The 72,089-nt window shown below is 42.6% G+C and overlaps 1 protein-coding gene across 3 annotated transcripts; it reads left to right on the top strand.

Moving 5' to 3' along the window:
• Positions 1 to 27,163: 27,163 nt before the first annotated feature.
• ZNF654 (zinc finger protein 654) lies at positions 27,164 to 62,802 on the top strand. 3 transcript variants are annotated; one of them, XM_029578566.1, is made up of 9 exons: positions 27,164 to 27,329; positions 35,258 to 35,403; positions 36,279 to 36,360; positions 46,317 to 46,452; positions 47,039 to 47,238; positions 47,601 to 47,740; positions 53,314 to 53,455; positions 54,508 to 56,881; positions 58,338 to 62,802. In XM_029578566.1, the coding sequence occupies exons 1-9, from the start codon at positions 27,228 to 27,230 to the stop codon at positions 58,346 to 58,348; spliced, it is 3,333 nt and encodes a 1,110-aa protein (XP_029434426.1). In that variant the 5' UTR covers positions 27,164 to 27,227; the 3' UTR covers positions 58,349 to 62,802. The 3 variants fall into 3 exon arrangements, with proteins under 3 accessions (XP_029434426.1, XP_029434427.1, XP_029434429.1); XM_029578567.1 differs by having other exon boundaries at positions 27,312 to 27,329; positions 35,258 to 35,366; XM_029578569.1 differs by lacking the exons at positions 27,164 to 27,329; positions 35,258 to 35,403; positions 36,279 to 36,360 and adding an exon at positions 36,926 to 37,044.
• The last annotated feature ends 9,287 nt before the right edge of the window (positions 62,803 to 72,089 follow it).

Below are 72,089 nucleotides of genomic sequence, written 5' to 3'. Positions count from 1 at the left end.
AATGAAAGGCTACAAATTTTAACTAATAGATCAGAAATTTCATTTTTTAGTTCCTTTAGTACCCTAGTATGCATACCATCAGGCCAGGTGATTTTCTGTTCTATATTTTGTCAATCTGGCTTACTACATCTTCCAGGTTCACAGTGATTTGGTTCAGTTCATCTGACTCATCACCCTTGAAAACCATCTCTGGAACTGGTATTTCCCCAACATCCTCATTAGTAAACACAGAAGCAAAGAATTCATTTAGTCTTTCTACAATGGCCTTATCTTCCCTAAGAGCCCCCTTAACCCCAGGGTTATCTAACGGTCCAACTGACGCCCTCATGGGTTTCTTGTTTCGGATATATTTTTAAAAGTTTTTATGAGTTTTTGCCTCTACGGCCAACTTCTTTATTTATTTATTTATTTATTTATTTATTTATGGAGTTTGATATACCGTCATTCGGTTTTGCCATCATAACGGTTTACAAAAAATACGATGTTTACAAGGTTAAGGAGGTTAACAAGGTTTTCAAAAAGGTTCAAATGATTGTTAACATAGAGACATCATATACAAGTTATTTGTTGTTCAGTTTATATGTTTCAATTCTTTGTTATAATATATGCTTGTGTTGAGTTTCAGTTTTCTTAAGTTAGGCAGGAAGGGGTTGGCTTTGTTTTGTTCATTGGGTGAGTTGGTATGCTTTGGTGAACATCCATGTTTTTAGATTTTTTTGAAAGTTTTAAGTTTTCTTGAGTTCAGAGTTCCATTGGGAGGGAGTTCCAGAATTTCAGGCTTCCTAGAGAGATTGCTTTCTTTTGGGTTGAGGTGAGTTGTTTGGAATGAGTAGATGGTGTCTTTAGAATTCATTTATTTGCTGATCTGAGGTTTCTGTTTGGGGTATGTAGTTTTATGGAGGAACTTAGCCAGTTTTCTTGTTTTTCATATATGATTTTATGAAGTATGGATAGTATTTTGTATTCAATCCTGAATTTTATTGGTAGCCAGTGTAGTGAGATGTGTTGGAGTGATGTGGTCATGTTTTTTAGATACAGTGAGGATTCTTGTGGCTGCGTTTTGTAGGATTTGGAGTGGACGGATAGTGTTTAGAGGTAAGTTGAAAAGGAGTGAGTTACAGTAGTCCAGGTTAGAGAAAATGAGTAATTGAAGGACTGATCTGAAGTCGTTGGTGGAAAGGAAAGGTTTTAATTGACGGATTGTTAGTAGTTTATGATATCCGTTTTTGATTTTTGTTGAGATGTGGTTTTTGAAAGAAAGTTCCTTGTCAATTATTACTCCAAGATTACGGGCATGATTGATCGGAGATATAATCGTATTTTGGTTAATTAGGTTGAGTGGTGGAAGTTGAGGGAGTTGTCCTTTCTGTCTAATATGATTATTTCAGTCTTGTTGAAGTTAAGGATGAGTTTTAAGTTGGTTAGTAATTCCTTTATTCTGCTTAGGTAAGTGGCTGTTAATTTGTATGTTTCTTCTAGTGATTTTTGTATTGGGATTAATATTTGAATGTCATCAGCATAGATGAAGTTGGTCAGATTAAGATTTGATAGGAATTGGCATATTGGAAGCAGATAGATGTTGAAGAGCATTGCTGATATAGTGGATCCTTGGGGAATTCCAGTGTTTAGATTAATTTTCTTTGAGAGGGTATCATTGAGCAGTACTTGGTAGGTTCTTTGTGATAGGTATGAAGAGAACCATTGTAGGGTTGTTTCCTTTGCCCCAATTTCAGATAGACGGTCAATCATGATATAGTGGTTTACTGTATCAAAGGCTGCTGATAGGTCGAGTAGGACTAGAAGTAGCTGTGGCCATTTTGGAAACCTTTGAGTACGAAGTCATTCATTGCTGTTGTGCTTCCGCTCCTGAGGGAGGAGGAGTTAGCAATCTTGTTATGCTTTGGCTCCTGAAGGAGGAGGAGTTAGCAATCTGTTTGATCTACTCCTCAAGAAGGAAGGAGTTAGCAATCTGTAATGAATCTGCTCCTGTGGAAGGAGGAGTAGCAATCTGATATGCTCAGCTCCTGTAGAGGGAGTAGTAAACAATCTGATAGAATTTAGACTGCAGAGTAGCAATCTGTTATGAATCTGTTGCTGAAGACTCCTGATGGAGGAGTAGCAGCAATCTGTTACCAGCAGAGTGCTTGGAGAGGACACTCGGCTGTAGAGGAATGTAGATAGGTGGATCCTTGGGCCGATGGCAGATGACTGCGCCCCCAGGAGGATATCCTGAGAGGGACCACCGGCTAGGCTTGGTTACAGAGACAGACACAGATAATTTTTTATTAGACAGGTTAGTAGAACCACCAGAGGTGGCAGTAGTGAGCCCGGCAGGGCTGAAGTCCCTCAGGAACTAGTAGAGATGTGAATCGTGTCCTCGATCGTCTTAACGATCATTTCGGCTGGGAGGGGGAGGGAATCGTATTGTTGCCGTTTGGGTGTGTAAAGTATCGTGAAAATCGTTAAAATCGTGAGCCGGCACACTAAAACCCCCTAAAACCCACCCCCAACCCTTTAAATTAAATCCCCCACCCTCCCGAACCCCCACCAAATGCCTTAAATTACCCTGGGGTCCAGCGGCGGTCCGTAGCTAAATCGGGGGAAGGGGGAGGGCAGGAAAACCGGCACACTAAAACCCCCTAAAACCCACCCCCGACCCTTTAAATTAAATCCCCCCCCCCCCAAATGCCTTAAATTACCCTGGGGTAGAGCGGCGGTCCGAAACGGCCTCCTGCTATTGAATCGCGTCGTCTTCAGCCGGCGCCATTTTGCAAAATGGCCGCCGCAAAATGGCGGCAGCCATAGACCAACACGATTCGACTGCTGGAGGTCGTTCCGGACCCCCGCTGGACTTTTGGCAAGTCTTGTGGGGGTCAGGAGGCCCCCCCAAGCTGGCCAATAGTTCCTGGGGGTCCAGCGGGGGTCCGTGAGTGATTTCCTGCCGCGAATCATTTTCCGTACGGAAAATGGTGCCGGCAGGAGATAGACTGCAGGAGGTCGTTCAGCGGGGGTCAGGAACCCTCGCTGAACGACCTCCTGTATGGATAATGGCCGGCGCCATTATCCGTACGAAAAACGATTCGCGGCAGGAAATCGCTCACGGACCCCCGCTGGACCCCCAGGAACTTTTGGCCAGCTTGGGGGGGCCTCCTGACCCCCACAAGACTTGCCAAAAGTCCAGCGGGGGTCCGGAACGACCTCCAGCAGTCGAATCGTGTTGGTCTATGGCCGCCGCCATTTTGCGGCGGCCATTTTGCAAAATGGCGCCGGCTGAAGACGACGCGATTCAATAGCAGGAGGCCGTTTCGGACCGCCGCTCTACCCCAGGGTAATTTAAGGCATTTGGGGGGGTTCGGGAGGGTGGGGGATTTAATTTAAAGGGTCGGGGGTGGGTTTTAGGGGGTTTTACTGTGCTGGTTTTCCTGCCCTCCCGCTTCCCCCGATTTAGCTACGGACCGGCGCTGGACCCCAGGGTAATTTAAGGCATTTGGGGGGGGGGGGGTTCGGGAGGGTGGGGGATTTAATTTAAAGGGTCGGGGTGGGTTTTAGGGGGTTTTAATGTGCCAGTTTTGCTGCCCTCCCCCTTCCCCCGATTTACGATTTTTTGACGATAAATCGGGGGAATTGGTATTGTATCGTGGCCCTAATGGTTTTTGACGATTTAAAATATATCGAACGATATTTTAAATCGTCAAAAAATGATTCACATCCCTAGGAACTAGAACAGCGATCCCAGGGTTGCTGAGCTGTAGAGAAACTATAGATAGTGACTAGACAGGGTATGCTTTGTTCATAGCCAGAACTAGATGACAAAACTCACATAAGGTCTTTAGGAAGCTCAGTAGCTGGAAAGGGTTAGGCCCTCGAGGAGCGAATACCTGGTTCCAGGGAAAGCTCTGAGAGCGCGATGGTAACTCACAAATGTCTGTATCTGCGATAGCTTCCAGGCAGTAGAGAATCTCCAGAATGTTCAGGAACATGGGCCCTCGAGGAGCAAGTACCGGTTCCTATCAGCAATCTGAAATAAAGAAAAGAGAGCGAGGCCCCCGAGGAGTGGGTACCCCTGGTAAGTCCGAGGAGGCAGAGTTGCTTAGACGAATCCTTGCTAACTCAATGTGTTAGCAAATTCTGAGACCTTTTATATTGGAAGCAGATGACTTCATCTCAGGGGGACGCCCCCGAGGTTCGCACCCTTGCTGGTACATCAATCGGAGCGCACGCCCTACGTCATCAGGAACATGGCAGATCCGTAGCGTCGAGCCGGTCCGGGGATGCCGGACCGGCTCGGAGACGGATGCCGGAGGAATGCCGGATGCCGGAGGGAGACGGCAAGAAGACGCCGCAGCTGCTAACCGTCCATCAGACCCAGAGGGAGTCGCCACAGAGGTAAAGGCAGAGTGAGGGCGTCGAGCAGCGACGGACGCAACAATTGCTTCATTTCAAATTCTCTCTTCGCCTGTCTTATCAATGTTTTACACTTAACTTGCCAATGCTTATGCTTTATCTTCCTGCTTCTTTGGACTTCCAGCTCACTTGGATCCAACCTTTATTGGACTATAATGCTATGAGCTCTCATTTGCCACTACTAATGTTCCATGGAAGCTGCACAGGTGTCCATCGCCAAGTGTACTGCAGCCATCTTGAGGTTTGAAATGCTTGGGATAGACAGTTCCCACCGCAAGATGACTGGTCCACACCCAACAGTTAGAACATGCACAGCAGACTCCCTTGAAGCATCCAGGGATTGCTGGCTGCTACCCAGGATTTATTTCTTATTTTTAACACTATTCACTCCTGTCTAAGCCCAGCCCTTGTGGTGATAGTCTTCAACCTGGTACATGTGCATCTTGAGTCTAGCCACTAAATATTGTGTTATGTGATGGTGGGCATTCCTTTTTTACTCAGGACTGTGTCTCTGTGCTGCCTCTGCAGCACCCACGAAAGTGTTCTTATTCTTATAACCCAGATTTTTTAGAAGAGGGACAATTGTATTTACACAAATCATGCTCCTTCCTCCCGTTCTTTCTATATATAGTTTCCCCATAGCTTCCCTTTGCTGACTGTTTTCTCATCTGTTACACAAATAATTCAGAAACAAATATTTGTTCTGTCATCACTTTTCCCATGTCTGTGCTTATTTTTTCTTTCTTGTACAAGGTAATCTTGTAATTTTTCTCTGTGCCTTTAATACTGAGCCAAAAATTAAAGCTGGCTCTCTGTGTAGCAAATGATACATCTGTCACAAATGATATGTATGCATTCGGTTAGCCAAAATAAATACAAAGCATAATTCACAAACAGAAAAGGAATGAAGAAATACTGCCCATATTTTACTACATTTCTATACTGTGTTAAATATATTTTGGAAGTTATTTCCTCCAGTATCTATGTATCTTGTTAAAACTGTTTAGCAAAATGGTGAACAAGAAATATTAAAAGGGAATGGTATACTGATTATCCTCTGAACTGTCCCATAAAATGGCTGTGAAATAAGTGGGAAGAATAAGTGGAATTTACGTAATGAAAATGATTTCTTACCCAACAATATAAATGTAAAACAACAAGCTCCTACAGCAGGACTTGCTGTTTTGTCTATCAGTGGTTTTTATGTGCTTTGGAGGTTTGTTCCTAGGAAAGTTACATAAGCAAACTGTATTTTTAAGCAGCTGATATTACTAACATCTAAGATGCTATGTGTGGTTTCTCTATGTTATGCAGATCCATTGTAGCATCTCTGAGGCTGTGCGTCTTTTTCACCAGCTCAGTGGAAACCCTGCACTAAACACAGCCCATAGCACTATCGCATTTTTCACTTCATTTCAGCTCAGCAGTCTTACAGCATAGAGATGGCACGGTTTTCTTCTATAACTTAGGAAACCACTGTCTCCATAAGCTCCATCAGAATTGTTAACTGCAAATAAAAAAAGAAGAAAATGAACTGATTCACTTTGGACACTTGTAAAGACCAATATGAACTTTTCCCTCATGGACAATGGTTATGATCCAACTGTTTCTCCCCTCCACCATGAAAAAGGAGGAAATACACAATGAAAGTGTGTTGGAGGTTTTCCTTAAAGATATAAGTTTTTATTAAAATGCCTTGGAGTAAAAGATAGGCTCCTAGCAGCAATAATGGCCTGACATTCAAGGTAAGCCTTTGTCCAACCAGATAAGCACATTCACCAGGAGGACAGCAAACCTTTTCTTCAATCTGCCATTTATTTATTTATTTATTTGAAAACTTTTATATACCGGTATTAGTAAGCATACATCATACCGGTTCACATTGTAACTAATAGGCTGAAATTACAATCAACAGGGAGGGGAAACCGGGGGGAATATACAAAGAGCAGAAGGCATAGAAATTAAAGCATTAAAACTGAAACGGGCTATTTTTTTTGGCTTTTAAATCTCTTGCACATTTCTATCACAGAAACTAATCAATGAAAAACCCCATATGTATTCTGAAGATGTACTAAAAGAAGATGGGCCCTAAGCATATAGTTGTACTCATGACAGGATCAGAGGACAAAAGTTAATTTTGTGTCTTCCATGTTTGATGGTTGTTACTGAATAGCACCCCTGGGATATTTGTCTGAACTCAGTCTGTTCTGGCATACCAATGTTTACTTCTAATGCCCCCTTTTAGGTTGATTTTCCATGGAACTTCTGGTGGGATCAATATACTCTATTTATTTAATTACATTTGATTTTTCACCTTTCTATTAATCAGCACAAAGCAGAAGCAGATTACAATAATACACAATACATCCTTAATATGTGCCCTCTTCTTTCTGGACAACATCATTGTGTTATTAAAAATGCTGAATTCCAACTGGGCAGTATGAGGCAAAAAGATCATTTATGAAAACCATTTGTACTCCATGCGTAGAAGAGTGGCATTTTGTAATCGAAAACTGCTGTGCTCTTTCCTGCTGTGTGACCACTCGATCAGTTTCCACATAATCCACTGCAAGTAATGAAATGAATTACTGTGGAGGATGTTGGTTTGTCTCGGCAGGCAAGGGCCTGTCATAATTCTATGGTGTTGAACTGCGGTAGATAAAAACTCTCAAAATAAGAAAAAATAGCCTTACATTTTCTTAAAGTCGGGAATACAGGAACATTATTAACCCCATTTGCCCACATCTGTCCATGTTTTTCAGAATGCCCTGTCACTGACAGATGGATTTCTCTAGATGAGGGACATCTCATCATAGACTCTGTCAAAACGCAGTATGTGTGAAGAGAAATAATATCAGTTAGAAAGAAAAAGAAACCATGATGGGGTTTATTTTACTAGTGTTGCTGGCTGCTCAGAAAGCAGCATTAACGACAGCAGGGGTGTTAGCCATGGTACAAGCTAAAGGCTCTTTGTATTTTGTATGCCAAGGAATTGAACATATTGTGCTACTTGGGAATGGCAGAGCCAGGCTGCATTTGCTAGAAACAGTCCTGGAACTAGTAAATGAGAAGGTTTCCCCACACAGCCTAGGCCAATTCACATCAAGCACCATGCCACTGCATTACAAAAAGTGTCTCTCCAGAAGCTGCCAGCTGCAGAGCATTATTGGGCAAGGATGTCATCTGGTGGACAAAGCAGAGTAAGTGTTCAATTCCTACTCTCCAGCTGACTTTTTATTGAATGTTCACTTGAGAACACTTTGTAAGCTGCTGCACAGTGCACAATGTAATTATGGGATTTCATGGCCACAAATATGTCTCCATTGTACTGTTTGCTTATTAAGCAGTAAAGATGGTATGCAACTCACAAAATTTAGCTGTGAGAACACAATTACCATTTTATTACTGATTATTTTAACTGCCTACAGATCTTACACTTAAACTCCAGAAATGTTTCACAGTTCAGTAGCACATTCTCATTTCTAGAAATGAATGCCTTTAATAACAATATTAATGGAAGTACCAGACAAGATTTGGGGAATCACTGTGTAATTTAGTAGTGGAATACATGAATAATGTATCTTAGAGTCAATCACAGAAACTAATGTACTTTCCCTCATCCAGGACTGTGCAACTGTTTCAATCATCCAATAGCCACGTTCCACAGTTAATATAAGATTACAGAACAATTCTTTGGGTTTTGCATATCCAATATTTCTTAGATCAAAATGTTTATTTTTTTCTGCTTGTCAAGATAGAGTAGTTTGCTGCCTCCATGTGATAATTCACAAGAAGGGTAAAATCATATCTGAGATTAGCAGGACTTTTCTCTTTAACAAACTAAATATCTGAGTATGCAAATTTTTCCAGAAGCAATGAGAATTCCAACATTGTACCATGAAGAAGTGTGGGAGGCTCTTCTTGATACCTCATAATTGTTTGTTTTTTTTAAACTTTTTAATAAACATAGTAACATAGTAAAGACAGCAGATGAAGACCAAATGATGCATCCAGTCTGCCAAGCAAATTGGTTATAGTTGTAGCTGCCGTGCAAGGCAAGTTACCCCCATGCATTATATTAAGGGTAGTAACTGCCACTCTGTGCAGGTTATCCAGAAACCTTCAGTTAAGGATAGTAACTACTGCTCCATGCAGGTTACCCTCATGCTAGAGCAGGGTACCCTCATGATCCATGCAGATTACCCTCATGCCAGAGCTTTCAGAGGCCCCGCACCCTTTGCAGTAGAGGAGGACCGGAAGGCTCATCTGCATACTTCTCCCAGCATCCCCCGGGAGAGGAGTCCAGAAGTAACCGCAAGCGATCCAGGGATTGAAGTCCACAACCCCAGCTTCCAGAGGCCCCACACACTTTGCAGTAGAGGAGGACCAGAAGCGTGCGGAAGATTAATCTATAGGTAGTTAAAGAGGATTGGTAAGTATAGTTTTCATAAATTGGTAAGTATAGTTTTCAGAAATTTTTGAGCTTATAAAGGTTTGGTGAAAGGTGGGAACACTGAGAGGAGAGGCTCACCTTGCTGGTGGCTGAAAGGAATCAGTAAGTTTTTGCTTGGGACATTGTCTTTTTTAAAAGTATTGGGGCAAAGTTAACTATTTGGGAATATTATTTAGTGTGTTTGTGCCTTTGATAGTCAGAAAGGCAGTGAATAAACAAGTTAGACTGTTTGTATTTTTAGTCAGTCAATAAGGTAGCAGTAGGTAGTGTGTTTATTTTTAAACGTCTGCAGAACTGAGTGTTTGCTATTATCAAAACCTCTTAAGATGTTGTCAGTTAGTGAGAGAAGTAATGTCTCAGTGCTGTAGTGTTTACGGAAGCCGTGTTGTGAAGGGTACAGTATGTTATTATTGTCTAGGTATTCGGTTAGCTGTTTCTGTACTGTTTTCTCTATTAATTTGGCTATTAATGGCTTCCTTGATCCCCACACAATCACCTTCTTTTCTGCTATTTGGGGAGTTAAAGAACTAACCCCATACTGTTGAGAGGCATTTTTGGAATTTATCGTTTTGATGTAATCCCACAAAGCTCTCCAGCTCTAACATCCACCCTTACATCCCATGGATAATGGTTAGTCCTCCAATCAGGATAAGAATTGCAAGTTCAATTCTGTAGATTCTTAGTGATATCATGTTCAGTTTGAATAAGCTACATTTACATGGGTAATTGAAAGCAAATACAAGGATATCACAATAAGGTTTGTTAGCAATAACACTCATTTACAAATAAAATTGAAATTTGGGGGGAATTAATCATTGCACAATACTGGACTGCAGTGCTACACAGCAGAAAGAGTGAAACATTTGAGATTAATTACTGGGTTCTACAATAAGACACATGGATGTGATGGAGGTGTCCGAGTACTTGTTCACTGAAAGTTTGTATTCAGCCCTTAAAATTGGATAAAATAAGAGATACCTAGAGCCTTAAGCATCTGCTGTTGAATTTTGTTAGAATTTTGTTAGAAGGGCCTAAAAATAAGAAGGGCTTTCCTATTTTTCTGACTTCTGAGAAACTAGTAGCTTTTCTGATATTCACAAAGTATATGCATTCCCTAAAGGTGAAGTCCAAAGACTACATAAAGTATATATACAAAAACAGAAACTATCCTGGCCCTGACAGTGGTCAATACAAGTCACTTGGAAGTACCCACATAAAGCTCCCTGGTGTTCATTCCCAGATGTAGAAGGTGGAGATCCCTGTATTAATGGACTTATCCTCTAGCAACTTTTCCAGACTTTTTTCTATGCTATAAACTTTGACTACATTCTCCAGCAACAAATTCCACAGCTTGATTATGCAGTGATTGAAAAAATACTTTCTCATAAAGTGTCTACGATTCATAGTACTATCTGAAAAGGTATATAACTGATCCACACCACTGATTTAAAAACCTCTGCAATATCCCTTTCAGTTGAAGAGCTCTAATCTGTTTAGCCTTGCCTCACTGGGGAGCCATTCCGTCCCCTTTATCATTTCAGTTGCCCTTTTATATACCTTTTCTTGTTCTTGTATATCTTTTTTAAGATGGGGACAAGGAGAACCAGACACAATCCTAGGTGCCGTAATACCATTATCTATAGAGGCATTATTATATCCTGTTTTATTTTCCACTCATTTCCAAATCATGCCTAACATTCTGTTTTCTTTTTTGACTGCTGCCACACACTGAGCTGAGGATATTTTTTTTTTAGGGGCATAACCTTGCACTTGTCTGCATTAAATTTCATTTGCCTTTCTCGTCAATTCTCTAGTCTGCCATGATGCTTCTTTCTGCAGTTTCTCACAGTCTGCTTGTTTTAACTATGATGAACATTTTTGTGTTATCTGCAAATTTGACCCCTTCTGCAGAATTTAATCTATATAAATAAAAATGTTAAATAGTTTGGACAAAATCGCTAATCTCAGAAACCATTGAACCGATTGCTTTCAAATTTGGACACAACCTTCATATCGCATACAGGAAGGTTCTTCTGTACTTACATTACAGATATGTCACACCCGTGACAGGTAAAATAGGTTTAAAGATTTTTTCGAGAAAACAGCGACATCTGCTGGATGTAAGCGCCATCTGCTACACCTTACACTAACACACGCTACACTAATCATTTTGCCAGTCCAGGTCCACGTTTCACTTCCATTTTAACACATTCACGCACTTTTTTTGCCGTAAGATAACTATTTCCTTTACAGATAAAATACACCTACCACCCTCCTCACACATGCCAAATTTATTTACCTCCCACAGCCTCCCAACACACACAAAACCACCCTCCTCACACCCCACACACACACATGCCAAATTGATTTACTTCCCAGGCCCTCAACACACACAAAACCTGACAGAAGTCCAGGAGGCTCCAGCGGGGGGCTAGGACCGATCCGGGACACATCTCCTGCACTACGGCCGTCGGCTGCCAGCAATCAACATGGCGCCGATGGCCCTTTCCCTTACTATGCCACTCGGGGACACCAATGGCGGCAGTAGTGTTTGCTATTATCAAAACCTCTTAAGATGTTGTCAGTTAGTGAGAGAAGTAATGTCTCAGTGCTGTAGTATTTACGGAAGCCGTGTTGTGAAGGGTACAGTATGTTATTATTGTCTAGGTATTCGGTTAGCTGTTTCTGTACTGTTTTCTCTATTAATTTGGCTATTAATGGGAGGTTTGAGACTGGGCGGTAGTTAGTGAGAATTAGAGGGTCACTGTTTTTCTTTTTGATTATTGGTTTTATGATTGCCCCTTTCAGAATATCTGGCATTATTCCTTCTGTTAGGGATAGATTTATGATATTAGTTAATGTTGGGGCTACTACTTTGGTGGTCTTTTTTATCTCTGATGTAGGTATAGTATCGATTATGTGGGGGGCGGGGTTTGTATTTTTTATCATTGACTCTACTTCTAGTTCTGATATTTCTGTAAATGCAGACCATGGGTTAACATCTCTTTTTTGCATTACGATTGCTTGTTTGGTGTTTTTTGGGAGTTTGTTTCTTAAGTTTAATATTTTGTCTCTAAAAAATTGGGCTATTTCATTACATTTTGTTTCAGGTATGCTTTAAGGTGATTCTTGCTTGTCGGTTATGAGATTTGTTACTATAGAGAATAGGGTTCTTGGGTTATTGGCAAACTTTTCTATTTTGTTACTATAGTATTCTTTTTTAGTATTTAGGATTAGTTGTTTGTAGTGAGCTAGGTGTTTCCTGAATTTAGTTAGATTTTCAATTGTTTTATGTTTTCTCCAGGTTTTTTCGAATTTTCTGAGTTTTCTTTTTGCATCTTATTTTTATGTTATGCCAGTGGTTATTTTGTTTTGTTTCTTTGGTATGTACTGTTTTAATGGGGTTTATCTCATTGGCTATTTTTTTTGTTGAGTCTAACGACCGTTCTGTAGCTAGGCAACAGTCTGCAAGTGTTATGTCAGTTAATTCTTCTTCTAGTTTGTCTTTTAGTTCATCATAATTGTAGGGTGGGCGATATTTAAATTCTATGGGATTCTGATATGGTATGGTCTGAGGATGGAGGATTTTAATGTTAGATTGAATGAGGAGGTGGTCAGACCAAGGAATTTGTGTGTAGCTAGTTGCTCTAAGTATTTATTGTTTATAAATACTTAGAACACCTAGCAACTAGCTACACACAAATTCCTTGAGTATCGCAGTTGGAGGAGTTGGAGGAGAGAGGCAACGAGTCTATGTGTAGTTTGAGATCTCCCAGAATGATAGCTAGGGTTTCCGAGTCCATATGTTTAGCAATGAGCTCAGTGAGTTGCGAAGGATCTGACTCAAGTAGACCCGGGGGGGCATAAATTAGGCAGATTTGAAGGTGTTTTGATTTAAAAAAGGCGATTTCGAGTCTAGAGACAAGTTTGGTATTCAGGATAGCTAATCTTAGCTCTTTTTTGCTGCTAAGAGTAGGCCACCACCTCTTTTTTAGGTCTGGGGACAGAAAAAATGTCATAAATCTGAATCGGTAGTTGGTTGATTAAAGGTAATTGCGCATATGTCCGGTTGCGAATCCAGAAGGTAGTCGTTGAGTATATGAGTTTTTTTTCAGAGGGATTGGGCATTGAGAAGTGTTAAAGAGAAGACAGAGAGCCCTAAGAATTGAGTAATGGGAGAAGTCATTATAGGTAGCAGCCTGTTGTGTTGGGAGGGGGGGAGGTGATATGTTTTCTCCGGTTATTGTAAAGGTTCTTAATAGTGGGGATGGGAAAGGAAAGCATATTGGACGCTGGAGAGCAGCCGAGATTGAATACTGAGGGAGGAGACCTGGGATGACGTCCAGAGGTAGAGGCTTCTGTGGGGGTCTAAAGGATGAGTGTCACCCTAAGGGGCACACCAAGGGGCAGGCCCCTTAGGTCACGCTCCTTCAGTGGGGGATTAGGGGCTATGCTACAAATAGTGCAAGAAAAACCAATCTAATTTCAAATTTTAAGAATGCAGTAATAGACACATTTTAGGATTTCTTGGTGGACACTGGTCCACTCACATTTTCACTTACTAAACGAAATGTAAATAATGAAGTGACTGCTGAATGTGGTGCAGACATGTGGAAAACAATAGTCTGTGATAAAGATGATAAAGCAGATGGTAAACCTCTGTTCAAAATATAGAATGCCATTATAAGAGGATAGCACATCTGTAATACACTACAAGTTAGCCTGAGAACAAGTAAATTTGATAGTGATGTATGGGTTTTAGGAAAAAGTGTGAACCTGCAGATGTCCCAGAATATTTCACACAGTCTTGGAATCTGAGGTTCCACATCAACAATTAATTACATATTCCAAAAGCCATTACTATATATACAGTTTTACTATTAAACAGAACTTTCCACTGTTGTGGAGGTGGACCCTTGGCCTGAGGTGGAGTTGGCGCTACCCGTGGGGAAACCCCCATGGGTCCCCACTGTCGGGAGGTGGGGCCAAGTGGGAAGCAGAAGCCGACTGTAGCTTCATCAATACCAGCCCTCGTTCCCCACAGGTTGAGCCCTTGGGTACCGGGGCCGGCTGGTCTTAGGTGGGCCTCCGCCTGGTTGATCCCGGAGAGAGTGTCCAAGGCAGGGTGTCAGGAAACAGTGGAGACACAGAGTCCGAAGGAGCAAGGTCGAAGACAAGGCCAGGTTCCAGAAGCCCGGACAGACAGAGGTAGGCGAGCAATTAGGAACAAGTTAAGTCCGGGCTTGTGAGTAGGCAGATACCTAAGAAAGGCCAAGTCCTAAGACTATCGGCTGGAAGTGGAATCAGGTTCAAACTGGAGTCGGAACAGGTGGCTGAAGACAAGGTCAGGTCTGAGCAAGGGTCAAGAGCCGAGGAATCTGTCCAGAGAGTTGTCAGGTGCAAGCAAGGGTCAAGCCAGGGAATCCATCCAAAGCATAGTCAGGAACAAGTGAGGGTCAAAGCCAAGGAATCTGTACAAAGGGTAGCAAGAACAGGAAGCTGGAAATGGAACAGGATCAGGTACTGGATCAGGATCAGGTACTGGAATAGGAACACGAACGCTGGAACAGGAACAAGGCAGCAACTAAGCACACGACAGGAAGTGTGGAGACCTGTTGCCAAGGCGAAGATACGCGCATTTGAAAAAGACTCTAATGAGAGGCTTCTAAGAAAACTAAAAAGTCATGGGCTAGGAGGCGATGTCCTTTCGTAGATTACAAACTAGTTAAAAGACAGGATTAAATGGTCAATTTTCTCAGTGGAAAAGGGTAAACAGTGGAGTGCCTCAGGGATCTGTACTTGGACCGGTGCTTTTCAATATATTTATGAATGATCTGGAAAGGAATACAACAAGTGAGGCTATAAAATTTGCAGATGATACAAAATAATTCAGAGTAGTTAAATCACAAGCGGATTTGATACATTGCAGGAGGACTTTGCAAGACTGAAAGACTGGGCATCCAAATGGCAGATGAAATTTAATGTGGACAAGTGCAAGGTGTTGCATATAGGGAAAAATAACCCTTGCTGTAGTCACACAATGTTAGGTTCCATATTAGGAGCTACCACCCAAGAAAAAGATCTAGGCATCATAGTGGACAATACTTTGAAATTGTCGGCTCAGTGTGCTACAGCAGTCAAAAAAGCAAACAGAATGTTAGGAATTATTAGGAAGGGAATGGTTAACAAAACGGAAAATGTCATAATGCCTCTGTATCGCTCCATGGGGAGACCGCACCTTGAATACTGTGTGCAATTCTGGTCGCCGCATCTCAAAAAAGATATATTTGCGATGGAGAAGGTACAGAGAAGGGCAACCAAAATGATAAAGGGGATGGAACAGCTACCCTATGAGGAAAGGCTGAAGAGGTTAGGGCTGATCAGCTTGGAGGGGAGATATGATAGAGATCTTTAAGATCAAGAAAAGTCTTGAACGAGCAGATGTGAGTTTTTGCCTCTATGGCTAACTTCATTTCAAATTCTCTCTTCGCCTGTCTTATCAATGTTTTACACTTAACGACAATGCTTATGTTTTATCCTGTTTTCTTCAGATGGATCCTATTTTTGAAGGAAGTTTTTTTTTTACTAAAATAGCCTCTTTCACCTCACCTTTTAACCATGACGGTAATCGTTTTGCCTTCCTTCCACCTTTCTTAGTGTGGAATACATATGGACTGCACCTCTAGGATTGTATTTTTAAACAATGTCCCTGCCTGTTGAACATTTTTAACCTATGCAGCTGCACCTTTCGGTTGTTTCCTAACTATTTTCCTCATTTTATCAATGTTTCCCTTTTGAAGGTTTAGTGTTAGAGCTGCAGATTTACTTATTGTCCTCCTTCCAGTTATTAGTTTAAATTTGATCATGTTATGATCACAGTTGCCAAGTGGCCCCACAACTATTACCTCCTCACCAAATCCTGTGTTCCACTAAGAATTTAATCTAAAATAGCTCCCTCTCTTGTTGGTTCCTGAACCAATTGCTCCATGAAGCAGTCATTTATTACATCCAGGAACTTTGTCTCTAGCAAGTCCTGATGTTACATTTACCCAGTCAATATTGGGGTAATTGAAATCTCCCAATATTATTGCACTGCCAGATTGGTTAGCTTCCCTGATTTCTCTTAGCATTTCATCGTCTGTCTGACCATTTTGTCCAGGAGGACGGTAGTATATTCCTAACACTATACTCTTACCCAACACACATGGGATTTCTACCCATATAGATTCTACTGAGATTTAGTCTCTTGTATGATCTTTATCCTGTTGGACTCTATACCCTCCCGGATATAAAGTGCCACACCCCCACCAAGTTGATCCTCCCTATCATTGCGATATAATTTGTACCCTGATATAGCACTGTCCCATTGGTTATCCTCCTTCCACCAAGTCTCTTTGATGCCAATTATGTCAATCTCATCATTTGCTGCTATACACTCTAACTCTCCCATCTTACTTCTTATATTTATTTATTTTATTTATTTAAAGCTTTTTATATACTGGCATTCGTAGGACACATCATGTCGGTTTACAGGTAACTGTGAAAGGAAATTATATTGAACGACGATAGCAGGATAGCTAGATAACACATGAAAGTACATTTTTATAGGTCAACGAGCAGAATAAACTTTGGTTGAACTATTTGGATTTTTAGGTTATCCATATTAAAATTAAATAAACATATGAACTTATAAACAATATTAGGTAGATATATTACCATATGTACAAATGATGGCAGAGACTGAAAGGGGGCTGGGAGGGAGGGAGCGGGGAAGGAGATAGAGCGGAGGTGGGGGGTGGGGAGGTAGTGCGGGGATGGAAGTGGGGCAAGGAGTGTTGGGGTGAATCAGAGGAAAACGTTGCCAGGGGGGATGGGGCAGGGTAGGAGGGGAGGTAGTGGGACGTTGAAAATAGGGCAGGGAAGGGAGCTGAAAGTGGTTTGGAAGAGGTCACTGATGGATTGAGAGGAGTTGGGGTATGCCTGTTTAAAAAGCCAAGTTTTGATTCCTTTTTTGAATTGGCTCAGGGATGGTTCTAAACGGAGTTTGGCGGGAAGGGAGTTCCAGAGGGTGGGGCCAGCAATGGAGAAGGCTCTTTCTCTGGTGGTTGTGAGGTGAGCAATTTTGAGTGAGGGGGTGTGGAGGGTGCCTGAAAGGGAGTTTCTGGTGGGGCGGTTGGCTTGACGGAAGTGTGGAATATCTTCGAGCCAGGGAGAGTTGTTTTTGTGTAGCGTGTTATGAAGGATGGTGAGTGTTTTGTATTGGGAGCGGAAGGTAATGGGGAGCCAGTGGAGATCTTGTAGTATGGGAGTGATATGATCAGTTTTTCTGGTGTTTGTTAGGATTCTGGCCATTGCATTTTGTAGGATTTGAAGGGGTTTGATAGTGGTGGCCGGGAGGCCTATGAGGAGGGAGTTGCAGTAGTCGAGTTTTGATAGTATGGTGGTCTGCATAACAGTGCGGAAGTCATAGGCGTGGAGGAGAGGCTTCAGTTTTTTGAGGATTTGGAGCTTGTAGAAACCCCCTTTTAGAAGCAATTTGATGTGGGATTTGAAACTTAGTTGATTGTCTAGGGAGACTCCTAAGTCTCTAACAGTGGCCGGTAGTGTGTGAGTTTGAGAGGCGTTTTGAATCGTTTGGTGGAAAGAGTCGATCGGTTGATTTGTTAGTATAAGGATTTCAGTTTTAGAGGCGTTGAGAGCAAGGTGGAGATTGGAAAGGAGGGAATTGATAGATGCAAGGCATGTTTCCCAGTAAAGCAGGGTTTCTTTGAGGGATTTCTGAATGGGGATAAGTATTTGTACATCGTCAGCATATAAGAAGAATTTTAGTCCTAGTTTAGAGAGTAAGTGGCAGAGTGGGAGTAGATATATATTGAAGAGGGTGGACGATAGAGAGGAGCCCTGGGGTATGCCTTGTGTAAGGGGAATGTGTGCGGATTCGAGTTTATCGATCTTAACTAAGTACTTATACAATCTTCAAGTCTATTCTGAACTATTAGCATTTAGCTTTCTTTTAGTCTTAGAAACCTTCCCTAGGTTTTTTTCAGTGGATTCAAGTTTATCCTTTACTTTAGGTATCATTTCCTCAAAAAGTTGCAGTGTTATGATTTTGAATGCTGTGCAGCCTCATTGTACTCTAATTCAGACTGCTATGATGTCTCCCCATCTGCAGAGGCCTCCAGTGAGCTATCTGAGCCATTCAGAGCTATCTGAGTCATCTCTTTGTTGGCCTCCTGACTCAGCCTGTCTTGCAGCCTCTGCTCCAATAGGAGTCCTCAGTGAGCTTGGCCTCAAGGCTTGCCTAGCTCCTCTACCTCACAACTTGTGCCACATCCAAACTCCAGTTCTTGTGGCCTCTGGGCCTTCTTCCTCCTTGCCTTGCCTTGTGACCTATGGGCCTTTTTGCTCCTTGCCTTGCCTTGAGGCCTCCAGGCCTTTGTGCTCCTTGCCTTACCTTGTGGCCTCTGGGCCTTCTTGCTCCTTGCCTACCTATTGCCTTGTGACCTGTCCAGGCCTATCTTTGTACCTAGAGTTTTTCAGGTCTATAGCTTAGTGGCCTATGGGCCTCCTGCCTTGCTGCCTTCAGGCTTCCATATTTCTTGTTCCGTGTTGTCTTACTTTGCCCCTGTCTGGTCCTGTCTTGGTCTGCCCTGACCTGAGCAGTCTCTGTTAGGTCTTGTTGTGCCCAGTCTTGTTCCTGGCTCTCACTTCCTTTCTTTTCAGTGTCTTGTCTTTTCTCAGCCTATGTATATTCTGGCCTTGTCCTGTCCAGCCTACTCAAGACCTGCCTTGCCCAGCCTATCCAAGCCATTCCTAAAACAGACTCGCAATAATGTATTGGCCCCCAGAACCCAAGGGCTCAGCCTGCAGGGCAGGGGGCAGGCTAGACAGAAGACCAGCCCATGTTCTGCCCCACCATCCTTTACCTCTCCTTGGGTGGTGTACCTTGAGTCCAACCCAGCACCATGTGACATGCAGTAATGTATAATAGATGCAACTTTATATGTTTGTATGAATTATTTTCTAGTTTCTCAAATTATCCTTGTGACTAATAGTATAATTCAACCAGTATTTTTTCCAAGAATTCAGTCATTTCTCTCTAACCCAGTCACCAATATATCCTAGGTGGAATCGGAAGGGATTTGACACTTTACTACTCATTTGATAATACTTGAAACTTTACCTTGTGTCAAAAATGTAGTGCGGATGGACACAACCAAATCATATGAAATTAAAACCTCTTTGATTATAAACTCTCCAAAATATCCAAGAAGCATCACTATATATTGGAATCCTTCACCAAATGTTTCTACGAAGCTATGGATTATCATCCAGGGAAACCTCTAAATCTTATTCTTATTTCCATTTTAAACCTTTTCTAAACTATTATTTTAATATATTTTTATTGGAATGATGTAAGAGAACATTAATCATGTTAAACAAATTAGATATAGAAATTAATAAAAAATCCAACCTGTACATCTATTTCCTTTTTTGAATATCAACACTTCAACAAACACAAAACAATCCTTCATACAGCACATTCATTCCTCGAGCAGAATACCCAGATATTACAATATATATCAATTGAACATTTTGGCCGGAATTTTTTCCCATGCTGACATAGTTTTTACCAACGTTTCTCTGAAATAGTTTTGCATCTAGATCTTCTATTAGTTTCCATTCATTCATACGAGTTATCCGTAGATGAATGAGCAGTGAGAATTCATTGACCCAAAATTGTAAAATAACTAGTCTCACCAGTAGTAATGCTATCTGTACAAATTTAATAAATAGCCCAGGTAACATCACCTATTTGAGGTCTATTTGAGATGACCTATTACCAACTGTTTCCTGAAGATGCTGGATTCCTTGATCCCCACACAATCACCTTCTTTTCTGCTATTTGGGGAGTTAAAGAACTAACCCCATACTGTTGAGAGGCATTTTTGGAATTTATCGTTTTGATGTAAGGATCCCACAAAGCTCTCCAGCTCTAACATCCACCCTCACATCCCATGGATAAAGGTTAGTCCTCCAATCAGGATAAGAATTGCAAGTTCAATTCTGTAGATTCTTAGTGACATCTAGTGTCCAGTTTGAATAAGCTACATTTACATGGGTAATCACCCAGGATAGGTGATTGAATAGAAACTATGTTCTATATTTATTTATTTATTTATTTATTTAAAGCTTTTTTTATACCGGCATTCATGATAAAATCATATCATGCCGTTTTACAGGAAACAGGGGAGTGATAACATTGAACGAAAACTGGTGTTGATATGTAGAGAAGAAAGTTACAATAAACAAGGGAAATTAGAACTTGGAGAAGAAGAAGAGTATCTGGAACAATTTAGTCAATAACAATTATTATATAATTATTATATAATTATTATATAATTGACAGTACCTTAACTGAAAAACTGTATAATTTAGTACACAGCAAAAAAGAAAGTGTCAGATTTGTTCTGACAGTCTTACACTTTATACAAAGAGCAGAGGAAGTAAGGCCCATTTTAGCCATTCTATCAGGGGTATAATGTAAGATGTGAAACTGTATCTATTTCAATGTAATATTCATTGTAAGCTTATTCAAAGTTTTCAATAATTGGTTGAGCATGGCACAAGATATATGGGCTTTTGCAAAATTGTTTGTAGTTTCATTTAAAAGGGTTTGAAATAAGCAACATTGATTGAACAATAGAATCTGATTAAAAATATTAAAAAAACAAATTATTTACTGAGTACAGGGTGTATTTGATTGATTACAGTGTGAGTGGGTACACTTCTGAGACAGTCTAGTAGTGTGATTTATCTATAACAAGATATATTGGTTCCAAATTCATCAGACCATTTAGTTGTCAACTTTATTAATGAAACTAAAGAAAATTTGTCATAAAATATTTTATTATATTTCAAACCTGTTGCATTCAACAGATTATAAATTAGCTGTGGAGTAAAAACTAGTTGGTGCTTGATGTAATAGCAAAGCTATATAATGCTGAGCCTGTAAAAAAGCAAAAAAAAAAAAAAAAAAATTGATATGGGCAAATTGAAATCCTTCCTCAATTGTTTAAAGGAACAAAGAGTATTATTAGGTATTGAATAAAGGTCTGAAACATATTTGATTCCTTTCATGTGCCATTCTTGAAATACAGAGAAAAGCATTTCTGGTTCAAATGCTTTGTAATAGTCCCATTATCAAATAAAAAATTCTGCACCAAGAACATAAGTATTTTCATGAGCGTTTTATCATTATAAATAATGGATATGATTTTAACAAAGAAGAAATACCAGAGTCTAATAAATGTAAAGCAGCTCATGGGGAAAGAGGGAATACAACAGATTCAACAAGTCCAGGTATACAATAGTTTCCCATTCCCTTGTGAACCAGAATGGGCAAGCAAAATTATAGAATTGGAAACCGGGTAGATTTATACTTCCCAGGCTTTGGTATTGCTGCAAAGTATGATAGCTAATGCATCCAGCCCTGGCCTTCCAAAAATCCAGCCACCTTGAGCATTTTGTGCAATTCTTGTTGCCCCCATCTCAAAAAAGAAATAGCAGAAATCGATAAGGAGCAGAGAAGGGTGAACACAATGGTAAAGGGAATGGAATGGGTCCCCTATGATGAGGCACTACACAGGTTAGTCTGTTCAGCATGGAAAAGAGATGGCTGAAAGGGGATATTCTAAAAGTTTATAAAATCATGCGTGAAGGTTATGTACCCTTTCAAATAACACTTACACAAGGGGGCACTTCATGAAACTAACAATCAGCAGATTTAAAACACATTGTAGAAAGCATTTTTTCACTTGGCATACAATCAAACTATGGAATCTTTTGCCAGAGGATATAGTCAAGGTGACAAGTATTGCAGGGTTTAAAAGAGATTTGGACAAGTTTTTGAAGTTAAAGTCCATAAAACATTATTAGCCAGGTTGACTATAGAAAGATATTTCTATCCCTTGGAGTAACAGGAAATATATCTACTTTATGGGATCTGCTGAGTACTTGGGACTCAGAATGGCCACTGTTGGAGACAGGATGCTGGGCTTGATGGATCTTGGTCTGACCTAACAAGGCATTTTATATGTAGAACTTCCATTCCAATGAAAAAAAATTTAGCTTTTGTGTATTATTTATACCTGTGAGTATTTAATACTGTCCATCACACCTCTCCTTGCATTTAAATTATAGTATGTAGACCCTTAAGTCTCGTCTCATCGGGCTTTGGTGCAGTCCCTGTACTATTTTGGCAGCTCTTCTCTGGATCCTGTTCTTTTATTAGGTATTACTGTATTTACTTTCGTTCTAATTAATATGCATGTGCCATCAAGTTAGTATAAACACTTGGCGATCTAATTCTATTTGAGATGACCAAAAGATGCTAAAGATGCTGGCTTCCTTGATCCCCACACAATCACCTTCTTTTCTGCTATTTGGGGAGTTAAAGAACTAACCCCATACTGTTGAGAGGCATTTTTGGAATTTATCGTTTTGATGTAATCCCACAAAGCTCTCCAGCTCTAACATCCACCCTTACATCCCATGGATAATGGTTAGTCCTCCAATCAGGATAAGAATTGCAAGTTCAATTCTGTAGATTCTTAGTGATATCATGTTCAGTTTGAATAAGCTACATTTACATGGGTAATTGAAAGCAAATACAAGGATATCACAATAAGGTTTGTTAGCAATAACACTCATTTACAAATAAAATTGAAATTTTGGGGGAATTAATCATTGCACAATACTGGACTGCAGTGCTACACAGCAGAAAGAGTTAAACATTTGAGATTTAATTACTGGGTTCTACAATAAGACACATGGATTTGATGGAGGTGTCCGAGTACTTGTTCACTGAAAGTTTGTATTCAGCCCTTAAAATTGGATAAAATAAGAGATACCTAGAGCCTTAAGCATCTGCTGTTGAATTTTGTTAGAAGGGCCTAAAAATAAGAAGGGCTTTCCTATTTATTAGGAAGAAATAAGAAACAGGATTTTCTGACTTCTGAGAAACTAGTAGCTTTTCTGATATTCACAAAGTATATGCATACCCTAGAGGTGAAGTCCAAAGACTACATAAAGTATATATACAAAAACAGAAACTATCCTGGCCCTGACAGTGGTCAATACAAGTCACTTGGAAGTACCCACATAAACCTCCCTGGTGTTCATTCCCAGATGAAGAAGGTGGAGATCCCTGTATTAATGGACTTATCCTCTAGCAACTTTTCCAGACTTTTTTCTATGCTATAAACTTTGACTACATTCTCCAGCAACAAATTCCACAGCTTGATTATGCAGTGATTGAAAAAATACTTTCTCATAAAGTGTCTACGATTCATAGTACTATCTGAAAAGGTATATAACTGATCCACACCACTGATTTAAAAACCTCTGCAATATCCCTTTCAGTTGAAGAGCTCTAATCTGTTTAGCCTTGCCTCACTGGGGAGCCATTCCGTCCCCTTTATCATTTCAGTTGCCCTTTTCTATAACTTTTCTTGTTCTGGTATATCTTTTTTAAGGAGGACAAGGAGAACCAGACACAATCCTAGGTGCCGTAATACCATTATCTATAGAGGCATTATTATATCCTGTTTTATTTTCCATTCATTTCCAAATCATACCTAACATTCTGTTTTCTTGTTTGACTGCTGCCACACACTGAGCTGAGGATATTTTTTTTTTAGGGGCATAACCTTGCACTTGTCTGCATTAAATTTCATCTGCCTTTCTCGTCAATTCTCTAGTCTGCAGTTTCTGCAGTTTCTCACAGTCTGCTTGTTTTAACTACGATGAACATTTTTGTGTTATCTGCAAATTTGACCCCTTCTGCAGAATTTAATCTATATAAATAAAAATGTTAAATAGTTTGGACAAAATCGCTAATCTCAGAAACCACTGAACCGATTGCTTTCAAATTTGGACACAACCTTCATTTCGCATACAGGAAGGTTCTTCTGTACTTACATTACAGATATGTCACACCTGTGACAGGTAAAATAGGTTTAAAGATTTTTTCGAGAAAACAGCGACATCTGCTGGATGTAAGCGCCATCTGCTACACCTTACACTAACTCACGCTACACTAATCATTTCGCCAGTCCAGGTCCACGTTTCACTTCCATTTTAACACATTCACGCACTTTTTTTGCCGTAAGATAACTATTTCCTTTACAGATAAAATACACCTACCACCCTCCTCACACATGCCAAATTTATTTACTTCCCACAGCCTCCCAACACACACAAAACCACCCTCCTCACACCCCACACACACATGCCAAATTGATTTACTTCCCAGGCCCTCACAACACACACAAAACCTGACAGAAGTCCAGGAGGCTCCAGCGGGGGGCTAGGACCGATCCGGGACACATCTCCTGCACTACGGCCGTCGGCTGCCAGCAATCAACATGGCGCCGACGGCCCTTTCCCTTACTATGCCACTCGGGGACACCAATGGCGGCAGTAGCCCATGTGACATAGTAAGGGCGAGGGCCCCTCGGCGCCATTTTCAGGACTGGCAGCCGGCGGCCCTTTGCCCGTACTATGTCAGAGGACCTACCGCTGCCATTGCTCCACCCCACTGACATAGTAAGGGCAAAGGGCCGTCGGAACCCGTTTCAGTGCTCGCAGCCGACGGACCAACGCCAATACATCGCTCCTGGACCGCTCCTGAACACCCGCTCCACGGACTGACATTTTTATCAGGTCTCGGGGGGTCTGGAGGGTGGGGGGGGGGGGGTATGGTAATGAATTTATTGCGAACATCTTGGGGAAGGATCACGAGTGGGGGGGGCAGGTTTCATTAATTCGGCAACTCTGGGGGGGCAGGGGGTGGGCTACTGTTTTTCGCAGGGCTGGGGGAGGAGGGGGCAGGAGAGTGTGGGGTGGTTAGTTTAAGAGAACGTTTCTCATAGGGTTGTTTTTTGGGGGAAGGGGGAGGTCACACACAAATACATACACTAAACTTGCACGATCTCAGGAACGCACCAAAATAGCCCTCCCCAGACCACAAAACAAATTTGGAAGTGCAAATTTGGTTAGGCACTCCCCTATTTGGCTACATAACGTGCGCAGACGCCCAGGGACAGACCACATGTAGCACCAACAATTTTAATTCCCCAGGTCTTGGGGGGGGGGGGGGCAGGAGGGTGGGGGTTTATTATTTGATTTAAAGGGTTGGGATTGGGTTGGGGTTTTTTTGGGGTGGGGTGGGGGGTTCCCACAGAAATAGAAAGACAAAAGTTTTCTGATCTGAAGGGTAGGCAGTAGGCGGGGGGAGGTGACAGTGAGGGGAGGGAGAATGAGGGGAGAGGTGAGTGTGAGGGGAGAGAGTTGGAGTGGGGACAGGGGAAGGAAGGGGGGGGGGTGAGTGACCAAGGGGGAGGAGGATGAGTGACTGAGGTAAATGAGCAAGGGGAAGGGGGAGGGAGGGAAAAGAACCTGACTCTGCACTGCAACACGTGGCGGGGTACCGCTAGTGAATAAATAAAATAGCACTGATGCCTGAGACACCCCACTATTAACTTTTTTCCCTTGGGAACACTATTTAGTCCTACTCTCTTGTTTGTTAATTTTCAACCAATTATACCACTTCCTAACCCAAGACAATTTAGTTTTCTGAGGGACATAAGAACATGCCATACTGGGTCAGACCAAGGGTCCATCAAGCCCAGCATTCTGTTTCCAACAGTGGCCAATCCAGGCCATAAGAACCTGGCAAGTACCCAAAAACTATTCCATGTTATAATTGCTAGTAATAGCAGTGGCTATTTTCTAAGTCAGCTTAATTAATAACAGGTAATGAACTTCTCCTCCAAGAACTTATCCAATCCTTTTTTAAACACAGCTATACTAACTGCACTAACCACATCCTCTGGCAACAAATTCCAGAGTTTAATTGTGCGTTGAGTAAAAAAAGAACTTTCTCCGATTAGTTTTAAATGTGCCACATGCTAACTTCATGGAGTGCCCCCTAGTCTATTATTCGAAAGAGTAAATAACTGGTTCACATCTACCCGTTCTAGGCCTCGCATAATTTTAAAGACCTCTATCATATCCCCCCCTCAACCGTCTCTTCTCCAAGCTGAACAGCCCTAACCTCTTCAGCTTTTCCTCATAGGGGAGCTGTTCCATCCCCTTTATCATTTTGGTTACCCTTCTCTGTACCTTCTCCATCGCAACTATATTGTTTTTGAGCTGTGGCGACCAGAATTGTACACAGTATTCAAGGTGCGGTCTCACCATGGAGCGATACAGAGGCATTATGACATTTTCCGTTCTATTAACCATTCCCTTTCTAATAATTCCCAACATTCTGTTTGCTTTTTTGACTGCCGCAGCACACTGAACCGACGATTTCAATGATGCCTAGATCTCTTTCTTGGGAGGTAGCACCTAATATGGAACCCAACATTGTGTAATTATAGCATGGGTTATTTTTTCCTATATGCATCACCTTGCACTTATCCACATTAAATTTCATCTGCCATTTGGATGCCCAATTTTCCAGTCTCACAAGGTCTTCCTGCAATTTATCACAATCTGCTTGTGATTTAACTACTCTGAACAATTTTGTGTCATCTGCAAATATGATTATCTCACTCGTCGTATTTCTTTCCAGATCATTTATAAATATATTGAAAAGTAAGGGTCCTGTAAGGAATCAGGTCCTTACAGGTCCCAATACAGATCCCTGAGGCACTCCAGTGTCCACTCCCTTCCACTGAGAAAATTGTCCATTTAATCCTACTCTCTGTTTCCTGTTTATCAAACGCCTTTGTTTCTACACCTCCAAGCGAACACGGCAACCGCACTGCTCTCAATTTAAACTGTCAGTTGGCGTTGAATGTATAAACTCTTTGTTCAGCCATGTTTAAACCTGACTTGACACTTGACAAAAAGCCCAACAAAGCGCCATAAAGAAGCAGAAAACCCCAACTTCTAGGCTCCTGTCACTATCACTGTCACTTTAGTTACAGAACCGCCCTCAAACTCTATTTAGGCGGGAGGACTCCAAACAGCAACCACATCCGTCCTAACTGACTGACGGATTGACTGCCTCACTTCCCAGCATGCACCACGATAGGCAGGCCTAATACAGTACGTGCGCCTCCTCTTCCAATCAGGACGCGCCGGGGGCATTCTTCACGCTGAGAGACGCAGTTTCCGGCCCATGGGAAGGCAGGCCCCGGGCGGGGCGGGGCAGGGAAGCCCCGCCCATCCATTGGAGTGGCGGCCGCTGTGACCTATGGAAGCTCGGGCAGGGGAGGGAGGGGGCGGAGCAGGAAGTGCGAGTGGCCGCTGCCTGGCGGCGGCTGGGAGTGGGTACGCGCAGGTCGGTCGGAGCAGCATGGCGGAAGACGAGAGCGACCAGGAGTCGGAGCGGCTGGGGGAAGAGCTGGAGGCGCTGCTGGGGCTCGGCAGTCGCGACTACTGCCGCCGTTTTTGCCAGGTGGGTGGGCGGCATGGAGCCGCGGGGCCGGGGCTCCGGGGAGGCCCTCTTGAAAAGAGTCCATGGAGGCTAGAGCGGGGGGCGGGCCGGGCCCGGGGCTCCTCTCACATCACCCGCAGGCCTTTTGCCATCGCAGCTTCCCTGGGTGGGAGGTAACGTCACTTTCTTTTTCAGGTGTTAAGGCGTGAAAAACCTAGAGACGGACCGCGGTGTAAAAACATCGGGGAAAGGTGAACGAGAACTTGCAGCGGTGGGGACGCGGCTCTCTCCGCCCCCGGTCAGCGCTTCACCTTCATCATGGTTTAGATTATCCCTTGCATTATTTATTTGTATTATTTTGTGGGTAGGGGGACTTGTCACTGTCATCGCTTTCACTGGATCAGCTGATGTGCTAACCTGTCAGTGGAAGGAGCCGCCACAGTGTTTTCTTTGTTTCATAGTATCCTTCTCATGTTAACATTGTTTATGACTTCTGCCCCAAATCATCAAAGATCGGAGTGTGTGCGAATCCGCCCTTTTCTCCCCCCAACTTTGAGATCAGTAGCACAATAAACTGCCCACCAAAGTCGCAGTGATAAGTGTGGATATTTTATTAGAGTTTCAAATACATTCGAGTTTAATTAAAGTTATATCTCGAGTAGATTGACAGCCAGTTTCGTGTTGCTCTAATAGAGTAATTGTTGCTATGTTTCCCTTTGATGTAAACATTGATAGAAAGCATCCAGCTTAGTTTTGCAGTATTTGAAACTTGCCCAAATAAAGGAAACAATCCAACTCTACCTTTTGGACAAAAATATGATATGCAAGACTCGAAAAGAACAAGCTGGGCAATATTGTGGGTGGTTTGAGCAGTTTGATGCAGAAGTATTAAATCAAACTTTTAGGGGCCCTAAATTAAGGGCTATCCTCTGGTCTACTTTGTTTTAAAATAGTATAGCCTTTTTACCGTGCTGATGTGTAACTGAATGCAACTTCATCAAAACTACAATTTGTAGACTTTTTAAGGTCTCTAAATTTACATGCACTTGAACATGATGCCTGGTTATATTCAGTTGGAGTTTTAAAAGCTCTCAAAATTCTCTGAGGTGAATTCAGGCGTTGCTCACAAGTGTCTACAACATAGGCAAACATTCATCAAAAGCTGACATTTCTGATGTAACTGGCAGTTTGTATCTTAGTTATGCGACCTTGATTTTTCTGTAAACCTAAATAAAAATATATTATTCATACTTACATTGCTTTATTTTTATTTTAATAAAACTGTTCTCTTCAAATTTAACTGTGCACTAACCACTGCTAACAATGTGTCAGTTTATTGGTAATTGTATATTTGATTTTTATAGTTTACCTTTAGTATCTTTTCTGATTAAAAGGGGAGTGATTAGAGTTAATAAATATACAGACCAAGACTTCCTTAGCCTTCTGCAGTTCTTGACCAAATATGAGAACTGTGCCATAAAATCATTTTTATAATCTTTAAAATCCTGGATTTACATTTTGTCATTGATGCTTTTTTTGTGATGAACAGAAAATACTCTGATTCTGCTGTGAGAGGAGGAGCCACAGGTCATTAATGATACATCCATTTATTTTAAATCCATAGCCTTATAGCTGCTCTGGGCAATTACTAGCAATGTATTTTCTAGTCTGTCTGGCTAATGGTGTTTTATGGACTTTTCTTCCAGATACTTGTCCAAACCTCTTTTAAACCCAGCTATGCTAATTGCCTTGATCACATCTTCTGTCAACGGATTCCACAGCTTGGTTGTGTTGTGTGTAAAATATTGTATAAAGCATCCTTTATTTAGCTGTTTTACCCCATTCATGATTTTATACATTTCTATCATGTCCCCTCTCAGCCTTTTCTTTTTTAAACTGAAGAATCCTAACCATATAGCCTTTTATTTTAGGGGAGCAGTTTTTATCATTTTTTGTTGCCACCCTCTGCACACTTTCTAGTTTTCCTATGTCTTTTTTTTTTTTTTTGTGATGGTGTGACTGGATTTGCACACAGTATTCAAGGTGCAGTCTTACCATGGCTGGAATTTCCATGCTGGGTCCAACCAAGATCTATTGATCCTAGCATCCTGTCTCTGACAGAAACATAGAAATGATGGCAGAAGAAGACCAAATGGCCCATCCAGTCTGCCCAGCAAGCATCACACTTTTTTTTTCTCATATTATCTGTTTCTCTTGGCTCTTAGTAACCTTTGGTTCTATTTCCCTTCCACCCCCACCATTAATGTAGAGAGCAGTGTTGGAACTGCATCTAAGTGAAATATCTAGCTTAATTAGTTAGGGGTAGTAACCGCCGCAATAAGCAAGCTACACCCATGCTTATTTGTTTACCCAGACTATGTAATTCAGTCCTTGTTGGTTGCGGTCTGTATATAGATCCACTTTTCTTCGTTCCCCCTGCCGTTGAAGCAGAGAGCTATGCTGGATATGCATTGAAAGTGAAGTATCAGGCTTATTTGGTTGGTGTAGTAACTGCCATAACAAGCAAGCTACTCCCCGCTTTTTTGTGAATGCAAATCCTTTTTTCCACATTTCCTCTTGCCGTTGAAGCTTAGAACAATGTTGGCCTCTTAGAGCAATGTTGAAGTCGCATTAACCATGTGTATGTTTATTGAATAAGGGTATTATCTCCAGGTAGTAGCCGTCATTCCCGCGAGCCACCCATTCTTCATTCACGTCCTCTAGACTTTAAGGATCCACAGTGTTTATCCCATGCCCCTTTGAAGTCCTTCACAATTCTGGTCTTCACCACTTCCTCCGGAAGGGCATTCCAGGCATCCACCACCCTCTCCGTGAAGAAATACTTCCTGACATTGGTTCTGAGTCTTCCTGGAGCTTCAAATCGTGACCTCTGGTTATGTTGATTTTTTTCCGACAGAAAAGGTTTGTCGTTGTCTTTGGATCATTAAAACCTTTCAAGTATCTGAAAGTCTGTATCATATCACCTCTGCCCCTCCTTTCCTCCAGGGTGTACATATTTAATTCTTCAATCTCTCCTCATAAGTCATTCGATGAAGACCCTCCACCTTTTTGGTCGCCCTTCTCTGGACCGCCTCCATCTTGTCTCTATCTTTTTGGAGATACGGTCTCCAGAACTGAACACAGTACTCCAGGTGAGGCCTCACGAAGGACCTGTCCAAGGGGATAATCACTTCCCTTTTCTTACTCGATATTCCTCTCTCTATGCAGCCCAGCATTCTTCTGGCTTTAGCTATCGCCTTGTCACATTGTTTCGCCGACTTCACATCATTAGACACTATCACCCCAAGGTCTCTCTCCTGCTCCGTGCACATCAGCCTTTCTCCCCCCATCGAATACAGTTCATTCGGAGTTCAACACCCCATATGCATGACTCTGCACTACTTGGCATTGAATCTCAGCTGCCATAATCTTCGACCACTCTTCCAGCTTCCTTAAATCCCGTCTCATTCTCTCCACTCCTTCCGGCATGTCCACTCTGTTGCAGATCTTAGTGTCATCTGCAAAAAGACAAACCTTACCTTCTATCCCGTCTGCAATGTCGCTCACAAAGATATTGAACAGGACCGGTCCTTGTGGTACACCGCTTAAAACGTCTCTCTCTTTAGAGAGAGTTCCATTTACCATCACACATTGTCTTCTGTCCATCAACCAGTTTGCAATCCAGGCCACGGTAGCCATAAGGTCATAAGTACCTGTTACATCCCATAAAGTAGATCTAATTTTTGTTACTTATTACCAAGTCTACTTGGCTAATTGTTTATGGACTTTTCTTTCAGGAACTTGTGCAAACTTCTATCATGTCCTCTATGAGCAATTTCTCTTCCAACAGTACCTGAATGTAATTTGCCTTGAAGTTACAAAAATCAGAATATAAAAATGAGATTTAAAAAAGTCTTAGCTCTGCATTGCCTTTCATCATAGGAGAAATGTTTGATCCCCTTTACTGTTTTCACTGCTCCTCTTCTAGTTAAGCTATATTTTTATTCAAATGGGGCAACCAGGTCACTCCTTAACCAGAAGGCTTGGGGGATAGCTTACACAGAACTTTCTATTTGGGGGGTGTTTTCTGCAGCCACACGTGAGCTGAGGATGTCACTGTATTATTCACAAGGACTGCAAGGTCATTTTCCTGGCAGGTTACTCCCAATACAGAATCCAGCATTGTGTACCTGTAGTCATGATTATTTTTCCCCTATTGCCTCACTTTGTACTTTTTCATATTAAATTTCCTCTACCATTCAGTTGCCCACCCTCCTAGTCTCACAAGGTCCCTCTGGAGTTCCTTACAATCCTCTGTGGTTTTAACAACTTTAATCATTTTATGTCGTTTGAAAATTTGATTACATTACTTGCTCCCTTTTTCATATCATTTATGAATTTAAATAGCACTGATCTCTGTGGTACTCCACTGACCTTTCTCTATTTGAAGAATCTCTTCCAAGATTTTGTTTTGCAAAATGATTTTCTCTTCTGTAAATTTCTACAATGGACAACACTTGCGTCCCTCTGATTTACGATTTTGTTTGTTTCATGAGTTGGGAATGATTACTGGTAGTTCCTGTAGTTTAGTGACTCCTTCACTTGAAAATTGATCATGTTATGAAATATTTCCAAACTAATGAAGAAAGCAGTGGTCAGTGGAACAATTTGCTTGTTGATTTTAAACATCCACTGCAAATCTGAAGAATTGTCATTTTATGTTTAGTCACTAGTCCAACTGTTAAACATATTGTTGGATATTTTGATTTGGAACTGAATTATATTTGAAGTGGATTCTTTCATTTCTTGATGCATATCAGAAAAGAAGTGATGCATATAAGTTGGGACCTCAGAATAGCACTTTAGGTCATTTACATCCAAGAAAATAAATTATACATAACCTTTGTTTTATAATAAATATCGGCATAGTGTTTTCACTTTATTTTATGCATGTGAAGTGTCACAAGGTCAGTAGAGTACAGGGATCTGTGCTATTTAACATCTGGAAAACTAATACCTCAAATGTGCCATCTAGAACTGTGTTATTGCAAAATAGAGGTCTTTTGGAGGATCTGACATGTTCACATTGGGGAAGTTGGAGATCAGCCCTTTTTTGTAACTGATCCTGCATTGTGGATCACCCTGCAGGAGCAACTGAAATGGAATTCAAGACAGGCTTGGAATCCTGTCTGTACATACATGAATTTGTAGTCAGCATCACAACTGTATAATGAATTATGGCACAGAGCTAATAGCAGTCTAATACTGGGGTTTTGTTTTGTTTTTTTTGGTCTTATGTGACTTTATTTTATTGACCTTGTAAATACATAAGTTTATTTTATTATGTATGTCAGATTTGTAAACTGCTAAATTTATGGAGTAGTGATTATAGAAGTCTTTTTTTTTTTTTTTTTAATAAAATTTGTTGACCTTAAGTGTGTGAGGTTGAAGGACAGGCTGCTGTACAATACTTGTATCGTGGAACTGGTATGCATAAGTACATAAAATCTGTGGTGTACTTCTAGTTTAAGGGCTTGATTAACAGTGACAATATTTAAATGGGGTGGGGATGCACTATTTTGTAAACTATATTCAAGCATTAAAGGCAAATTCTGATAAGTTGCACGAACTGGAGGTGATTTTTCACAGCAAATTTTAAACTATTGCCCTGAGAAATTGAAATTGCTAAAGAATTTAGATATTTCGTGTCAATTGACACTATTTTAACTAAAAATAGGTAACAAAGTTAATGCATTCAGTTTGAGTAAAATACAAGGTATTTGGCATGTTTTCTGCAAAATAGATTTTACCCTGTAAACACTGCTAAACTATAACAATTTGAACTTTTAATGTACTTGCATTTATAGACCACACAGATGTGCTGATTAGAGAGTTGCATATTTGTGGTATTTAAGATGGGTAAGATAAGGGAGCAATTTTTCAAAAGCCTATGTTGCTGTTTGCTGAAATTTGAAGGGAGCCAGTAGTGGGTAGTGTACCTTAAAAACTGTCTTCAGGGCACTCGGGCAGAAAAACTCCCTGTAGAATGGGGGTAGAACACACACATGTTTTTGAAAATGCAAAAATATAAGTGGTGTTCTCTATCCCCTTCCTCCAAACCTAAATCCATCCCAGGATTGTATCAAAAGAACATATGTTCTTTTGATACAATCTGGATTAAATTCCCCACTCATCAGCATAAACACAAAAGTTAGGAACTGTAAAAAAAAAAAAAAAAAAAAAAAAAAAAATCCCACTAACTTCACACGCAGTCACAGCAACATTTTATTATACTTCACAACAATATCTTATCTAATCATTTTGCTACACATCTACATTTTATAATATTATACATATTTATTAATTGATACAGCTGGTTAAAATGCTTATAGTCGTTCTACAATTCTTCCCCTTTCATATCCAAGTTATTTTTCCATGTTTTTTGTAACTTTCTCACATCCAAAATATTGTTATAATATTTGTTAAGTTTCATACTATATTTGTTCTTGTATTGGGAAATGTTCTTTACTTTGTTACTCTCTGCCTTTACTCACATTGTTAATTGTAAACCGGGTTGATGTGATTCCTATCATGAAACTCGGTATAATAAAAATAACAAATAAATAAAATAAATAAAAATGTTAAAGGAGATATTTGCCACCCAGGTGAATCTTGTTGGATAGCTTTGTTACCTAGCTAAGTCTTTTTCAAAAACTGCCCTCAAAATATGCTGAAAAATAGCACATTTTAGTACAAGGATTTAATTACTCTCTGACCTACCATTGTACTCAGAGCAAGGTAGAGTGTTATCGGGTGATTTACATACGTATATAAATTCCGTATTACACTACTTACTTAAAATATTTCTAACCTCATACCAAAGTACACTGTGCTAGGTGTAAAGCAAGGTTTTAAGCAGGTGGCAGAATGTCAGTATAATGGTGGCATGTCTGGCCTCTGTTCGGACTCTGGGGAGGAACAGGAAGATTCAGAGATAAGCACGTTACTTAACGTTGTCTTTGCACTGAGCTCCGAGCTTGGTCTATTCGTGAAAGAAAATGTAACATACTCAAAATGCATATATTTTTCTCGCTAAGCTTGTGAAGAAAGCTTTCAAATTAGGTGTCCACATTTTCTTTAGCATGTGTTTTATTTTATTTAAAACTTTTCTATACCGTCCTTTAGTAGTGCACCATCACAACAGTTTACAGTTAGGCACAAATATGTGGTTTCTCAATTATCCATAGGGTGCCATTATTATACGATTACATAGTTCAATAATATACTCTAAACGGGGAATGGGTGTGGTTACCATTTATGATTAAACTGTCTTTCTAATTTAATAAAATTTGAGAAAATTTGTGTATATATGAAATTTATTGTAGATATGTTAGAATCAGAAGTAGCCAACAGAAAATTTGAAGTCTGTGAGCTTTCCAGATTCAGAGGTCCCTTCTTTAGAGAGAGCCTGTGATATCTTAAAAGTTCAGGTAGTACAACATCCATTTTTTTGATCCAGTAAAAGGTATTGCAATGATTCCTGTCTTCTCTAGAACTAATATGGCCACTGAAACAAACTGCAATTTTTTCTTTTAAAGCCGAATACGTCATTTCCTCCCAGACTCTGTGTCTACCCTTCGAAGCTTTCTTCCATGTTTATACCTGTAGTTCTGCAACCATTGTCATTTATGGATCTGTCTTTTTTTTCCTTGGGTTTATTCCTCTGCTATGTTTTATTATTCAGTCTCTTTTACTGCTCTGTGTTTATATTTGTATTTTCTGGTCATGCCCCAGATTTAGATTTGTACCAGAGTGTCAAAAGTTACAGCTATTTTCAAATTACCTAAAAATGCAATAATACCAGATTGTATGACTATAAGCCGAACACAATGTTTTGAGTTTATTTCCTTAGTTGGAGAAGAAAGAATGTTGTGTTTTTCTCTCCTTAGTTGGTTGAGGACTATACCGGAAGATGGCAGGTTCCTTTACCCCAGCTCCAAGTGCTTCAGACTGCTCTCTGCTGCTTTACGTCCGCCAGCGTATCATTCCCGGCTGAATGTGAGCACGTACAATATGTTTTGAGTAGACTAGCTTTGTAAGTACATTTTTCCTATTCATGTATGAGTTTAATAGCATTGTCAGCCTTTGCTCTTTTCTGTAGTCTATTTCCTGTCCAGGCGATGTGTATGCACATCAGTTTTAATTTAACTGTACATTTTTCAGGGTTTTTTTTTTATATTGAGCATTGTATTTTTATCAGTATATTTGTACATTTGACTTATTTTTTTCAGATAAATGTCAGTAGTTCATGTTTGTTTAAAACATTTCTTTCCTTTCATTTTCTGTATGGCCAAATATAATTGTAAATCATGTGTTTATTCAACAGATGTGCTCATTGAAATGCATTACCTGCTATTTCTCAACATACTCTAGGACTGAGGGTGATTTTCAGTAGCTACAACTCTTGTGGCCATCACTGCTTCAGGAAATTAAGGTTTTCTGCCTTAGCTCAGTAGCAGGGTCATTGTAAAATTCCATTAAAAGTTGCAGGTTCTGCATTTTCAATTCCAGGTGCTGAACATTAGCAGAATCACACCACTAAATTTCTGGTTCTGACACATCTTGAAAAAAAAGTTATTTGTCCTTCCTCGTTTAGCTAGGGTTGTGACAGCTGAACCCTCTCAAAGTGTACAAATAAGGGTGGACAGGGCATATTTGTGTGCTATTAATGTATAAGCATCCAGACACTTTCCATATGTCTTCAGAAATGTGTCCACTGAATAAATCAGCACAAGGTGTTCCTGTGATTTAGAAGCTCTGGTCAGGACTTGTGCTCTGCACTGCGGAGTGATAGATTTCTGGGATTTGACATTGCTTTGCTGCCCAGAGTTTGTGGGGTCCTGATGCTGCTTTCTTTTCATTTTACTTTCTATTTCTGTTCCACTCTCTTCTGCTTTGTTTTCTTACCAGGAGTCTGTTTGAGCTGCTGCTGTTTTTTGGAAAGGATGAATTCTATGAAGTTCCTTTGAAAGACATTCTTGGCTCAGTCCAGGTAAGGTAACATGTGGTATGTTTGTATTTATAAAAGGAAGAGAAGTAGCTGTAAACCATTTGTCTTCAGGTCAGATGAAGAGAACACATGTCACATTGTCATTTCACTTCGTGTTTGTAAGAGAATCTAGTAATGAGTGAGAAAAGCACTGTCTTAAGTGCATTTGATCATTTTAATTTCAAACTCTTTGAAATACACGCAAACAGTAGAGACATTGGTTTCTTCAAGTGGAAATGCTCATAGTTTGGTCAGTAAAATCCCAGACCTGCAGGCCCTGATGGTGGAGGCAGACTAGGACATGGTTCATGATTGGGATGCAGCCATTCCGGGCTATAACTTGTTAAGGAAGGACAGAGGACAGAAAAGGGGGAGGAGCAGCTCTTTATATCAAAAACAATATCCAAGCAACTGAACTGCAAGGAATGTGGGGTAGAGAAGAAGCATTATGGGCCGTCCTAAAAAAAAAAAAGGTGATGGTGCATTCATTTTTACAGGAGTGGTTTACAGGCCTCCAACTCAAAAAGAAGAACTGGACAGAGATCTGATTGAAGACATCCAAAAGGTGGAAAAGAGATTGTTGGAGATTTGAACCTGCCAGACGTAGACTGGAGAATCCATTCTGCAGAACCTACCAGAAGTAGAGAGAGAGTGGATGCCCTGCAAGGGGCTCTCTTCAAACAACTGGTAATGGAACCCACGAGGGAGGGAGCTATACTCGACCTAGTGCTCATTAACGGGGATAATGTCCGGGTGGGTGCCCACTTCAGCACCAGTGATCATCAAACAGTATGGTTCGATATCACAAATAGGATATAGAGAAGTTCCATGAAAACCCAAGTTTTGAATTTCAAAAATATGGACTTTGTTGAAATAGGAACGTACCTGGAGGTAGAACTGGGAGAAAATGAGAGAGGTGGAACAACAGTGGGCCAAACTAAAAAGCAATTACAAAGGTAACAAATCTGTCCGTTAGAAAAGTAAACAAAAGCAAGAGAAATAAGAAACTGATCTGGTTCTCAAAGGAGGTGGCTGATAAAATAAAAGCCAAAAGAACAGCGTTCAAGAAATATAAAGGATCCCAAAAAGAAGAACACAAAGAAGAATATCTGGTGAAACTGAGGGAAACGAAGATAGAAATCAAGAAAGCAAAAAGTCAGGCGGAAGAAAGGGTTGCCAAACAGGTAAAGCAAGGCGATAAAACATTTTTCAAAGAGATCAGAGAGGAGAAAGGTCCGAAGTGGTATAGTGAAATTAAAAGGAGACAAAGATCAATGGGGGGAGAGCGACAAAGAAGTGGCTGAAATATTAAACAATCACTAAAGAAGACCCTGGAGAAGGACAGACGCTAGTTGACAAGACTGTGGTTGGGGGAGGAGTAAACAAAACTCCATTTACAGAATGTATGGGAAGAGCTAGGAAAACTGAAAGTGGACAAGGCCATGGGGCCAGATGAGGTACATCCCAGGTTATTGAAGGAGCTCAGAGATGTACTGGCGGGTCCGCTGAAGGATCTGTGCAATAGATCCCTGGAAACAGGAGTGGTGCTGCAAGATTGGAGAAGAGCGGTGGTGGTCCTGCTTCACAAGAGTCGGAGCAGAGAGGAGACTGGAAACTACAGGCCAGTTAGCCTCACCTCAGTGGTGGGGAAAATTAATGGAGACTATGCTGAAGGAAAGGATCGTGAACTATTTACAATCTAGTGGGTTGCTGGACCCGAGGCAGCATGGATTCACCAAGAGAAGGTCCTGTCAGACAAATCTGATTTTTTTGATTGGGTGACTAAAGAATTGGATCGAGGAAGAGCAATTGATGTGATCTACTTGGATTTCAGCAAAGCTTTTGATATGGTCCTGCACATGCGGCTTATGAATAACATGAGAAGCTTAGGAGTGAGCATCAAGGTGTTGGAGTGGATTACAAACTAGTTGATAGAAGGCAGCGTTTGATGGTAAATGGAGCCTACTCTGAAGTGAGAATGGTGTTGAGTGGAATTCTACAAGGATTGGTGTTTGGGACCAGTTCTGTTCATTATCTTGTGAGCAACATTGCAGAAGGAATAGAAGGTAAAGTTTGTCTATTTGCAGATGATACTAAGGTCTGCAACAGAGTGGACATGCTGGAATGAGTAGAGAGAATGAGATGTGATTTAAGGACGCTTGAATAGTGGTCGAAAATATGGTAGCTGGGATTCAATGCAAAGAAGTGCAGAGTCATGCATCTGAGGTGTGATTATCCAAAAGAACTGTATGTGATGGGAGGTGAAGGGCTGCTGTGCACGGAGCAAGAGAGGGACCTTGGGGTGATAGTGTCTATGATCTGAAGATGGCGTAGCATTGTGACAAGGCGATAGCTAAAGCCAGAAGAATGCTGGGATGCGTAGAGAGGAATAACCAGTAAGAAAAAGGAGGTGATAATGCCCTTGTACAGGTCCTTGGAGGCCTCACCTGGAGTACTGTGTTCAGTTCTGGAGATCATATCTCAAAAGGGACAGACAGGATGAAGATGGTCCAGAGAAGGGTGACAAAAATGGTGGGGGTCTCCATCAAATGACTTACGAGGAGAGGTTGAAGAGCCTAAATATGTATACCCTGGGGAGATATGATACAGACCTTCAGATACCTGAAAGCTTTTCATGATGCACATTCAACAACAAACCTTCTCCTTTGGAAAGAAATTTGTATAACTAGGGGTCACAAAATGAAATTCCAGGGAGGAAGACTCAGAACCAACATCAGGAAATATTTCTTCAAGAAGAGGGAAGTGGATGCCTGGAATGCCCTTCCGGAGGAGATGGTACTTACAATAACAGTGAAAGATTTCAAAGGGGCATAGGATAAACACTGTGGATCCCTAAAGACTAAAGGATGGAAATGAAGAAAAAGTGCATGGGGGTAACTTGCTGGTGTGGCGGTTACTACCCTTAACCAATAAGCCTTCATACTGTTGATGCAACTCCAGTATTGCTCTCTGCTTTATGGCAGGGGGAAAAGGGAAAAAAAAGGAATGAGATTCAGACAGCAACCAACAAGGACACTAAACTGTAAGGTCTGGGAAAACAAGAATGGGGGTAACTTGCTGATGCGGTTATTACTACCCTTAACCAATAAGCCTGATGCTTTTGATGCTATCATAAGCTTGCTGGGCAGAGTGGATGGACCGTTTGGTCCTTTTTTGCCGTCATTTCTATGTTTCATTCATTATTAGTCTTCCTAGAGCTGAAAATTCTATTGATTTGTTTGTCAACTTCTTCACCCCCTCTGTAAACTCATAACCCCCTCATCCTTTTGCTTTGTATCTCATAAGTTGAAAAGAAATATCAAAGCTGTAATTCATTCCACAATTTACTTGTAGAATGCCTTGTAAAAGTATATTCTACTGTTTATAAAATGCAAATCAAAATGCAGTAAAAGTAGGAGTTTCTTTCACTCAACTGTACAATATACTCTACACTTTCTTTGGCAAAGAACAATTACAGAAATATTCTAAAAGTAATTAAGCATAATAACACCAAAGTCTTGATTGCCTAAATCTTCACACCTCTCGACTCAGTACTTGGTGAACATTCATTTTGTAGCAATAATAGCCATGAGTCATTTAGGATAAGGGTCTACCAACTATGCACAGTGGGAAGGTTCAGTGTTTACCTATTTGGCAGAAGAGTTCAAGCTCTTTTAGGTTAGCTGGGGATCATCTGTGGGATTCAGATCTAGGCTTTGATTGGGCCACTGGAGAATATTCACTTCCTTGTTGCTGAGCTCCTCCATTTTTGCTTTTGCTTTGTTTTTAGAGTCATTGTCCTGCTGAAAAGTTAATTTTCTCTCCAACCCCAGTCTATGGCAAACTGGAAGGTTTTTCTCCAGTACCTGCCTGTACTGTACAACATCCATATTTCCTTCAGTCTTCACAAGCTTTGCAAAGCATCCCCCCAACATAATGTTGCCCCCACCATGCTTTACTGTAGGAATGGCATTAGTAGGGGATGTGCTGTGTTTACTAAGCCGATTCACATCCGACCATAAAACCTTCTCCCACTCTATGCAGTGTTCCCTAACTGTTTCTTTGCAAATGCTATGTGGTGCATCATCTGGCTTTTCTGGAGCAGTGGCTTCCTTCTTGCCACTCCCTCATACAAGCTGTATATATGGAGAAATCGTTGAACAGTCAACATTTTCCCCAGTCACAGTCAAAGAAACGTTTTCTTTAAAGGTAATCATAAGCTTCACAGTGACCTTCCACGACAGTTTTCTTAACCTATGGCTACTAACTTTGGAGGAACTGCCTGATTGTGACAGTCTTTATGGTACCAAACATTTTCCACTTTCACTATGATTGATGGATTTCACAGTGCCCTAAGGGATTTTCAAACACATTGACATTTTCTTATAGATTGCCCACCATTTGAATAATGTTATCTTGGAGTTCTGTCATAAGCCCCATTTTCATTATATTTTGACCTTTGCTTCAAATTCACTGCAACAAAAACAGCTTGATTCTTTATCCAGGACTATGTGAATCAGCTCAGCTACTATGATTGGACACAGTTGGGCTCTCTGTAACTTATTTTGGGCTTTGTTAAGGCAATTTTTAGACCCTGATCCAATCTGGGCTTGCAATGACAGGGTTTGAAGACTTGTGCAGTCAAAATGTTTTTGTTTTTTTGTTATTCCCAGTTTATTCCCAGTTACTTTTGCAATATTTATATAATTGTTCTTTCACAATGAAAGTGTAGAATATGTGTATAGATAAGTGAAAGAAACTACTTTAATGTATTTCAGTTTGTATTATTTAGACCAGTGGTTCTCAACCTTTTTTTTGGCCGGGACACACCTGACAGATGGTTCTCACATGCATGACACACTGAACATGTGACCGTCATGGGGCTAAATGTAAACATGCACTCTGCATCCATAGGAACCCCCTCGACCCTCAGCAATGAGTGCAGAGCAGAACTAGGGCATTACCCTGTACAACTCACCATACAAAAAAGATATTCTTGTTCTAATGACACGTCAGTAAAAGCAAAACAAACTCCCTTTACTATCAGGCCTTCCTTATGAAAAGACAGTAATTTACCACTGATGTGTATCCTATTGAGAAAACACAATAAATAAGATAGATACAAATGCCTCCATGCTAGAAAATACCTCACCTCGGTCACACACCCAGAACTGATAAGAACATAAGAAATTGCTATGCTGGGTCAGACCAAGGGTCCATCAAGCCCAGCATCCTGTTTCCAACAGAGGCCAAAACCAGGCCACAAGAACCTGGCAATTACCCAAACACTAAGAAGATCCCATGCTACTGATGCAATTAATAGCAGTGGCTATTCCCTAAGTAAACTTGATTAATAGCCATTAATGGACTTCTCCTCCAAGAACTTATCCAAACCTTTTTTGAACCCAGCTACACTAACTGCACTAACCACATCCTCTGGCAACAAATTCCAGAGCTTTATTGTGCGTTGAGTGAAAAAGAATTTTCTCCGATTAGTCTTAAATGTGCTACTTGCTAACTTCATGGAATGCCCCCTAGTCCTATTATTCGAAAGTGAAAATAACAGAGTCACATCTACTCGTTCAAGACCTCTCATGAACTTAAAGACCTCTATCATATCCCCCCTCAGCCGTCTCTTCTCCAAGCTGAACAGCCCTAATCTCTTCAGCCTTTCCTCATAGGGAAGCTGTTCCATCCCCTTCATCATTTTGGTTGCCCTTCTCTGTACCTTCTCCATCGCAACTATATCTTCAACAAGTACAGAAAAACCGCAAATTATAAATATGGAGACAGAAACTGGAATGGAAAACCAAAACAGCCACTCTGCATGCAGTGAAAACCTGGAGAAATGGAAAGAGAAATATAGCACCTAACAGACTCTCAGGATTTCCAATAATGCACACAAAGTTACACCTGCATTATGGAACACACTTAAACAGTAACAACCCTATCTATGAAAAGGCAACACTACTAATATTAAACCAGGCCCTAAACACTAATACAGCTCCTATTAGGAAAACAGAACAAGCCAAGCTGCTATAGATCCCCTCTCATTAAATAATTGTAAAGCTATACTAATAAATGTTACAAAACAGCTGATGATCAGAATAACATCCAACAATTAAAAACTCATAAAAATTATTAAAAATAAACTTAAAAAGCCACCTTTACCCTCTCCAGCAACTCTCCTACTCCTTTTCCTTCCAGGCCAATAGCACTCACCAGAAGCAGGAAGAGCTGCTGAAGCTCTGTCCTCATAGTCCTCTTCCTTAGCGTGCGCACAATTACACACACACGCAATTAGACCCCACGACCTGTCTCTGTCTGTCTCTCACACACACTAGTCTCTCTCTCACACACACCAGTCATCTTTCTGACCAGTCTCTTTCTTTCTCTCACACAGAAACACATCACCTCCCTGACCAGTCTCTCTCTCAATCACACACATGCTCTCTTATATATAAGCTCTCAATCACACACACAAATGCTCTCTCACCCAGGCATCCACTCGCACCCACACACACACCAGCTCTCACCGCTAAACCTCTTCTTCCTTAGCTGCAGGGACGGGCTCCAGTTCTGCCGCAGCTTTACTCCAGCGGGCCTTTTTTGCCACCACAGGGATGGGCTCCCGTGGTGGCCGTGCTTGGTTGGGGTCAGGTTTCCTCTTCACCGCCACGTGGATGGGCTCCCGTGATGGCCTTGCATCATCGGGGTTCGACACTGCCACTCCTCCCACCCCATCCCCGGGCTATGCAATGCTGCTCCTTCTTATTCCCACTGGCAAGTAGAGGGGAGGAGGCTTCCGATTAGCCTGCGTGGGGGCAGAAAGAATGAAAGGAGGCTTCCCATTGGGCACTGGGGACAGGAAGAAAGGAGGCTTCCCATTGGCTCGCGGGGGCTGGAAAAAGGGAGAAGAGAAGTGCAATCGGGGCAGTGGGACTCTGGGAGCCGCGACACACCTACCGGTGATTGACTATACACTGGTGTGTCACAACACACCGGTTGAGAATTGCTGATTTAGACAGTAGGATGTATGGAAACGTATGCAAGGGTATGAAGACTTGACCAGAGCACTTTACAACCAGACAACATCATGCTTAGCTCATTTTGCTCTGATCTGATCAAGAGAACATATCTTTTGAAAGGTAGTCAAATGTATTGAGTTAGTGTGATTAAAAAGTTTAGCCTATAACTGATTTACTGACCTTTTCTTTCCAATAGTAATGGGGGGGGGGTCCCAGTACATACCCAGATCAGTCCAGTCTCCTGGGTTTTGCCTCCCTGCCACCAGATGGAGATAGTTTTACTGACACTGGACATAACCTAGTGTGCCACCTGCAGTCCCTTGATATTTCTCTGTCTCATTCAGGCAGATTTTATCAGTCGGAGAAAGTTAGATCTCGGGGAATGGGTGCTGTTGGAGGCAGCGATGTGTCTCATTCACGGAAGATGGGGATATTCCAACCAAAGAGAACACCAAGGCATCACAATTTTACAGCTGCTGAACAGAACATGGTACAAAGGAATCAGAGCTCTGGTGCTGCTATTGATTTGAGGGATTCTTCTTTGTCTTCCCTACCATGGCCTCTGGTGGACAAGGGATTATGATGGATAGAGAAACATCTAGGCAACATGATCCTGGTAGCTCCAAAGTGGCCACATTGACTATGCTTCCCAGATTTGATCAACATGGCCATGGATGGGCCCCTGAGGTTCGGACATTGGTCAACTGTTTTCCACCAGCACCCAATATTTTTGGGTCAGGTGGCTCACTTCTGTCTTGCGGCTTCGCTTCTGAGAAGAGACAACTGAGATGGAGGGAGGGGATATTCCAAAGCGGTTATTTCCACCTTGACGTATGTGCAAATTTGGAAGATCTTCAAGTCCTTGTCTCTTGTTGACGAAGTGCAGCCTCAGTCTGTTCAGGCTACTGTGTTGCATATTTTAGCTTTTCTACAGAAAGGTTCTGGTCAAGGGACTGCCTTTAACTTTGAGTATCAAGGTAGCGATGTTGGGTTGTCTCCAGGGTAAGGTGCAAGAGTATCCTCTGTCTGCACATCCGGATGTTCTATGGTTCCTTCAGGGAGCTAAGAACTTGTGTACTTAGGTTTGGATCATTTGTCCATCTTGGAATCAGAATCTAGTCCTTAGAGGATTCTGTGAGGCTCTGTTTGAACCACTAAAGATAGCTAAGTTTAAAGTGGTTTTCTTGGTTGCTATTTGTTCAGCCAGGAGAATTTCGGAGCTCCAGTCGCTGTCATGTTGAGATCCCTTCCTACAGATGTCTGATTCGAGGATATCTTTATGCATGATACTGACTTTTCTGCCTGAGGTAGTCATGGTGTTCCATCTTAGACAATAGAGCTTCCAGCTTTTATGGAATTGGTTTCCTCTACGCCTTGTGTGGGAGAGCTTAAGCTCTTAGATTGGAGGCATGCATTATTGAGGTATCTAAAGGTCATTTATGATTTCCATAGATCGCATCTCTTCCTTGTACTGTGGAGCGGTCCAGAGAAGGGAAATAAGTCATCTAAGGCAACAATTGTGCGGTGGCTGAAGGAAGTGATCAAGTTGATTTGCATTTCTAAAGAGTACCCACTGCCGGGGGGTTTAGGGGCGCATTCTCAGGCTGAGTCACATCAGGTGTCTCCGCATGAAATTTCCCGAGTGGCTACTGGGAAGTTGTTGCCCACTTTTGCTAGGCATTATCGCTTGCATGTCAGGGCTCCGGCTTCCATGTGCTTTAGTAAGAGTGTTCTACAAGGGGAACTCTCCACATCCTACCCGTTAATGTAAGCTTAGGTACATCCCAGGAGTCTGGACTGATCTGCGTACGTACAAGGAAAGGAAAATTGGTTCTTACCTGTTAATTTTCATTCCTATAGTACCACAGATCAGTCAAGAGATCTGTCCTTTTACTGGGGGGAGAGTCCACTACTTATACTGTTGCTTATACTGTTGCTTTGTGTATAATTCATAGTTGGAGTTTTTCAATGCTGATTGCTTGTGCTAAATTTGGGAAATGAGTTTTCTGTTGTCTTTTTGGGCAACTTCACCTTCTTCCAGCTCGTTGGAGGGGAGTGAGCTTGCTTAGAAATTTATGGTTGTTGCTATCATCTTGGCTTGGGTACAGGTCAATGCTGAGGGACTGCAGGTGGCACACTGGGTTAGGTACAGTGTCAATGAAACTCTGTCTCCATTTGCTGGCAGGGAAGCAAAACCCAGGACTGATCTGTGGTACTACAGGAATGAAAATTAGCAGGTAAGAACCAGTTTTCCTTTGGACTCCTGGTTTAAATACACACAATTATTTTCAAATTCAGTAAAACTCAGGCAAAACTGTTAGATAATTTTAAACTTTCTTGCCTTTGAGTTATGATCCCTTGAGTTTTATTTGTAAATTGATATTGTGTGTTGATTTTGTAAACTACCTTGGGTGATCTCTAGACCAGAAAGGCATTCTTTAAGTGTCTATAATTAAATAAGAGATTAAGATTCAGGTTAAAATTGAAAGTGGAGAGTTATCAGAGATGCTGTTGGCATTGAAGCACTAAGCATGGCTTCCCTCAAGTTGCACCTCTTTAGCCCTGGATTCTATAAAAGGAAAGAGGTAGAGATCTTGGAAAATGTCACTGCAGCAGGGCCAGGTCTGTTCTTCGCACCATTCCTACCTGCAAGTGGGTGATGGCCAGCCAATGAGAGGAATAGGTGACATGGAAGCTACAAAAAGTTGGGTATAAAAGGCATGGTCAGTAATCAGGGGGTACCCTTCTGCTGTTGGATATTTCCATTGTTATGAAACATTTTATTTAAATTTTAATGTTGTTTTTTTAATTGAGTCGTGATTGATATGGAAGTGACTATGGAGTCTTCTGATTGATTAGTTATAAAGTTTCATAATATTACAAACGTCTTGATATTTATTAGTCTAAAGCTCTTTCTCTTTTATTTTTTAGGAATGCCATGACCTCTTAAAAAGATATGAAAACCTGGACTTAAAATTGGTGACTCTAATTATTAAAGACGGGGGGCCATGGGAAAATCCAGTATTACAAGCAATGCTGAAAGGAAAGTCAGAATCTCAGGACTTAGGTACTGCCATTAGTGTAATGTGTGGAAGTGTTTGTACAAAAGAAGCTTTTTACTGTCACCCCTCAACTCTGGCACCTGCTGGCCAACCTAAGGTTTTACTTGTAGCATCCCTGTCCTTTGGCTGGAGGATTTCCACTGTCTTGTGTGAAACTGGGGAGCTAGTGTGAGGACTGAATTAATTGAGGGCTCCACTTTTACTAAGTAGCCTAGTGGTTAGAGCAGTGGGCTTTGAACCAGGAAGGTCAGGGTTCAAATCCCACTGCTGCTTCTTGTGACCTTAGATAAGTCGCTTCACCCTCCATTGCCTCTTGTGAGCCCTCTAGGAACAGGGAAGTATTTATTGTCTGAAAGGCGGAATATAAAATAAAAAATAAATAGTTCTGATTTGACCGGAAAGCTATCAAGTAAAACTTCAATTTACTGCAACTCCCCACTTATTTCCCCAGCCCCCTTGTCCTTATCTCCCTGCAACAAAGTTGGTTCTATAACAATGTTAGGACTTCTCTTTCAGTAACTATAATGCTTACTTAAAGTAATTGAAGTTTATTAATGTGTATCTAAGATCATTTTATTTTTGTTTATGCAGTAAACAGGTACTTAAGCTCTGAAAATCAGCTGTTCTTTGAACTACGTGCCAGATACCTTATTGCCTGTGAACGTATTCCGGAAGCGTTGGCTCTTATCATATCTTGCATAAATCACCCTATCATTAAAAATCTATATTATCATCAAGCTTACTTCACTTGCCTTTATATGTCACCTTCAACAGATGAGCTATTCCGAGAGGTACTGTATCCGATTCTCATGATGGTAGTTTGTTTGCAAAATGAGTGATGTCACAATTTCTAGAAAGTTTAGTCAAGGGAGCCTGCCTTCCATGAACAAAGTTCAGATGCTTTTGAGCAGAGAAAAATAAAACTCTGGCCTCACACCTTGCTATGCCCATCAAAGGTCAGCTCGGGGAACTTAATGGAAACCAATGTGTTACTGGGCAAGAAGAAAAGTTCTTTCCACACAGGCCCTTAGAAAGTTGAATATGCCCCTGCAGAGGTTGCAATAGTGCTGTCTAATATTTGGGGCTGTCTTGATTATTTTACAAGGCCTAATGTTGTACAAAAAGCTTGATAATTCTTTATTTTATTGTGTAGTATGTGGCAAGGATAGACTGCAGTGATGGAGTTGAAATTATTTGTAATACTGAAAAAGAAGGGAAGACTGCCTTGGCGTTGCATCTTTGTGAAGCATTCCTTATCCCACAGCTTCAGCGCGGAGACATGTATTGTGTTTGGTGAGTATCCATTTTATCTACTTCTCCTTCTATATCGTCATGTTCCTGAATATACCCAGATTACTCCAGATCACTGGGTTTTGCATCCCTACCTGCAGATGGAGTCAGAGAAACAAAACTTTGATGCACTGCTACATAACTGAGAGTGCCACCTGCAGTACCTCTGTACTTCTCTGACTCCAGCAGATGGTAGAGGTACAAACTTGAAATCTAGGTATTAGTTTAAAAAAAACCTAATACCTAGATTGCAACTAATCAGCACAGATATATATATATATATATATATATATATAATCTGTGCTGCGTCTGGACAGCGGGGGCTTGGGTGAAGCTGAGGGGTGGAGAAGTTGCCTTTGTGCAGGTGTGCCGGCATCCTGGGGTTCTGGGTGCGGGTGACTGCATAGGCTCGGGGGGAGGGGCCTGCTTGGCGACCACAATGGAGTGAGTGCACCGGCAGGAGCTGGTGTTCAGCGTGGCTGTGGTTCCGAGGTTGGGGCTTGTCTGTGGCCTAGTTGATGGTGTGCTGCGTGGAGGCCATAATGGCGCCAAAGCAGAAAATGGCCGATTGCAGATCGGGGCAGGAGGGCTTTTCAGGGGAGCCAGGTAGGGAAACCAGGCCTCTGTTCAGCTAGGCCTGTATCTGCTCCTGCTGATGAGGAAGCTCAGGGTGTTGCAGCTTGAGATGATGATTTCCCGCCCCCCGACCCCCTTTCCCCAAGGGGTTGAGAGCCTCTAATGGGGATGGGGATTCGATTGACGGTCCCCCAGGTTTGGAGGAAGCAGATTTGGGGGGATTTTTCCACAGAATTTATTCTCCTTTTACATGAGGCCTACCTCGCCAGGAGAGGCTCTGGGGCAAAAATGGGCTGCAGTGCAGCCCTGCTGCCCCTTGCATAAGAAGCCCAGGAGGGCCTCACAGGGAGCTAGTGATATCCTACAGCATCTGGGGTTGCGTTGAGTGGAGGCTGATGGCACTCCCCAGTCCCTTTGGTTCCTGCGCTTTCGCATGGAAACTCTACGCACCGTAGTAGAGATGGTGCGCAGAGGAGAGTTTTTGGCCTCCCTAGATCTCATGGAGGTGTACCTGCCCATGATCATCAGAAAAGTCTTCATTTCATAGTGTTGGATCAGCATTTTCAGTTCCGTGCTCTCCCTTTTGGTCTGGCAATGGTGCCACGCAGTTCACCAGAGTGATGGTGGTGGCAGCAGCCCTTCGCAAGTGAAGTTGCAGTCCCAGGTGAAGCATCGCCTTCAGTTGATGGTGCCGACAGCGTGGGACTATGTACGAGTCCTGGGGTCCATGGCTTTCACATTGGATTTGGTTCCCTGGGCTTTTGCGCACCTGATGCCTCTGCAACGCATGTTATTGTCCAGGTGGAGTCCTTTGTCGGAGGAGTATTATCTTCCCTTGCCTCTGCCTCGATAATCTAGGTCCAGTCTCTCGTGGTGACTGTCTCGTCTCAATTTAGAGAAGGGGATGGCCCTGGAACCCCCAGACTGGGTGATGCTTTCGACGGTCGCAAGTCTTTCCGGTTGGGGGGGGGGGGGGGCAGTTGGCTTGGACCACTGAGCACAAGGTCTTCGGCTTCCAGGAGAGAAATCCTGCTCCATCGGTCGTCTTGAGACGAGGGCAGTTAGTCGAGCCCTGGAGGCTTTCCTGCCCCTGGTCAGGGGGCTGATGGTTCGGGTATGATCAGACAACGCGACTGTGGAGGCGTACATCAATCGGCAGGGCAGTACAAAGAGTCACGCCATGGTGCTGGAAGCTCGGTGGGTGGTGCGCCACCTCCAATTTCTAGCAGGCTCGCACATTGAGGGAGTAGTCAATGCGCAGGTGGATTTTCTCAGCAGGCAACAGCTGGATCCAGGGGAGTGGGCGTTGTCCCCTGAGGCATGGAATTACATCTGCGCCAGGTGGGGCATCCCCCAGTTGGATTTGATGGTGACACGAGGCAACTCAAAGATGGAGAGATTTTTCAGTTTACAAAAGGAGCCTGGTTCTGTGGCTCTCTATGCCAACAGAAATCCTTCTTTACATGTTTCCCCCTTGGTCCTACATCGGTCATGACCTCAGACGCATAGAAACGCATTCCGGGAGTGTGGTGCTGGAGGCGCTGAAGTGGCCTCGATGACCGTGGTTTGCAGATCTGGTGCAGCTCACGGAAGAAGGTCCCCTCAGGCTTGCTTATCTTCCCGGGTTGCTGTGGCAGGGGCCTATATTGTCAGATCAGGAGGATCACTTCCGTCTCGCCGCCTGGTTTTTGAGAGGTGGAGGCTGCGTTTTAAAGGGGTTACTCTGATTTCCACCCTTCTACAGACTAGGAGACCGGCTATGTCCATGGCGTATGTTAGGGTTTGGAAGGTTTTTGAAGTGTGGTGTCTTCAGCATCAATTGGATCCGCTGGAGTTGGATGTCTCGCATATTTTAGACTTTCTGCAGCACAGTTTGTCCAAGAGTTTAGCATACAACTCACTTCGTGTACAGATGGCAGCTTTGGGAGCGTTCAACAAGTGTCATGGTCGAACTCTTGCTGCTCATCCGGATGTAATCGGGTTCCTCAAGGGGTAAAGCATTTGTGTCCTCTGGTGCATAAGACTTGTCCGGATTGGAGTCTAAACTTGGTTCTCCTCATCCTGTGCGGAGCCCAGTTTGAGCCTTTGCAGAGAGTGATGCTGAAGGCGGTGTTTTTGAGGCTATTTGCTCTGCTAGGAGGATTTTGGAACTTCAGGCTGTGTCTTATAGGGACCTGTTTTTGTGGATTTATAGCGACAGGGTGTCGTTGCAAACAGTGCCTGCCTTTATGCCAAAAGTGGTGTCGTCCTTCCATGACAACCAGATGGTGGAATTGCCGGGGTTTCTGGAGTGGACAAGAGGTTCCCCTCAGGATAGGGAGTTGCATCTTTTGGATGTGCGGCGGATTCTTTTACACTATTTAGACGTCACTAATGTGTTTTGCCGTTCCGCTCATCTTTTTGTCTTGTATGGTGGAGTGAAGAAAGGGGACAAAGCCTCTAAGACTACCATCTCTCATTGGCTTAGGACGGCAACTTGTTTGGCGTACATTTTAAAGGACGGCAGATTCCTGTGGGTTTGAGAGCGCACCACAAGGGCGCAGGCTGCGTCCTGGGCTAAGTGTCAGCTTCTGTCGCCACAGGAGATTTGTGGGGCTGCAGTGTGGTCCTCGATTCATACTTTCATCAGAAATTTAGGTTAGATGTGAGGGCGCGAGACGAGGTGTTCTGTGTGTGGGTCTTTTGGGTACCCACCCAGTTTAGGGGTGCTTGAGTATGTCCTGCTGGTCTGGACTGATCTGGGTATGTTCAGGAAGGGATAAATGGTTCTTACCTGCTAATTTTCGTTATTGTAGTACCACAGATCCGAGGGCCACCCATTTGACTCCGAAAGACTGAAATTTTCTTGCTATGTTTAAAAAAAAAAAAAGTATTTTTGTTGGACAGGATGTGAAGTGCTTTTCAGTTCCTGTCTCGTTTTCCGTTGTGGATACACAAAGGTTTTCATTTGTTAGGGTTTTCCAACCCTTTGAGTCCTTTCGCCTGTTCGAGGAGTGTTTAGTTTAATCTTGGCTTGGGTACAGGCCAGTACTGAGGGACTGCAGGTGGCACTCTGTTATGTGGCAGTGCATCAAAGATTTGTTTCTCTGACTCCATCTGCTGGTAGGGATGCAAAACCCACTGGTCTGGACCAATTTGTGGTATTACAGGAGCGAAAAATTAGTAGGTAAGAACCAATTTTTCCCTTATCCAGGACCTTCCTACATGTTCTGTTTAGTCCTCTGGGCTTACTGTATCAAAACCGAGCTGTGAGTAGCCCTATAATATTCATTCCCCAAAAAAGCCTTATACAGCAGAAAACGGGACATGCAGAGCTTCCTAGCGCTAGAATTGTCAGGTAACTATTAAGAGGTTTGTGGAAGGCATTGCTGGAACTGATGCATTCCTGAAAAAAATAGTTATAACTTTTTACTTCTTTCACCTGTGTGGCCAGACATGGCTCCACCCCATAAAAATGCTCCTCCCAAGCTCTGCTACTCCACAGTGTCCAAATGTATGTCAAGAATTGGGTTATTTTTGCCCTCATTGAAAAATATTGTAATGTGTTAATTAGAATAGTCATGTAATCACGCCCAAATATTGTTTTCCTACTCATGCTCTAGATTTCTTATTTTGAATGCCTGACCAATTCACAGGGAGAGTATTCAAAAAATAAAAGTTGACTGACTTTATTGAGAGGCTGCCCAGATTTGGAATGAAAGGCCATGCCTTCAGACAATTTTAGGTCAAAAATAATCCAACTCAGAATTCATTGAAATCGTCTGAACATAAAAATAAGTTTTTAATATCGGTTTAGGTCAGGCAGATCAGAATCTTTTCATCTGTTTATTATGGGTTTCTTAAAGCCTAATGTATAAAACATTTTGTAGAAAGTCTCCAGATGTAAACTTGGTTGGTTGTTGCTAAATAATAGATCAAAACATAATGTTCAGAGTTATTTACTGATCAATAAAAAAAAAGATAGGGTAAGAAAATCCATAGAAAACATATAGGGTTAATGCACGTGATAACTCCATAATGCATGTGATAATTGTGTTATCGCATGGCGTGAATGCAAATCTTTTGAAGGGGCAGGATTGCGGAGGGGTTTGGGTGGGATTAATTAAAATGAGGGGCAATATCGCACCATTGTTATTGCATGGTTTTATCGCCGGAAATAACTACTACTTTTTTCCTGGCGTTAAGCCCGAAACAGCCATAATGCAATTTGCACTAAAGATAGCAAATTGCATTTCTGGCCTGGGAGGGAAGAGGAGTGGAGTGGGGAGAGAGAGTGAGAGCCTCTGGGGAGACCTTCACAGTATTCAACTATTTATATTACTATAGGAGGACCAGCTAATAGCTCGAGGTGAGGTGTTGGTGATGGTTTAGGGGCCAGTTTTGCATGTAGAGTGAGATGTACATATTGGTGAAGATTTGACGTCATTTGGAGTGAGGAAAGTCTCTCTCAGAATTGAGATTTCTACTATGTTCTCTCTCCCTAGCTTTAGAGACATCAAGCGAGGGAGACCATCAAGCTAGACTTTCCTCACTCCAAATGATTTCAGATCTTCACCGATATGTACTGTGCTGTTCATATATTTCACTCTGCATGTAAATCTGGCTCTAAACTACCACAACACCTCACCTTGAGCTATTAGCTGGTCCTCCTATAGAGATATAACTAGTTGATTACTATGAAGGCCTTATAGGCTCGCTCTCTTTCTCTCTCTTAGTAATAGCTACCTGTCTGGGCACTTCGTGAGCTGCAAAATACAAGTATCGCAGGGTGCGATAAGTTTACCGAATCCTGCGATACACTACCTTTGCGAAGCGCTATGTTAATGCATGGTGCGGTAATTTTAAAATTACCATAAACGTCCCTTTTTCTTACTACGGGCATCATCCATGTGTTATAGCATTTTTATGAATCTAGGGGTTATTTTGTTATGAGAAGTATCCGTTCTGTGGTTAGAACTTGTATTTTTGCTCATGATTAGTAAAGCTTATTTTATTTGTAGGGATTTAATCTTCATTTGGAGCAAACTACAAATTAAATCTAACCCTTCAAAGCAAGTATTTGTAAATAAAAGCTTTCAGCTTTTAAGGACTGCAGCAAATATCAGAGTAATTTTCCCTCTCATGAAAGTCCTCACTAATGAAGTAAGTATTAAATGTATTGCAATATTTTCTGAATATTTCTGATAGTGACTCGGTTATAAAAAGAAACTGGAGCTGACCCCCTACTGTGTTACATTCTCAATAACCAGTATTCCAATTTCCATTTTTGTTCACTGTCAAGGCCGTGCAAAGTGGTGTATAATAAATCATAAAACAATAAAAACAGTATAGAAATTCCCACAAACAGTAACAAATTAACAGTGTCCCCATCTCCACAATACATCCCTACCAATTCCTGCAAGCAGTCTCCAATATTACCACCTCATCCATTACAATCACCCTGGAAATAGCCAGGTTTTAACTCATTTGCAAAAGACTAGATTATCTCTCTCCGGCCTAATCTCGAATAGCTTATTCCACAGCATTGGGGCTACTACCAAAATGAATTCTGGTATGGACTTGTCTCCTTAGCACATACCAGCGGAATTTGACTCTAAATACTGAGTATAATTACTGCTTAAAATCCCCAAATCTTTTTTTCTTAAAGACCTATATTTGAGCAAATTATTTTGTCCAGTTGAACCATTGGTTAAATCAAGTGGAAGCCATTCTAACACATCTGGAAGGTTCATATTTTTTTTTTTATTATTAGTAAACAGTCCTTAGTGTTCTATTTTTTGTCACTCCTGATCACTAAATTAGGTTTAGTTTATCCACTGGACTGTAAGAATGCTGAAGCTTACCCAGTAAAATATCAGTAAGACATTCTGTAATTAAATTATTGGTAAACTCAGGGAAAAAAAGTGGAAGTTTATTTTTTAAATAAGCAAAATCGTAGGACAATTTAGAATCCATTGTCCAGAATAGATTCTGTTGTAAGAAAGTATACAAGTAGAAGGTATGTATATGTATTCCCATATTGGCATCTGTTGTGGTTCTAATGCATCATTTCTGTTGATTAAGGTACTTCTCGCTATGCACTTTAGCCTTGAACAGTTGCAATTTTTAAAATGCATATATTTAAGCTTTATGGTCTGATTTTCAGACCTGTGCAATAGTATAATAGCTCTGTACTAACTGTATTTGTTTTGCAGCTTGGGGAAGCTGGCTTGCAGATCTCTGTTGAAATATGTGGGTGTGCATTACAGCAGGATCTCCGTGATGATCCTAACACTAAAGCTCTAATTTATAAAAGTATTGCTACTCTTTTGCCAACTGACCTGGAAGTCTGCAGAATCTGTGCGCTGTCGGTTTTCTTCCTTGAATGTTCTGTAGAATCATACATAACTGTTGAACGTCTGTATAAACGCCCCGATGAGGAGTACAATGAACACACAAGTTATGTTCAGAATCGTGTACGCTTTGAGTTACTTCCAATCTTGAAGAAGGGCTTAATGTTTGATCCCGAATTCTGGAACTTCTCCATGATCAAGCAAAATTGTGCTGCACTTTTAGGGGACAAAGCAGCTGTTCTGTCACAGGAGCATTCTCTGGAAAATGCACCCAATAACGCAGATAGAAGCAATGGGGAATTACAGCGTCGAAGCTCATCTAGAACTCGGTCCAGAACTCATGGCAGTAATGCTAAGAAAAACCACGTGCTTCTTGGGATACCTAAAATTGACCATAACGTTCCAACGCATCACTGTGTGTTGTGTAACAAGGAATTTCTTGGTGGTCACATTGTAAGACATGCGCACACACACCAAAAAAGGGGTGGTTTTACATGTGTCATTTGTGGTAGGAAATTCAGAAACCAAGGACTTATGTTAAAGCATTTAAAGAATCATGTCAAAAAGATACAAAGACAATATCTTGCAGCTCTCCAAGATGTTCAGGAAACTCCAGTTTTAGATAAAGTCAACTGTTCTGCTTCCATCACAGTGGAAAATGTAAATTCAAATGTTTGCAAGGATAATGAGCTGGTAACGTCTATAATTTCACACACCGTAAACGATGAAGCAGCCCCTAAACTTATCACTGATGTACCAAAGCTTGAAAGTGAGCCTGAGGACATGACCAACAAAGACAGGCCCGGCAGCTGTTTAGATAATTTGGATAATGATCATGAAATCCCTGTGCCAGAAGTCTTGCCAGAAGTCTTACCAGAAACCACAGAAAGCTCAAGTAAAGATTCTCCCATTTTTTGTAAAATAAATGGATCTCTGTCTCCTCCACAAGAAATGAATGTTAAGGAGCCACTAGGTGATTTCAAGTGTCCTGCTCATGGGTGTGTTCGGGTTTTCAAAAAGGTCCGCTTTCTCAATAAGCATGCAAGAAATGCTCACCCGGGAGACTGGAAGGTGCAGCAGCATATCATGAAATGGAATAAGGGGAAATGTCGCTTCTGCCAGCGGAGGTTTACAGACTCGGAACATTTTATACAACACTTAAAGAGACATGTCTACCCAAACGTTCACTTCTGTTTACATTTTAACTGTAATCAGAGATTCAAGCTTGCAGCTGAACTTGCCCAGCACGCATGCAGTCATGACACTTTTAAGGCTCAATGCGATTTTCCAAACTGTTGTGAACTTTTTGAAGAGCTTCCTAAGCTGTATGAGCACGAGGCTCAGCACTATTTAAAAAGAGCACCAGAATCTTCCACACAATTAAATGAAATAAATCCTTCAGATCCTGCTCTGGAACCCCTGGTGGTATGCCCGGAGCCCCTAGCAGTGTGCTCGGAGCCCCTGGTGGTGGACCTGGAACCTCTAGGGTTGAGCCAGGAGCCACCAGCAATGTGTCCAGAGCCACCAACTCTTTGTCCTGAAAAAAACATTTCCAAAATTGAGACAGAGATAGTGGATCTGCCAATTCCAACTTGGAAGGCAAGGAAAGATTCTGTGGAACCAAAGACCTATATCCAGAGTGTTGAGAAGAAATCGAACAGTGTGGTTGAGAATGGTAAAGAGAGTGAGTGTTCCTCTGATGCTGGTGCTTCACATTTAAGTACAATAGAGCAAACCATATCCACGGTGGAAGCAGCCCCTGAAAGCTGTGGCATTGTGGGTGACCACATTATCAATGGGCACTCTGAGCTGGAACAGACTGCTGTGCTTTTATCAGACACTGCTGCAGAAAATAAGGAAACTGTATTTACCCCCAGCATAGAAACAGAAGAGGTAAAGGATGTGGATGAAGTCCCAGAAGACAGCAGTATTGCTGGACTCTCACAGGCGCCTTCCAAACCGATTGCAGAGTCCCCTTCATATGGCGTGATCCTGAAACCATATACTCGGCCTTTACCTCCCAGTTATTTGGATGAAAGGTATATAAGCATGCCAAAACGCCGAAAAACTGTGTGTAATGAAAACAAGTCATCTGAGCATGACAATGTTAGCAGATCCGTAGAGCGAATCAGATGTGGGAACTGTCTAACCACCTATTGTAACTCTGAAGCACTTCAGGCGCACCTTGCACAGAAGAAATGTCAGTCACTATTTGGATTTGATTCAGATGATGAAAGTAAGTCTTTTAAAAGCCTTTAACCCCCCCCCTTGCACCCCCATTCCTCTCCTCACATTCACCCTCACCCTCCTATCCTCTCAGCCCTAGCCTCGTCACCCCTCCTCCCCCACCTCTCCGCCTCGTACTTTGATTGTACATAATTTGTATATATGTTTCTAATATAGTTTTGCATTTATTGACTGTTCTCCAAAACCTCTGTTTACCCCTCCTCCCATCCTATTATCAGTTACACTGTAAAGCCTTGTTGGCTGAGTTTACGTTGTATGGAAACCGATGTGATGTTTTCTTAACGGTATATAAAAATCTTTAAATAAATAAATAAGATTAGAAACACTCAAACCTATGCCCTACTGAGTCCAGTCAGGCATTGGAATTGCACCGATTTGCCACCCATGTCATCCTTATTGCTGTAAGACCTGCAAAACTTTCCTAAGGACTGTACGAATAGAAAACCAAACAGAAGTAAATAAACAATTAAGAACAGCAAATGTTCTAGTCAAGCTACCAATCAATAGGCCAGATGGTTCAGTGGTGGTGCAGTGCACTGCCATGTGGAGGAGCCAGAGTTTGATTCCTGACTCGAGTCCTCTGCTCCCCGGGTGGGCTAAGGATACTGCACAGGCAGTATTCACAGCTCTTGGGGTAGGGAGCCGGGCATTGCACAAGACCAACACCTACTGGCCAGATTTAGGGCCATGATCGCGGGGTTCCAGAAAGTAGCCCTGGTGCATGGCTCTTGGCCTAGGACTGGACTAAAAATAAGTTGGGGAGGTGGGGGAATGTTTTCTAGGGGAAGGAAAATGCTCAGGTAGTCGGGAATGGTGGCACCAGATCCCAGCCCTGGTTTTTATTGAGCTGCAAGCCCAAAGGAGCAAGAAGAAACTTCTGGGCAACCCCAAAATCTGATAATCCAGTTAGTGAAATAGTTTTAGAGCTGAGGATCTGTGGTTAGCTTCGATGGAGAAGCCATTAACTAAAGAACCAAAAGGTATCGAAGAGGCCAATGTACTAAGCTGTGCAACCTTTCACAAAGAAGTCACGATTTTCTTATGATGTTATGATTTTCTGCGTGTAACTTTTTTTTCTACCGGAACTTGTATCCAAATGAGCCCAGTAAAAAAGTTCCACACAACTTTCCTATAGCTACTTTGCTAAAAAAAAAAAAAAAAAAGGAACTACATGCCAAAACCTGCATATGGAAAGGTCTTATCGCAGCAACTCATTAACTGAACTTTTGTAAGCTTACATCTGAATGTTTTCTACATGCGAAGGATCATTTTGGTGCTGTTTCTGCAGCTGGGCCAAATGCCAGAGCTTCTGGACATTTTACATGTATTTCCCTATCTGCAAAAACCTTTGCAGCTTAGTACATCTGCTTCCTAGTGTACTAACTAATTGACGCACCACTTCATTTTAAAGCATTTAACTCTTATGCACCTTGTCTGTTTCATAGGTGCCTGCTAAGTGCATTGAAGAAGATCTGTTACGTGAGAAGGGATATGCAGAAGCACTACAAGAAGATGTCAGTTTGATGGTTCAAAGTTGGCCTTAATCAGAGCTCTTTCAGATTATTTTAGAAAACTCTTAACCTTGCTAAACAGAGCACATTTTCCATAAAAAGCTCACAGAGGACAAATAGGAGATGAGCAAATTTCAAGTCCAGAAAGAATACCAAAAAAAGTCCCAATTGCTCAGCAAGCTGGTGTTCCTATACCCGGTGGTCAAAGTAAAGGAGCACTTAGTAGAGTTTTGTGTCACGTCTACTGTTGAATGTGGGTACTTATTACCTAGAGGAAATGAAAGCAGTTACTATCTTACCAAATGTTTGGTGGGCCGGAGCCACACACTGCAAACGTTCCAAACCTATGGAAAACAAAACAGCCGGAAGAATTTCAGCTCAAACGTACCAGGAAACGTCAGAACCCCAAACTGATGTTTAAGGAAGTCATAAAATTGTATTAGTAGAAATCCCTGTTTAAATCTGCACACTTAAAATTAGTTTCATCACAGTACAGTTTATAAAACCTACAGTATATAGTAGAGATAATGAGGTGAGTTGCAGAGATTTTTCCACCATTTCAGTTTATCCTTGAGTTGCCCAGTGAAAAGAAAATTTAAGGATTGTCTGTTCTAAATCTAATGTGGACACTGTTAAGAGAAAATGGAGATTAAAAGCATTTAAGATGAGCTAGCTTGTCCGGTACAAGGTAGTCCAATTTGCAAAAAATCCAGGGGTTTTTTTATGTGCAGGGAAAGAAAATGCACCAGATTTCTTTTCTGAGTAGCATGCACTTTTTTCATTTTAGTTGCTGGTTCTCTAACACTCCTAGATATCTGCTGAAGGTTACACAAGACTGTAGATTAAAGTATTGTATGGGCACTAGAGCAGAACCAGCAAAGCACTCTTGTTTACCGTAAAACTTTACAGCAAGTAGGAGGCTGAAGAGGTGAGGAAATAAAAGCATTTCTCTAGATCTGATTTTTAAAAATACTGCAAAAGTAAAAAAAAAAAGAAAGAAACCCAAATTAATAATTGATAAATTGGCTCAGCTGGGACATTTCCCACTGCTCAGTGCTATGCTGGGTCGAGCCCAGCATATACTGTCTCTGACAGTAGCCAGTCTTGAAATACTTAGCATATCCTACGTAATGGGGAGATCTCTTCATTGTTGCTTACTTCCAGAAATTAGAGTTGGCCGTCCTCATGTTTCTTAGGTCTATTAATAAATATTAGCCAATCTTCCAGAAACTGCCCAGATCTTTTGCTGTAATAGCAAGGGAGAAGGAATGGGAGATGGATGGCCTCATTGGTGTTATGTTTTTACTTTCCGGATCTGGGTTTTACAAACAATCTAGGCTAAACATTGTCCTACCTAATTCCTTTTCAACCTCCTGCTCACTGTAAATCATGTTTTTGTTAGTTTTACATTATTTAGGAGGCATTGCTGCTTTAATGAGACTTACTGAAAAAAAATTTGATCTTTTCTAACTGAAGAAAGCTTCTAAGTCTGTCTCTGACAAAAAAAGCAGAGGCCTGAAAGATTTAAAAGACCAGGGCCTGATTTACTAAGCTTTTTTCCTATAGACACACAATGAGGGTAAAAACCTTACTAAATCGGGAATGAGATGAGACCATCACTTTAAATAGAATCTTTATGTGAAAACAAGACTTGTAAAAGAATTGAATATGGACACAAAGTGTTTTAACAGCCTATTTTAATTAGAGGAAAAGAAATGAAATTCAGTTCTACATTAGTTCAAAAGATAAATCTTTCTGGCACTTGAAATACTTCCTTGGAAATGCCTCGAACTTAAATTCATTTTCTATGTTGTGTACTCTGCAATTTTTCTATCCCATAATGAAAAAACACTCTGGTTAGAATCCAGTATTTAATTTGAAGTCTGGCTAACATGCCATTAAATTTTGATTCATCTGTTGTAAATGAAGAAAACATGGTCACAGTCATATACATCAATAAAATAGGAATTGTTTGATATAATTTTTGTTTTAGTTCATGTAAGCCTAAAATCATTGAAGGACTGGGACCTGTGTTCACTTGAGCATTAATTCTGCAGAATTTCTGACCCATGTAAATGGGTTAAAAGCAAAAAATCTTCTGCTTGTGGATTTTTTTTCCATGCTGGAGAGAATTGGTTCCATCTCATAGAGATTGACTTCTATGCATTATTTTATTTAATTTTTTTTGCATATCTTGGAGTTTTAGAGAGGGGAAAATCCAGCTTTCTGAGTTCTAAAATTTAGCTACTGATTTCAAAATGAATATTTCAGGCCTAGCTTTTGTACTTTCTACTTTTTTTAAATGCCTTTTAATCTTTGCTGTTTGGAAATTTAGGTTACACACTAATCAAGATACAATTGAATTATTTTAATATTTTGATCTCTTCCATGTTATTTGTCTGTGATGACTGTTACAAAACAGGCCTAAAATATGATCCTTGGTTTATATTGTATGCTTTCTGTGCATACTGCAAAGGCGTAAACTTGTATATAACTGTGATCAAACTTTTTTCTTTCTATACCGAATTATCTTTCTTTTCTGATGCTAAGAAAGTGCTGTCAGACCACCTTATACTGTCTATGCCACATTAATATACTGTTTAATTTTGAAATGTATTTATTTTCAGTTTTAAGTGTTAGTCAAAATTCATGCCATGTAAATTTATCTCTGTTGAAGGAAAGCTTTTAATTTAAGTATTTGAGTAGTTGCAAATTTTTAATGATTTCAACTATTAAAAGGTGATGCACAATATGTCAAGTTAATATTGTGGCTGTGGTGAAATACTCATTTTAGCATAGCACTGTGCTCTGGTTGCTCAATTTTATGATGAGCTTTGACATATGTTAACATCAGGGCGAGTGCCAAAAATATCCTTAGAGAGCCATGAGATATGTTTGTCATTCTGGTAGCTGCACCATGTGATCTGATATCTGTGAAATCAGAAACTAAATGCTGCAAATTTAGGAATACTAAGTTTTTCCCATTGTCTGTCGACAGGGGGAAAAAAATTAGGTATGTTTAGTCCTTAGGCATAGACAGTAAATTGTCTCCGAAACACCTCATTTAATACTGAGATAAAATGACCAGGTCTAAACTGTAAATTGTATAAGTTTAAGAATCAGCCTTTTCAAGAGAAGACTTTTTTTTTTTCCATAATTTGTCTGCTTTCTGACAGCACCCCAAGCTTTTGCTGAGCCTGTCAGAGGGCACTGCATACCTTCAACAGAAAGCTTGATGGAACAACTGGAGGTGTTAAGGTGCAGCACCCAGAAGAATGCCACAAAAATTACAGAGAAAATAACTCTGTTGTTTTCCTTCTAAGAATATTGTTACTGTGGTTTAGTTTGGTACATCTTTGGTTAAAGGAGCCATCCGTCTTTAAAAAGAATGGAGGCACACAACAGAATTAGAAACTTTATAATATGTCTAATTTCAACACCATCATTTACATCTGGGTTTATTCTTGGATTAGAGGATATTTTGTCAAATGTCTGACAGTTGACATCATAATCTTCTGGTACAGGGTCATGTATCTGATTTGGCATTTCTTGGAAGTGGTAATTTTAGGGATGTTTTTAAGGGGGAAAGTAGTATATTTTAAAAGAAAACGGATTGAGAATTTCCTTCCCAAACTGAAATGTTGAACATTTATCTTTATCTCTCCTTTTTGAAATTTTCCCTCTATTAGCAAAAATAGAATATCTTTTAGAGAAAAGAAAATATTGAGTTAAAAAAACAAACAAAAAAAACCCAATAGATTTGGAATTGGAGGCTATATCCAAGTTTCTTTTGACAAAGGCCATAAACCATGGATTGAGCAGTTGCTGCTGACACCTTCCCTCCAGTTTTTTCCTCAAAGAAAATGGGAAATTATACACATCTCAGAGAGGTTACTCATACTTTTGGTTAACTAGCCATACTGACATTTTTATAAAAAGAAAAAGGCATAATCTGACTGAATCATTTATAGTAACCTATAATTTTAAATATAACATTGAAGGTTCAGTTGTACTCGTCGTACGTTGGTTGGGTAGCACTGGTGGCATTTTGGGGATGCTCGTGTTATTTTCTAATTTATTTGGTAAAATGTAACTGATTTTTATTGACTCAATTGGCGGACTAGATTGGCTTATGGTCCTTTTCTGCTGTCACTTTTTCTATGTAAATGCAATGTATGCATTTTGCAATGTTAAAATATTTTAGATTCAGCAGAGAATAAAATCTTTTGTTGCTGAATAGATTTTTATTTTTTTTTATTTTGGGTAAGAGTACAAATTAAAACTGAGCCATTGAACTGCAATAAAGCAACAGTAGTGTTTCATTGAAAACTGTTTTGTACTGTGTATATATATATATACATATATATATATATTTGTTCAATAAAACATTTGTCTCTATTGTTAATTCCAAGGACTTTTTGTTTGTTTGGCTAGAGCTACTGCATTTTAATTATGTATTAGAATTACTTGAATTCTATGTGCTGTACCTTAGTGGATTAGTAGTGGGGACAGTAACTGTGTTTTTGTTTTTTTTGTTTGTTTTTTTAACTGAGGGGAGTTAACACCTTTTACATTGCCAGAGTATTAAGAGGGTTAGCTCTGGATTGGGCAAGGCAAAGGGTGTTCTATGAATAATGTTGCCCAAATTGGAACTGTATAACAAAGTTTAGGTAAGTGCCTTAATGTATAAAGGGTTAGGGAGATTTGTCAGCTAGTCAAATATACGAGCACAAATACTTTTGCCATTGTCCCTTCCTTGCTTTGATCTCATTCATATTGCCATATCTTGGCAGCCTAAATAAAAAGTGGAAGCATTTCTGTTAGCCTGCTGTGGGACTGCTTATCTTAACTTAAGACCACACTATCAGCCTAACTCCCTCTTTTTGTGCCCCTGCAGGTGGTCGAGTTTTCAAGAGCTGCACAATGAAAATGCAGGGGAGATATTTACATACAGTACGTCTCCAAAATCTATAAATGCATGTCCTATATCTTCGGGGGTGGAGATCTTGAAATCCTGCCCTTAGGGCCGGCCCCTCTTCAGTAGCGAAGGAATTACTTTTGTTTAGCCAGTGCTCAATTAGTTCCAAAGCTACTAGCTGAAAAGATGTTTTGGAAGGTGTGCAATTTAAGTTTTAGGTATCATCTAAGACATAAGATGGGCTGTTACTAGGGATGTGCAGCCAAAAAGTATTTGTTGCATTCGGGATACGTATTCGTCGGGGGGCATATTCATTGCATTCGTACAATGGCGCCCCAATACGTTGATATGTGCATTCGTTTTCCGGTTCCCATTAAAGTCAATGGGGGAAGTATTTGCAGCCTTTCCCTGTATGTACCAGGATCAGTCCAGACTGCTGGGTTATGCCTCCCCTCCAGCAGATGGAGTCAGAGATAAAACTGAAAAGCACCACCCATATAACCCGAGGTGCCACCTGCGATCCCTCAGTATTTTCTCTGACTCCAGCAGATGAGAGACATAACCTGCGGTCCTGTTCTGAGTACACTTGGGGCTTTGCCCCTTCAGGTTTGAAAAAAAAAAAAAAGAGGAGAAAGGGAGAATATCCCTCATTAAATTTTAAGAGTTTTTGCTCTTGTGACTGGATCATTTAAAAAAAAAAAAAAAAATATATATATATATAGATATAGTGAAACAAGTTGTTTTTGTTTTGCAGCCATCTGTGGGCAGGCTCGGCAGGTCTGTGTCCTGCCTGATTTTTTCCCGGAGTTCCCTTGGCCCGGTGAGCAGAGGGGGAGGACTTACCGGTGGGCCGGTCACTCTCCCCCTCTATCCAGAGACGTTTCATTCCTCTGGAAACCCCCCCCCCCCCCCCCCCACCGTGCCGGTCCCCGCGGGCTGAGAGTAAAAAAAAAAAAAAAAGAGGCAATTGTTAGCGTAGGAGCTGTTCCTTACCTCGGCCGCGCCTGCCTTGACTCCCGGGCCTCCGGAGGGGGTGGAGATCTCCACCCGTCTGCCAGCAATGCCTAGGGGGACAGCGTGCAGCTCCTGCAGGGAGCCGGGGCTCCGGCTCTCTCGCGAAGGCCTCTGCTCCCGGTGCATCCACGGGGGCGCGCCCGTTTTGCACCACAGGAGACCGCGGGGGAGCCACAAGGCAGACAGAGGCCGGGCACACTCCCGATTAGTGCAGGAGCGGCGGCCATTTTGTCTGCCTCCGAGGACGATGCGGCTGACTCGGAGGAGGGAGGGGATTTCCCTCCTCCATTATCCCCGCCTCACAGGCCACGCGATTCGCCGGCAGGGCTGTCTCTGCCTACTGAAAAGGCTGCGGGGGGGGCCTTAAAGCGGCGGCAGCCCTTTTCATCCAGGTTTATTTTATTAATGCATAAGGCTTTCTTGGAGGCAGAATCGGATTGGGAGATTCAGTCTCCCACCCCAGCCAAGACCCCAAGGGACTCCGGGGCTACTGGATCGGCTAGGATACCGGTTCTGCCGGACCCGGGGGATCCATTTTCGCTGGATCCGTTGTCATTGGATGAGAAGGGGGATGTGGTCCCTCCGGTGGAGGGGGATGATCCACAGGTCCTAAGGCTGTTCCGTAAGGAGGAATTGGACAATCTAATTTTACATGTGCTCCAGGAACTGGAGCTTCCGCTGTCACAGGATGCGTCACAGGTCTCCACGGGGTATGCTGTTCTGGCGGGGCTTAGTGATCCACCGCAGACATTTCCCTTTCATCCGAAGCTGTCGCAGATTGTGTCCCGGGAGTGGGAGGCTCCGGACGCCTCCTTACGGGTCACTAGGGCTATGGAAAAGCTGTATCCTCTTCCGGTGGAGACGCTAGACCTCCTTAAGGTTCCCAAGGTGGATTCGGCAGTCACGGCGGTCGCCAAGCACACCACGATCCCGGTGACTGGAGGTACAGCGCTGAAGGATCTTCAGGATCGGAAGTTGGAGGTGTTGCTCAAACGCATTTTTGAAGTGGCCGCCTTGGGGGTCCGGGCGGCGGCTTGCAGTAGCCTCATACAGCGGGCTTTACTTCGTTGGGTGCAGCAACTGTTGACGGCCCAAGACCTTCCCCCTGGAGAGGCTGAACAAGCGGCCCGCATGGAATCAGCTGTGGCGTATACGGCGGATGCCCTCTATGATCTTCTGTGGACTTCAGCACGCACAATGTCGTTGGCTGTCTCGGCGCGTCGTTTGCTGTGGCTCCGGCACTGGTCGGCAGATGCTTCTTCCAAATCCCAGCTCGGGTCTTATCCTTTTAGGGGTAAGTTCTTGTTTGGAGATGAGCTGGAGCAGCTTATTAAGGCATTGGGAGACAATAAGGTGTATAAGTTGCCCGAAGACAAGCCCAGAGCAACCCGTTCGGCTGGCGGCTTCCGGGGCCGTTACAGAGGACAACGGCGTTTTAGGTCCAATAGAGGGGCTTCGGGTTATGGCCCTCGTCAGTCGGCTTCCAGGGCGCAGTCCTGGCCTTCTTCCTTTCGAGGTAGGCGGCCTCAGCGATCGGGAGCTCATGCCTTTGCTAACAACAACAAGTCCACGCAATGAAGGGACGCCGGCCCATTCCTCCATTCCGAACATCGGGGGCTGACTGTCCCACTTTTTTGAGGAATGGGCCCAGATTACGTCCGACCAGTGGGTGCTAGATATTATAAGACACGGCTACGCTTTGGATTTTGCTTGTCCCCTCCGGGATCTCTTCCTGATGTCGCCTTGCGGACCGCCCCACAAGCAGCAGGTGGTGCTTCAGACGTTCGAGCGTCTGAGGGCTTTGGGAGCCATTACGCCAGTTCCTCCGTCGGAGCATCGGACCGGTCGTTATTCCATCTATTTTGTGGTCCCAAAGAAGGATGGTTCCTTCCGCCCAATTCTGGACCTCAAACAGGTCAACAAAGCGTTGCGAGTGCCTCGCTTTCGCATGGAAACGCTGCGGTCGGTGATTGCGGCAGTGCACAAGGGAGAATTTTTGGCTTCTTTGGATCTGATGGAGGCGTATCTTCACATAGGAATTCAGGAGCATCATCAGCGATTTCTGAGGTTCATGATCCTAGGGCAGCACTACCAGTTTCGGGCTCTGCCTTTCGGTCTGGCAATTGCTCCTCGCATTTTTACCAAGGTGTTGGTGGTGGTAGCGGCGAGCTTGCGTCGGGAAGGAATTCTGGTTCATCCGTACCTGGACGATTGGCTCATTCGAGCGAAGTCGGAAAAGCTCTGTCTCGCGGCGGTCCATTCGGTGATGAGTCGCCTGCAGTCTCTGGGTTGGGTTGTCAACTATGCCAAGAGCCAGTTGGCACCCTCTCAGGTGATAGAGTTCCTGGGAGCGCGCTTCGATACATCGACGGGCAAGGTTTCCCTACCTCTCGATTGCATGCAGCGGTTGATGTTCCAGGTTCGGTGTATTCTTTCACTTGCTTCTCCGGTGGTATGGGACTATTTGCAGGTTCTTGGATATATGGCATCTACCCTGGAGTTAGTCCCTTGGGCTTTTGCTCATTTACGACCATTACAGCGAGCGCTGCTCTCGTGTTGGGACTCCAAGTCAGAGGAGTATCAGGTCCCCCTGCCTCTAATTGAACCAGCCCGGTCCAGCCTGTCCTGGTGGCTCAATCCGGATCACCTGCTGAGGGGGGTCCTTCTCGAGAGCCCATGTTGGATAGTGGTGACAACGGATGCCAGCCTCTCCGGTTGGGGGGGCAGTGTGCCAGTCGAGGTCGGCTCAGGGCCGTTGGTCTCCCTGGCAGGCACAATGGTCCAACAGATTGGAGACCAGAGCGGTTCGGCTGGCCCTGCAGCATTTATTGCCACTGATACGCAACAAGGCGGTACAGATTCTCTCCGACAATGCGACCACAGTGTCCTATATCAACAGGCAGGGTGGTACCAGAAGCCGGGCCGTGTCCGAGGCCGATTTGTTGATGAAACGGGCGGAGTGTCACCTCGATCGGATTGCGGCGTCTCACATAGCCGGGGTCGACAATGTTCAGGCGGACTTTCTCAGCCGACAACGGTTGGACCCCAGAGAGTGGGAACTGTCGGAGGAAGCCATGAGAATGATCATTCGGAGATGGGGGATCCCGCACCTGGACCTCATGGCGACTTGTCAAAACGCAAAGGCGAGTCGCTTCTTCAGTCGCAGACGAGACCACTGGTCCGAAGGGGTGGATGCCCTGGTTCTCCCCTGGCCAACCAACGTTCTTCTGTACGTGCTTCCCCCATGGCCCCTCGTAGGGAAGGTGTTGCGCCGCATAGAGTCACACCAGGGGCCGGTGATCCTGGTCGCTCCCGAGTGGGCTCGGAGGCCATGGTTTGCCGATCTGGTCAACCTAGCGGTGGACGGTCCGCTGCGGTTCGGTCACCTTCCCGGCCTGCTGCGTCAGGGGTCCAGTATTTTTAGAGCAGGCACATCGATTCTGTCTAGCGGCCTGGCTTATGAGAGGAGGCGTTTAAGAAAAAAGGGATACTCGGAGGCTGTGATTTCTACGCTGCTCCGAGCTCGTAAAACCTCTACGTCTCTCACTTACGTCAGGGTCTGGAAAGTCTTTGACTCATGGTGTCGGCAGTTCAGCTTGTCACCCTCGCCGGGCTACTGTTGGTGACATCCTGTCTTTTTTGCAGGCCAGGTTGCAGAAGGGCCTCTCTTTTAGCTCGCTCCGGGTAGAGGTATCGGCCCTGGGCAATCTTTGTGGCAAGATTGGTGGTCGTTCCTTAGCGGCTCATCCGGACATGATACGTTTCTTGAAGGGGGCCAAGCATTTGAAACCGCCGGTTCGTGCGGTTTGTCCGTCTTGGAGTTTGAATTTGGTTCTCCGTTCCCTGTGTGATGCACCTTTTGAGCCATTAAAGCGAGCAACGCTTAAAGACTTGACGCTTAAAGCGGTGTTTCTTGTGGCCATTTGCTCAGCTAGGCGCGTCTCCGAGCTTCAGGCTCTATCATGTCGCGAACCGTTCCTGCGTATTGCGGATTCGGGTATTTCTCTTCGCACAGTACAGTCTTTTTTGCCAAAGGTTGTTTCGGCTTTTCACGCGAATCAATCCGTCGAATTGCCAGCCTTTTCGGGGGCAGACAAGGACCTCCGGAGGTTGGACATCAGTCGGGTTCTTTTGCGGTATTTGGAGGTTACTAATCCGTTTCGAGTGTTGGATCGCCTTTTTGTTCTGTGGAGTGGTCCGAAGAAGGGGGCGCAGGCTTCTAAGACGACCATTGCCAGGTGGTTGAAGACCGCTATTGCTTCTGCTTACATCAGCGGCGGGTGCCCGGTACCTGAGGGTCTTGAGGCACACTCTCTTAGGTCGCAGGCGGCGTCTTGGGCGGAAAGCCAGTGTGTGTCGCCGCAGATTTGTCGGGCGGCCACGTGGAAGTCCTTACACACATTTGCTAAGCATTACCGATTGGATGTGAGGGATCCTAGAGTGGATTCCTTCGGTGATTGGGTGCTTCGCGCGGGACTCTCCAGGTCCCACCCCATTTAGGGCAGCTTGGGTTCTTCCCAGCAGTCTGGACTGATCCTGGTATGTACAAGGAAAGGAACATTGTCTTACCTTCGATAATTTCCGTTCCTGTAGTACCAAGGATCAGTCCAGACGCCCACCCATGTACCGGAGAGTCCAATCGGTGTGTCGTTATCTTTTACAGATCAATGTTGAGCTTGAAGAGCCTGTATGTTGTATGTTTTGCGGAACAAGTTTCCCCTTCGTTGGGGGCAGGTTTAGGTTAGATTTAACTTGATCTAGTCACTAGTTGCAGAGTGTCTCTAAGCTTTTATCTTTCTCAAGTCCTTTTTGGGACGATACTGGTTTTTCATTCTGCTTTGTTCTCAATAATACTGAAGGATCGCAGGTGGCACCTCGGGTTATAGGGGTGGTGCTTTTCAGTTTTATCTCTGACTCCATCTGCTGGAGGGGAGGCATAACCCAGCAGTCTGGACTGATCCTTAGTACTACAGGAACGGAAATTATCGAAGGTAAGACATAATTTTCCTATTTTTGGCTGCAGAATTGGGGTTTTCTTATCAATTTTGATGAAACTTATGGGGAGCAATCATCAGAACAACAAAAGAGCTCCAAGGAACTTAGACTGTGGCAAAGTGGCACCAAAGTGGCATGAATAGCCTAAGACACTGTAAAGGAACAAAGGGGTACCAGGAGTGGCAAGAGTGCTTTAACAGAGGCACAAAGCAGCAGTGAGAATTTCAAAAACACACCACAGCTTCAAAAGAGAGCACTGATAACAGATGCATGAACCCTCAAAGGCAGCATGACAGGCAAAGCGGCAAGACAAGTGGCATCGACATCCTACAGCACACTGAAGGGGGAACATAGCAAGCAGAAAGACTAGCACCCAACACACTAAGGAACCATGATAGTGGCAAGAACACCACAAGGAGTGAGTCATCTGGTAATTGGCAGCAAGGCAGAGTGGCAGAAAGTTGATAGGGGCAAGACCGGCTGGCAGAGCTGAGGTAGTCAGGTCACTGTGGGGTTGATAAGGGAAAGACAGGAGACAAAGTTCAGCATGTGGTGGGACTGTCAACTGGGCGTACTGTGCACCTGACCCATCTTGAAACAGGGACCAGGGAGTCTAACACGAGTGCTAGAACCTGAAACATGATGAACTATGCCTGGGTGGGGTGGAGCATCTGTGGGTGCAGATTTTGGTGGTAGTAGCAAATATTCAAACGAGTCCCGGCGAGAGTTTCCTTTCCTTTGCGCAGGGGCAAACCCATCCCTAGAATGGGTTTGCCCCTAGAGTGGGGTGTTTCCATTGGTGTCTAGTGAGCTCTTGCTGGTCTTTTACAATCTGGTGGAGTTAGCATATAGCCTTGAAAATTCTCGTTTGTATGAGGCGGAGGAGGTTACCATCTAAACAGCAGTTCAATATGGGTCAGAGGGTAGATACAGGTTGGCTACAAGAGTTCCCTTTCCTTTGCGCAGGAAAGGGCTCCCTAGAATGGGTTCGTCCCTAGAGTGGGGTGTTACCATTGGCATCTAGTGAGCTCTTGCTGGTCTTTTAAAATCTGGTGGACGTAGCTGATATAAAAGGAGAGTTTTCAAGGCCGAGACAGAGGAGGGTGCATGTGAACAGCAGTTCAACATGGGTCAGAGGGTAGATACAGGCTGGCTACACCTGGGGAGAGTTCCCTTTCCTTTGAGCCGGGAAGGGCTCCCCGGAATGGTTTAGCCCCTAGAGTGGAGCACGCGCCTTCAAAGTGTGGCGACCGGGAGCAAGGTGCCATGTGAACAGTGGTTCAACATGGGTCAACCGGGGAGAGTTCCCTTTCCTATGAGCAGGAAAGGGCTTCCTTGGAATGGTTTGGCCCCCTAGCGTGCAGCACGAGCCCTCAAAGCGTGGCGACGTGGAGCAGGGTCTTACTGTGAGCATGGTCTCGCTGTGTTTGCCACAGTCTAAAGTAGCTGGGCGATCGTTTCTCGTTCTGAACATGGGTCAACAGGTACTAAGAGAGAGGATGCAACACCAGGGAGAGTTCCCTTTCTTTGAGCAGGAAAGGGTTCCCTGGCATGGATTGGCCCCTAGAGTGTATAATGGTACAAATTGTTGGGATTTAAGCATTTGCAAACAGATCATGACTTTATAAGCACGACGGAGGAAGTTCTCTTCTCTGCCCTGAAACTAAAGAAAACTGTTTTATTTAAGGATCCATGCTGTGAAGGATTACTAGTTTTAATTGCCAGAGACTGAGGTTTTCCTTTGCAATGAGGGTTCAGCTGTTAGGACTGGACATAAGGCCTGGACAAACAAGCACAGCATTCGAGTACAGAGGTCAAACACTTGTAGGAACATAAGGCCTGGACGGACAGGCACAGCAGTCGAGGACAGAGGTCAATCCCATGTAGGGACATAAGGCCTGGATGGACAGGCAAAGCAGTCGAGGACAAACCCTTGTAGGGACATAAGGCCTGGACGGACAGGCACAGCAATCGAGGTCAAACGCTTGTAGGGACATAAAGCCTGGACAGACAGGCACAGCAATCGAGGACAGAGGTGAATCCCACATAGGGACATAAGGCCTGGATGGACAGGCAAAGCAGTCGAGGACAGAGGTCAAGCCCACGTAGGGATATAAGGCCTGGATGGACAGGCAAAGCAGTTGAGGACAGCGGTCAAGCCCACATAGGGACGTAAGGCCTGGACAGACAGGCAAAGCAGTCGAGGACAGCGGTCAAGCCCACGTAGGGACATAAGGCCTGGACGGACAGGCACAGCAATCGAGGTCAAACCCTTGTAGGGACATAAGGCCTGGACGGACAGGCACAGCAATCGAGGACAGAGGTGAATCCCAGGTAGGGACTTAAGGCCTGGATGGACAGGCACAGCAGTCGAGGAGAGTCAACCCCACGTAGGGACATAAGGCCTGGATGGACAGGCACAGCAGTCGAGGACAGAGGTCAAGCCCACGTATGGACATAAGTAGTTGCCAGCCCTCCAGCATCTGTCTGATGAATGCTAGAATATTGGCTGCGGTATGGGCCTGGTCCGTCAGGTGGGTGTGCAGTAAAGCCCACCTCCACCCTGATACTTGTTCAATAATAGAGCTGCTGGCTGCCCCTGCCTCAGCCAGGTCCCACCAGTGTGCTGTCAGAGAGAGGTAAGAATGTGCAGCATTCATGGCGGTCCAGATATCGCAGGTGAAATGCACTCTCCCCTCTGCATGCGACTGCGACACTGCTTGTACAGGCTGCGGATGACCTTTCTGCTAAATGTGGTT

The sequence above is a fragment of the Rhinatrema bivittatum genome, chromosome 15 (assembly GCF_901001135.1).
Source record: "Rhinatrema bivittatum chromosome 15, aRhiBiv1.1, whole genome shotgun sequence".
Classification (NCBI taxonomy): Eukaryota; Metazoa; Chordata; class Amphibia; order Gymnophiona; family Rhinatrematidae; genus Rhinatrema; species Rhinatrema bivittatum.
This window is presented reverse-complemented; position numbering and strand designations above follow the sequence as displayed.

What these genes read in the sequence shown, in the direction of transcription:
- ZNF654 (XM_029578566.1), top strand. Translation starts at nt 27,228, where the DNA reads ATGGCGGAAGACGAGAGCGACCAGGAGTCGGAGCGGCTGGGGGAAGAG. An exon ending in GTCAGAATCTCAGGACTTAG is followed by an intron (nt 46,453 to 47,038) that starts GTACTGCCATTA and finishes TTGTTTATGCAG; the next exon opens with TAAACAGGTACTTAAGCTCT. An exon ending in CAGATGAGCTATTCCGAGAG is followed by an intron (nt 47,239 to 47,600) that starts GTACTGTATCCG and finishes TTTATTGTGTAG; the next exon opens with TATGTGGCAAGGATAGACTG.